The sequence below is a fragment of the Mustela putorius genome, unplaced genomic scaffold (assembly GCF_011764305.1).
Source record: "Mustela putorius furo isolate JIRA1106 unplaced genomic scaffold, ASM1176430v1.1 tig00000407_pilon_pilon_pilon, whole genome shotgun sequence".
In the NCBI taxonomy this organism is placed as follows: domain Eukaryota; kingdom Metazoa; phylum Chordata; class Mammalia; order Carnivora; family Mustelidae; genus Mustela; species Mustela putorius.
In genome coordinates this window covers 9342201-9407917 of record NW_025421373.1, presented here as the reverse complement: position 1 = coordinate 9407917, position 65717 = coordinate 9342201, and the positions used below count along the sequence as shown (strand labels likewise).

The window sequence follows — 65717 nt, the reverse complement described above, 5'->3', positions numbered from 1 at the left end:
CATATTGTGGTTTAAACAGTACTACTATCCATCTCTGAACTTTTCATCTTCCCAAACTGAAATTGCACTGATTAAATAATAACTCCCAATACTACCCTATGCCCCCACCCTGACTTTACAAATCCCTGTTCTACCTTCTGTGTCTATGAGTCTCAGGCTTCTTAATTTACCCCTCATCAGTGGACTCCTCACTGAGACTCAAACTTTTGGCAGACAGTCCCCAGCTTCGTCTTCACTCCCTGCTCCTAGACACAATGCCCTGCCTAGTCATCCTCTTGTTCCCTGAAAGGGAGATATATGCAAAACTAACTTCAAAGGCCAAAGAAGCCATGGCACTGAAGTAAAAGGCAAACAGGTCCAGCTTGATAAGAAATGGTTTATTAGGAACAATTATTATATGAACAGAAGCCTGTCTTGGGCTGCCACAAGATGAGTAGATCTCCACAACACCATCTCCAGTTAGGCCTGCTTTTATGGCTCTGAAGACTGGGCAGTACTTGCTGGGAGCTACCAGGAGGAGTCATATCCTGAGCAGATCAAGGAAGCTTTGCCTGGAGGGTGTACTTAAGGGTGTGTTAAACAAAAGAAAAGAATGGAGGAAGGGGCTGTACTTAAGAAGGTTTTAGGCCACAGAGCAGTTATTGTGGTGGAATTTCTCAAGATGGCCTTAGTCTGGTTCATATACTTTCTGTCTCAGAAACTTTTCAGTCTCTCTCCTTCTTTCTACCTTTTTCACTTTTCATGATATGATATAAGATATTGGCCAGTTTTTCCATTTTGGCCTTTTCTCTTGCATCTCCTTTTCACCTCACCTCCAAGCTCAGGAATCCTGGTCTCTGTCCCGTGTCTCTCCTGTGAAAAGCCCCTGCTTTGCTGGTCAGATTTGGAGGCTGCCTTTAGGCCATAGTTCATGCTGTGGTTTTCACTTCCCACATTTCCCTTCTCAAGATTAACACTCTGAAAAATGTAGTCATGGAGACCTCAATGCAGAACCTGGACCTCTGTGTGAGGTCTTGGGGCCTCAGGTTCAGTACTACTGCAGTTCCCAGGATTCTGCTGATTTAAAAAAAATCACTGATTTGCCACTATGACAGTAATACTTGAATCAGATAAGAAATATAAAAGATAATAAAAGGAGGGAAATTTGATGAGGAATGGAATTTCAATTTCAAAATGTCTTCTCACATCTTATTTCCTAATTATAGGGTTTAAAAAAAAAAGGAACTTTACAGTGGAGAATCTGGGTGAACACCAAGATTAAATAAACACCACCTTAAACAAGGGATAGAGTTATCATTTCTAATAACAGGACCATCTGATATCAGATGAGGTGGAATCAACACCACATGTATAGTATTCCCACCAAACTCCCTAGTAACCTGAAGTATAATGAGAAGGCAAATGCAACTTGGGATCCATCATACAAAATAAAGAGTCATATCAATGACATGAAAGACAAAGAGAACCAATCTCACTTAAGGAGACGAATTGGTGTGATAGCTCAATGCAATGTGTGATCCTGGAGTGGCTCCTGCACCAGCAAATTCATAGCACAACAGAGGATATTAATCGGACAATTGGAGGGATTAGAATAAGATTTACAGATAAAGTAATGTGATTAGATTCATATTAAGTGGTGCCTTCCTAATGCAGATTATTTTTTTTCCCCCCTGGGAAGATAGAATACCTGAACCCATAACTGTGAATGTGTATGCATGGGACCACATGTTCTCAAAGACTCCATAGCAAAAACATGGAAAGAACTTGAAGGGAAATAATGGAATAATATTGAGAGAGTTTAAAAATCTTTCTAATGAATAATTTGAAACATTTATAAGAAGAGAACTTTTGGGGGCCCACTGCCCTCTCTTATATTGTCATGCCCATTCAGAATTATAGACTGACCTTTAGAGGTTCAGTGCTTCAGTCAAGTTCTGGCCTTCCCGTGGAGCTTAACACTTAGGGGACACTAAGTTACTTTCTAAGTATTTACTTACTAAGTACTTACTTACTAAGACACCAGTAAGTTACTTTCCAAAGAAACTCTGAGCAGTAAGAGTAGGCATTTTCCAATGGGAATCAGCTTCTGGGATCTTGAGATTGGAATATAAGAGATTTTAAGCAGTTGCCTGGGAAATGGGGCATAGGGATGGCAGTGTACAGTCAAAAGAGCCATTAGGAGTGGGAAAATTTGGAAAATGATCCCTAAAATAGAGATGGGTCTGAGTCATCTGGAGGCGGAACAACCTTGGAAGCAACTTCCTAAGGTCCCTACATTCCTGGTTCAGAGAATCTTCTCTGTGGAGAGTGTGGTGATCAAGGACAGAGAGCGGTTAAAGAGAGCTCACTGACCCCTCCTTTCCACTGCCCCAGGTTAGGGAGGGTGAGGACAGAGTAGCCAGTAGAGCAAGCACCCTGGGAGGAGGAGCAAAGGGCAGTAGCCAGTGAAGGACAGACAGGTGGGATCCACCCCTCACCTCTTCGCAATCTGCTGGCTTGTGCGTTTCCTTGGCTGCCAGCAGCACACCTGTCCCGTGGGTACACTGGTCGCTGTGCCAGGCTCAGGCAGCAGGGCTCTGGGCATAGGGCTTGGCTCCACAGCTGATACAGGAGTGAACATGGCCAGGTAGAGGACGCTACGGCTAGGTGACTGGACTCCTGCTCTCAGAGGCTGTGAAAATTCTGACTGTACCCAAATTGGGTGAATGCTTGGCAGGAGAACCAGAGACAGCTGCATCCCAGGCACCTGGGCCAAGGCTCAAGCACAAAACACTATGTGGTTTTCCAGAAAGGACTGTGTCTCAGGCTAGAGAAGGGAGAAGTTGGTGTGCCTGTGTGGCAGAGAGGGGTCCCACTGCTGTGCTGGGGAAGTCAGTTCTGGAGAAAACAGCAAGTTTCCTTTCCTCTCTTTCTGTTTGCTCTGGAGGTGATTCCCATTGTGTACTGTGCATAGCTGGGGCCAGAATTTAGTTCCAGTGTTGACCTGGAGACCTTGAGCCGGAGCCACCTATTCCAGGTCACCAGCCAGGACTTTCAGGTGCACACCCTGAAAGTCTGGGGGTGTGCAGTAGAAGCCAGTAGAAAGTGGAAGGTGAGGTCAGTTTCAGGCTCTTGGAGGCCAAGGATGGGAGCTTCTGGGGGCAGCTGTATAAACTGGCAATATGTTATTAATAGGACACCTGGAGAACTGACAGGGCAAAGGAAGGGGCCCTAGGACAATCATGATCTTGGGAGCCCCTCTCTCTTTTCACCCTTGGTGGTGGACGGTTTTGAAAGACAGAGAAGTAGTTCTGTGTGAATTCAGGTTTATTTCCTTTATTTTTTGCCCCCCAAAGGAACAGAAAGTAAATAGGAACATTTATCAGGATAAGGAGGTATCATAGGATGGAGTTTCCCCAAGAAGTTTTTGGATCCATTGTGAAAGGACAGGGGTCTTCCAGGATCACTTTTAGGTCCCTGTGAATCTGGGGATCCTAGAACTTTAAGAAACCATTGAGTTCATCTAATTGGGCATCACTTTTTTTGTTTCCTGACAGGCATCTTGAGGGTCAGGGGAATGAGGGGCCTTTTGCAAGAGCACATCAGACCTCCCAGAAGGACACACTTGGACTTTACATACTGCTTCTTACCTTGAACTTGTCCTCTTTCCCAAACTTTACTTTTACAGTGGGGATTCCTAAAAAATTAGTATTTTAAAAAACCTTGATTTCTTTTTAAAATCTATTTCTTATGATAGTTAAAGCAACAGAAAAAAAAAAAAAAAAAGAACTTTCTCACCTCTTGAAAGTACATGTCCTCCAGACTCTGAAAGGGAGCAGATGTTGTGACCAGGTGCTGGAAGCCCCGCCTCTGGCCCAGAATGCACTGGGCACACCAAGACCCTCAGGAATGGCTGCCTCTGTAGGATGGCATCTCCCCTATATCCTTTTCTTCCAAGGGTTAAAGGTGAGGCAGAGAAGGCTGTTTGCGGGGGTTTTTGTTTTCTATAATCCTTGTTACCTCAGGCAAGACAAGTATAGATATACAAAATTAGAATAGTTTCCACAGATACATACCATTACAATAGTCCTACATCTCTTTCAGGTGACCCCATCATCATGAGATCTTCATCTTCCAAATAACACCTACTTCCCAGTGTGGGCAAATTCTACTCCTTAACCCATAAATTCAAGAAAAATGTTCTGTGATATCACATGGTTTTAGACATTGGTGTGATAGAACCTGTACCTCTGCAGGTGATCACGTTTCTGTTTCCTTAGGATCCCAGGATTTTCTTTGGTTGGGTGATGTCCCCATCTTTCTTGCACAGAGGATCCTGAAGGTCCACTCCAAGGACCCACAGTTATCCTGAATGCTTTAATTTGATGTTTAGCAAGATGCAGGCCCCAACTGAAGAACCTCCTGTCAAATATATTTGAATCTGAAGGATTTTGGCTCTGAGAAATGTCTGTAATCCCCTTCTGCTTCTGTGGCTCTTGGACTGATACTCATGTTCCCATGTTTCTGGATTCCATGTTAACATAAATTCCAGAGAGAAGGATTCCAGAAATAGCTCTGATTGTTATTCCCTTAGAAACCCTTTATTCTCAGACACATAGCACTGTGCCAAAATTTCGACCAAATAGTTACTTCTTTAGGACCCAATACCTTCATAAAGCCTGCCTAAATTGCAGGATATACTGAGGCTCAGGAACTCCTTCAGGCCTAAACATAGAGAAGCTCATCACACTGACATAGACACCTTGAATTGCAAAAGGGAATCTTTCACGTTAAGATTGCTACATGTCAAGATTTTGTCAGAAGGAATGTGGGTATCTGGTCGGAGGCTTATCCAAAAGAAACTCATTTTCTTCTACTGCCTTACCCTGGGTTTCCCAATCCCCAATATCAATTTCAGACTCTCTGTTCTCACCTTTACAAAAATGAAATTTTGTATTGCTTCTAGGTGGAAGCCATTATGTACTGGTGGATCGGGTATCTCAGATTCTTCAAGATCATGGCCATAATGTCATCATGCTTCTTTATGGAGGAGGTTATTTAATCCCAAGTTGTTTTTTTTTTTTGATTATTATACTTCATTATCCCAGGAAAAGATAGACAATGTCTTTTGTATAGCACTGCTTAGCACAAAATCTTTTTTCATCTAGTCATATTGAAAAGATGGAAAAAAATGTGTGTATGTGTTTTATGTTAAGCGCTGGAAACCTTATTAGGCTGTGTAGACCTTGCCTCCACAATGCCATATCTGCATATTTCATCTCTGTAATTGAGTGTCATTTCATTTTAAGGAAAACTCCATACATTATTATTGATCAGTAAACTCTGAAATTTACCTAAATGGGGCAGCATTTACTCTTTATAAGTCTACTCAGAATGTCTATTTCTTCTTAAATTAACTTTGGTAGTTTTTGTCTTTCTAAGAGTTTGTCTATAGCATCTGTTTTCTAATTTATTACATCTAAAATTCATAGAATTCTTTTATAGTCCTTTATATTTCTGTGTGGTCACTAGTAGTGCTCCTTCTTTCATTTTTCATTCTAATAATTTGCTTCTTTCTGTCTTATTTGTGAATTTTCTTGATCTTTTCAAAGTACTCGCTTTGGTTTCATTGCTTTCATATTTTTAAATTTTATTGACTATTATTATTTAATTATTTTATATTTAAATATTTAAATATAATTAAACAATTACAATTCTATGATTTTAATAATTTTATAATGTATTAATCATATATAACATATAATACATAATTTTATAATTTTTATAATCATATACTTAAATGTAATTTAAATATAATGAATATATTTGAAATATTATTAATTTCATTAATAAATTAAATTAATAAATTAATTATAATCAATTAACTAAAATTAAAATCAATAAATTATTAATTAAATTAATAATTATTTTTCTCCTTATCTTAATTAATTCTAACATCTGTTTATTTTAGGTTTAGTACACTTTCCCCAGTGTCTTAAGGTGGCAGAATAGGTTATTGATTTGAGATTTTTTTTTGAGAACTTTCTATTATAATATAGGCATTTACAGCTTTAAATTTCCAAGTACTGCTTTTGGTGTATTCCCTAAGTTTTGGTATGTTGTATTTTCAGTTTCATTTGTCTCTAAGTATTTTATGATTTCCTTGTGATTTCTTTTTGATACATTGCTTAAATAAAAGGTGTTGTTTAATTTCCATAATTTATGAATTTTCTGGTTTTCCTTCTGTTGATTTCTAACTTCAACCTGTTGCAATCACAAAAAGTATGTTGTATGATATCTATCTTTTAAAATCTATTGAGATATACTGGTGGCTTAACATATGGTCTCTGCTGGAAAATGTCCGATGTGCCCTTGAGAAGAATGTGTTTGCCATTCTTATTGGGTAAAGTATTCTGAATGTCTGATACAGCTAGTGGATCAATCTGCCTAAGTCTTCTATTTACTTTTTGATCTTCTTTCTTGTTATTTTATCCATTATTTAGATTGGAGTATGAAATCTCCAATAATTATTATAGAATTATTGCTTCTTCAGTTCTGTCAGTTTTTGATCTAGACATTTTGATGATATCTTACTAGGTACATATATGTTATTGTCTTGCTGTATTGAACCTTTTATTAATATACTGTTTTTTAAAAAATTATTATTATTATTATTATTTTATTTTTTAAAAAATTTTTTATTTTTTATAAACAAATATTTTTATCCCCAGGGGTACAGGTCTGTGAATCGCCAGGTTTACACACTTCACAGCACTCACCAAAGCACATACCCTCCCCAATGTCCATAACCCCACCCCCCTTCTCCCATCCTCCCCCCCAGCAACCCTCAGTTTGTTTTGTGAGATTAAGAGTCACTTATGGTTTGTCTCCCTCCCAATCCCATCTTGTTTCATTGATTCTTCTCCTACCCACTTAAGCCCCCATGTTGTATCACCACTTCCTCATATCAGGGAGATCATATGATAGTTGTCTTTCTCTGCTTGACTTATTTCGCTAAGCATGATATGCTCTAGTTCCATCCATGTTGTTGCAAATGGCAAGATTTCATTTCTTTTGATGGCTGCATAGTATTCCATTGTGTATATATACCACATCTTCTTGATCCATTCATCTGTTGATGGACATCTAGGTTCTTTCCATAGTTTGGCTATTGTGGACATTGCTGCTATAAACATTTGGGTGCACGTGCCCCTTTGGATCACTACTTTTGTATCTTTAGGGTAAATACCCAGTAGTGCAATTGCTGGGTCATAGGGCAATTCTATTTTCAACATTTTGAGGAACCTCCATGCTGTTTTCCAGAGTGGTTGCACCAGCCTGCATTCCCACCAACAGTGTAGGAGGGTTCCCCCTTCTCCGCATCCTCGCCAGCATCTGTCATTTCCTGACTTGTTGATTTTAGCCATTCTGACTGTGTGAGGTGATATCTCATTGTGGTTTTCATTTGTATTTCCCTGATGCCGAGTGATATGGAGCACTTTTTCATGTGCCTGTTGGCCATCTGGATGTCTTCTTTGCAGAAATGTCTGTTCATGTCCTCTGCCCATTTCTTGATTGGATTATTTGTTCTTTGGGTGTTGAGTTTGCTAAGTTCTTTATAGATTCTGGACACTAGTCCTTTATCTGATATGTCGTTTGCAAATATCTTCTCCCATTCTGTCAGTTGTCTTTTGATTTTGTTAACTGTTTCCTTTGCTGTGCAAAAGCTTTTGATCTTGATGAAATCCCAATAGTTCATTTTTGCCCTTGCTTCCCTTGCCTTTGGCGATGTTCCTAGGAAGATGTTGCTGCGGCTGAGGTCGAAGAGGTTGCTGCCTGTGTTCTCCTCAAGGATTTTGATGGATTCCTTTCTCACATTGAGGTCCTTCATCCATTTTGAGTCTATTTTCATGTGTGGTGTAAGGGAATGGTCTAATTTCATTTTTCTGCCTGTGGCTGTCCAATTTTCCCAACACCATTTATTGAAGAGGATGTCTTTTTTCCATTGGACATTCTTTCCTGCTTTGTCGAAGATTAGTTGACCATAGAGTTGAGGGTCTATTTCTGGGCTCTCTATTCTGTTCCATTGATCTATGTGTCTGTTTTTGTGCCAGTACCATGCTGTCTTGATGATGACAGCTTTGTAATAGAGCTTGAAGTCCGGAATTGTGATGCCACCAACTTTGGCTTTCTTTTTCAATATCCCTTTGGCTATTCAAAGTCTTTTCTGGTTCCATATAAATTTTAGAATTATTTGCTCCATTTCTTTGAAAAAGATGGATGGTTAATATACTGTTTTTTTATTGTCTCTTATAATTTTTTTGATTTAAAATCTATTGTATTTGGGGGTGCCTGGGTGGCTCAGTGGGTTAAGCCTCTGCCTTTGGCTCAGGTCATGATCCCAGGGTCCTGGGATCGAGCCCCACATCGGGCTGTCTGCTCAGCGGGGAGCCTGCTTCCCCCTCTCTCTTTGCCGATTACAAGAGACAAGGAAAAACAGTATATATTAATAAAAGGTTCAATACAGCAATAAGATATAACAATTATAAATATATATGCACCTAGTAAGATATCATCAATTATGTTACAAACAAAGTCCAAATAATGGTAGTAGTTTTTAGACTATTTTTTAAAAATGCACTAATCTCAAAACATGTAGAAAATAAAAAGGTAGTTACAAGCCATTGTTACAATAACAGAAACTTTTATAATTGCCCATTCATTTACCTTTTTTTTTAAAAAATATTTTATTTATTCATTTGACAGACAGAGATCATAAGTAGGCAGAGAGGCAGGCAGAGAGAGAGGAGGAAGCAGGCTCCCTGCTGAGCAGACACCCTGATGCGGGGCTCGATCCCAAGATGCTGGGATCATGACCTGAGCCGAAGGCAGAGGCTTTAACCCACTGAGCCACCCAGGCACCCCTCATTTACCTTTTTAAAGCCTTTATTTCTTCATACACCTTTGGTTACTATCTTGTGTCCTTTCATTTCTCCCTGGAGAACTTCATTGAGTATATCTCCCAGGATGGGTCTAGTGGAAACCAATTCCCTTAGTTTGTTTAACTTGGACTGTCTAATTCTCCCTGACTTTTGATGGGCAGTTTTGCTGAATATAAGATTTTGTTGTTGATTTTCTTTTCTTTTAGCATTTTTAAAAAACGATATTGTTTTATTTGAGAGAGGAAGAGGGAGACTGGGTGAGGGGAGGGGCAGAGAAAGAGGAAGTGGTAGAGACTCTCAAACAGACTCCTCACTGTGCATGGAGCCTGACACAGGTCTCACTTTCACAGCCCTGAGATCATGACCTTAGCTGAAGCTAAGAATTGGACAATTAACCCACTGAGCCACCTGGGCACCCCTTCTTTTAGCATTTTGAATATATTGGGCCACTGCCTTCTGGATTCCATTTTTTTTTTTTTTTGGCCTCCAAAATTTCTGATTAGAAATCTATTGATAATCTCATTGACAAGCCCTTGTATGTGATAAGTCACTTTTTTCTTGCTGCTTTTAATATTCTCTATTTATCATTCTAAATTTTGATTATGATGCATCCTGATGTGAGCATCTGAGTTCATTTTCCTTGGAGTTTGTTGAGTTTCCTGAATTCTTATACTCCTATCTTTCATCCATTTGGGTGGTCTTTAGCCATTATTACTTAAAATATTCTGTCTATCCCTTTCTTTCTCTCTTTTCCTTGTGAGCATCCACAATGCTTATGTTGGTCATTTAGGCCGTATTCTTTTTTTCAATCTTTTAACTTCCTATTCTTCACACTTGATCATTTCCATTGTCTTATATTCAGGTTCATGGATTATTTCTTCCACTTGCTCAAATCTGCCATGACTCCCTCTTGTGAAATTTTCGTTTCATTTATTGCAATTTTCAGTTCTAGATTTTGTTTCTGGTTTCTTTTCAGATTTTCTATGTCTTTATTGACATTTCTACTTGGTGTTTACTTTTTCCTTTACCTTCTCCACATCTTCCTTTAGTTCTCTGAGAAGTATTAAGGCAGTTATTTAAAGTCATCATCTAGTATATCTGCCATTGAGTCTTTCTCAGGGACAGTTTTTGTTGATTTATTTTTTCCTCTGAATAAGCCTTAGTTTTTTGTTTCTTGGTATGTCTTTAAATTTTGTTGAAAAACTGACTATGTGAATCTGACAATGTGCTATATCTGGAGGTGAGACTCTCCTTCTTTCTTTAGGGTTTGCGGATTTTTGTAATTAATTTTGTTCATTTAAAAAAATTGTTCTAGGCTGCCTTTGTGGTAAGGATCAATGTGAGGTGTAAACTGGTATTCTTAGGTCTTTTCTGAGCCTTTTCCTGGGTGTGAGTGGACATGCTCTTTTTTTTTTTCTTTTTCTATTTTTAAAATAAGATAAATAAACCTTTGGCCAATCTAATCCAAAAGAAAAGAGAGAGGACCCAAATTAATAAAATTATGAATGAAAAAAGGGAGAGGACTAACACCAAGGACATAGAAACAATCATCAGAAATTATTATTAAAAGTTATATGCCAATAAGTTGAGCAACCTAGATGAAATGGATGCATTCCTGGAAACCTATAAACTTCCAAAACTGAATCAGGAAGAAATTGACAACCTGAATAGACCAATATATAGTAATGAGATTGAAGCAGTGATCAAAAACCTCCCAAAAAACAAGAGCCCAGGACCCGACAGATTCCCTGGAGAATTCTATCAAACATTCAAAGAAGAAATAATACCTATTTCTTCATGGAAACACCTTGAACTGACAAATAATTCTTCGCAGGAATTAAACTGAGGTGTGCTTATGGCTTGTGCTTTGTGTAGGGCAGCAGCACATCCCTCTTGTGAGCTCCTGTGTGAATATTTGTGTCCTGAATGACTGTGGTCAATGAATATCTCAAAAGGAGGTTGTTCTCAATGCAATGTTATACGTGTGTTTCTGGAGAAAGTTGAATGTGGTTAAGATCTTGCCAGCTAAGCTTATGAGCAGTTCTGTTGAGGTAGTCCATGATAGGCTAGTTACAGATTATTTGTATCCGGCCAAGATGAGGTGAGGAGACACTGCAGCTGAGAGCTTGCTGAATAGGAATTGAACAGAAGATACTGCCAAATCTATGCATGTAAAGTATCTATTAGTACTTAGATAAATCAGCAATTTCAGTAGTCTTGGAAATGGAAGCCCTAATATGATGACATTGGCAGTCAAGTTATAGCAGTCCACTGAGAGGCACTATTCATTCAGGTTTAAGAATAGTCTAAATTAGGCTATTGAATGGAGAACCCATGGGGAAACCACTTCTTTGTTAATAAACACTTTTTAATGGGATTTAATCCTTGAAGACACTCTATTAAGATATATTTGATAGTATTAATAGTTTTAATATATTTGGCAGATCCAATGAGTTATTTTTTTGCCATGCTGTTAGTGCTAAAACCTTAATTTTATTTTATGATTTGTTACATAAGAGCAACAATAGCTGCTATGAATAACTTAACCAATGGGTCTTATGACTATGAGATATTTAATCCCAGTAGTTAAAACAGGGCATGAACAATTGTCTTCTGATATTTTGTAACTTCCAAGAGAACAGATATACTTCAATAAATTTGGTGAGCTCTCATATCTGTTATTTTCCCCAAGTATTAGCCAAGATGACTAAGGTTTGTCTTTGGTGCATCTTATCCAATGTTCAAAGTAATTTAGAACCTCTGATGTAAAGTCACAAAAGCCAATCTGTGTCATTTCTCTGAAATAATTTCTTTTGAAGGTAACATTAGATTTCACATGCGTCAAAACTGAGAACTCTGTTTTAATATCTTTCCTGACTCCCCCACCTTAAAATCTCTCTCTCTCTTTTTTCTTTTCTTTCTTTCTTTTTTTTTTTTTGCCATTCTTGGTTGTCATTACTTACACTTTGGGGGAGGGTGTCCTTCTAACCTGCTCATATTTACATGTTTCTTCCTTAGAATATCCCAATTAGTATCATCAAGGTTAGGGGCCTCCCTAGTGCTGATTTTGGGAGACCTGAGATTGAGTTTGAATGAACTCTTTGAATTAACTCCATGGGGGTGTCATCAATGCTTTTCCCCATTATTGTGTTAACCAAGGTTTTCTTTTAGCTACAGAGTTATAATCAGCAGCAATAGCAAAGGCATTTTCTGGGGTTCTAATGTGCCTTCTACTTTTACACATGTGAATTTCATCATATGACATAGTGACTACTCTTCTACCAGCATTCTGTGGGCTTGTAAACTGGAATCAGTCTTACCCAGAGCACTGTTTATAATGAGGACAGTACTTGAGACACACAACCATGGGTCACAGGATTCTACCTAGCCTAGTGTCAATCACAGCTCATGCTGGGACTCAGAAGCATAATCCAAGCTGACATGGAAAACAAGTTTATTGAGACACGTGGCCAGGGCCACTGAAAGGCTACTCCCATACTTTTGTCCCCAAATGCCAATTATGGAAGCTTCTGAATAGGGTAGTGGTGAGGAGTCTCCTACTTGGGTCTGGCTTGCTTGGCTTGAAATTCCTTCTCACTTACGAGATAGCATGTTGAGGCTTTCTTCTCTGTTTGCCAAGATATGTCACAGAAGCTTAATGGGGAGATGGAGCTTAAAAGCTGTCATCAGTCCAACTTCAAAAATGGTGTCAGATGATTACACATGACTTATGGGGGAAATGCCAGGATATTAAGTAGGGCTTCAGAGGACTACTATTTTTAACTTAGCCTTTGGAATATTTTTGGCAGGATGAAAAACCTGTGCATGTATTTTTTTTTAATTTTTAATTTTTTTGTTAACATATAATGTATTATTAGCCCTAGGGGTACAGGTCTGTGAATCGCTAGGTTTACACACTTTGTAGCACATTATTTCTCCAATGTCCATATCCCCACCACCCTTTCCTGACCCCCTCCCCCTATAAGTCTCAGTTTGTTTTGTGAGATTAAGAGTCTCTTATGGTTTGTCTCCCTCCCAATCCCATCTTGTTTCATTTATTCTTTTCCTATCCACCAAACCTCCATATTGCCTCTCAACTTCCTCATATTAGGGAGATCATACGATAATTGTCTTTTTCTGATTGACTTATTTTGCTAAGCATAATACCCTCTAGTTCCATCCGCGTCATCTCAAATGGCAAGATTTCATTTCTTTTGATGGCTGCATAGTATTCCATTGTATATATATACCACCTCTTCTTTATCCATTCATCTGCTGATGGACATCTAGGTTCTTTCCATAGTTTGGCTATTGTAGACCTTGCTGTTATAAACATTTGGGTGCATGTGCCCCTTCGGATCACTACTTTTGTATCTTTAGGGTAAATACCCAGTAGTGCAATTGCTGGGTCATAGGGTAGCTCTATTTTCAACTTTTTGAGGAACCTCCATGCTATTTTTCAGAGTGGTTGCACCAGCTAGGATTCCCACTAACAGTGAAGGAGGGTTCCCCTTTCTCCGCATCCTTGCCAGCATCTGTCATTTCCTGACTTGTTAATTTTAGCCACTCTGACTGGTGTAAGGGGATATCTCATTGCAGTTTTGATTTGTATTTCCTTGATGCCAAGTGATGTGGAGCACTTTCTCATGTGTCTGTTGGTCATCTGGATGTCTTCTTTGCACAAATGTCTATTCATGTCTGCCCATTTCTTGATTGGATTATTTGTTCTTTGGGTGTTGAGTTTGATAAGTTCTTTATAGATTTTGGATACTAGCCCTTTATCTGATACTTTGTTTGCAAATATCTTCTCTCATTCTGTCAGTTGTCTTTTGGTTTTGATAACTGTTTCCTTTACTGTGCAGAAGCTTTTGATCTTGATGAAGTCCCAATAGTTCATTTTTGCCCTTGCTTCCCTTGCCTATGGTGATGTTCCTAGGAAGAAGTTGCTGCAGCTGAGGTAGAAGAAGTTCCTGTATGTATTCTCTTCAAGGATTTTTATGGATTCCTTTTTCACATTGAGGTCCTTCAACCATTTTGAGTCTATTTTCATGTGTGGTGTAAGGAAATGGTCCAGTTTCATTTTTTTGCATGTGGCTGTCCAATTTTTTCAACACCATTTGTTGAAAAGACTGTCTCTTTTACATTGGACATCCTTTCCTCCTTTGTAGAAGATTAGTTGACCATAGAGTTGAGGGTCTATTTCTGGTCTCTCTATTCTGTTCCATTGATCTATGTGTTTGTTTTTGTGCCAGTACCATATTGTCTCAATGATGACAGATTTGTAATAGAGCTTGAAGTCTGGAATTGTGATGCCACCAACTTTGGCTTTCTTTTTCAACATTCCTTTGGCTATTTGAGGTTTTCTCTGGTTCCATATAAATTTTAGGATTGTTTGTTCCATTTCTTTGGAAAAAACTGATGGGATTTTGATAGGGATTGCATTAAACGTGTAGATTGCTTTAGGTAGCATAGATAATTTTCACAATATTTGTTCTTCCAATCCATGAGCATGGAACACTTTTCCATTTCTTTGTGTCTTCCTCAATTTCTTTCATGAGTCTTTTATAGTTTTCTGAGTACAGATTCTTTGCCTCTTTGGTTAGGTTTATTCCTAGGTATCTTGTGATTTTTGGTTGCAATTGTAAATGGGATTGACTCCTTAATTTCACTTTCTTCTGTCTTGTTGTTGGTGTATAGAAATGCAACTGATTTCTGTGCATTGATTTTATATCCTGACACTTTACTGAATTCCTGTACAAGTTCTAGCCGATTTGGAGTAGAGTCTTTTGGGTTTCCCGTATATAGTATCATATCATCTGCAAAGATTGGAAGTTTGACTTCTTCTTTGCCAATTTGGATGCCTTTAATTTCTTTTTGTTGTCTGATTGCTGAGGCTAGGACTTCTAGTACTATGTTGAGTAGTAGTGGTGATAATGGACATCCCTGCCATGTTACTGACCTTAGTGGAAAAGCTCTCAGTTTTTTTCCATTGAGAATGATATTTTCAGTGGGTTTTTCCATAAATGGCTTTGATGATACTGAGGCATGTACCCTCTATCCCAACATGTTGCAGAGTTTTAATCAGGAAAGGATGCTGTTCTTTGTCAAATGCTTTTTCAGCATCTATTGAGAGTATCATATGGTTCTTGCTCTTTCTTTTATTAATGTATTGTATCATATTGATTGATTTGTGGATGTTGAACCAACCTTGCAGTCCTGGGATAAATCCCACTTGGTTGTGGTGAATAACCCTTTTAATGTACTGTTGGATCCTATTGGCTAGTAGTTTGGTGAGAATTTTCACATCTGTGTTCATCAAAGATGTTCGTCTATAATTCTCTTTTTTGATGGGATCCTTGTCTGGTTTTGGGATCAAGGCACTGCTGGCCTCATAAAATGAGTTTGGAAGTATTCCTTCCATTTCTATTTTTTACAAAAGTTTCAGGAGAATAGGAATTAATTCTTCTTTATTTTATTTTATTTTTTTAAATTAAATTTATTTCTTTTCAGCATAACAGTATTCATTATTTTTTCACCACACCCAGTGCTCCATGCAATCCGTACCCTAACCTCCCACTCCCCGGCCACTTCAAACCCCTTAGATTGTTTTTCAGCGTCCAAAGTCTCTCAGGATTCACCTCCCCTTCCAATTTCCCCCAACTCCCTTCTCCTCTCTAACTCCCCATGTCCTCCATGCTATTTGTTATGCTCCACAACTAAGTGAAACCATCTGGTAATTGACTCTCTCTGCTTGACTTATTTCACTCAGCATAATCTCTTTGAGTACCGTCCATGTTGTGACAAAAGCTGGGTATTCATCCTTTCTGAAGATGGAGGCATAATACTCCATAGTGTATATGGACCACATTTTCCTTATCCATTCGTCTGTTGAAGGGCATCTTGGTTCTTTCCATAGTTTGGCAACTGTGGCCATTGCTGCTATAAACATCGGGGTACAGATAGTCCTTCTTTTCACGACATCTGTATCTTTGGGGTAACCCAGGAGTGCAATTGCAGGGTCATAGGGAAGTTATATTTTTAATTTCTTGAGGAATCTCCACACTGTTCTCCAAAGAGGCTGCACCAACTTGCATTCTCACCAACAGTGTAAGAGGGTTTCCCTTTCTCCATATCCCCTCCAATACATGTTGTTTCCTGTCTTGATAATTTTGGCCATTCTAACTGGTGTAAGGTGATATCTCAATGTGGTTTTAATTTGAATCTCCCTGAGGGCTAGTGATGATGAACATTTTTTCATGTGACTGATAGCCATTTGTATGTCTTCATTGGAGAAGTGTCTGTTCATATCTTCTGCCCATTTTTTGATATGATTGCCTATTTTGTGCCTGTTGAGTTTGAGGAGTTCATTATAGATCCTGGATATCAACCTTTTGTCTGTACTGTCATTTGCAAATATCTTCTCCCATTCCGTGGGTTGCCTCTTTGTTTTGTTGACTGTTTCCTTTGCTGCGCAGAAGCTTTTGATTTTGATGAAGTCCCAAAAGTTTATTTTAGCTTTTGTTTCCTTTGCCTTTGGAGACATATCTTGAAAGAAGTTGCTGTGGCTGATATCAAAGAGATATCTGCCTATGTTCTCCTCTAGGATTCTGATGGATTCCTATCTCACATTGAGGTCTTTTATCCATTTTGAGTTTATCTTTGTGTACGGTGGAAGAGAAGGGTCGAGTTTCATTCTTCTACATATAGCTGTCCGGTTTTTCCAGTACCATTTATTGAAGAGACTGTCTTTTTTCCACTGTATATTTTTTCCTGTTTTGTCAAAGATTAATTGACCATAGAGTTGAGGGTCCATATCTGTGCTCTCTACTCTGTTCCACTGGTCCATGTGTCTGTTTTTATGCCAGTACCATGCTGTCTTGGTGACCACAGCTTTGTAATAAAGCTTGAAATCAGATAACGTGATGCCCCCAGTGAACCAGGAAGAAATCGACAACCTGAAGAGACCAATATCTAGTAACAAGATTGAAGCAGTGATCAAAAACCTCCCAAAAAACAAGAGCCCAGGACCTGATGGATTCCCTGGGGAATTCTACCAAACTTTCAAAGAAGAAATAACACCTATTCTCCTGAAGCTGTTTAAGAAAATTGAAGCAGAACGAAAACTTCCAGACTCTTTCTATGAAGCCAGCATTACCCTGATCCCCAAACCAGGAAAAGCCCCTACCAAAAAGGAGAATTTCAGACCAATATCACTGATGAATATGGATGCTAAGATTCTCAACAAGATCCTAGCAAACTGGATCCAATAGCACATTAAAAAGATTATCCACCATGACCAGGTAGGATTCATCCCTGGGCTACAAGGATGGTTCAACATTCACAAATCAATCAATGTGATAGAACAAATTAATACGAGAAGAGAGAAGAACCACATGGTTCTCTCAATTGATGCAGAAAAAGCATTTGACAAAATTCAGCATCCGTTCCTGATTAAAATGCTTCAAAGTATAGGGATAGAGGGAACATTCTTGAACTTCATCAAATCTATCTATGAAAGACCCACAGCAAATATCATCCTCAATGGGAAAAAGCTTGCAGCCTTCCTGTTGAGATCAGGAACAAGACAAGGTTGCCCACTTTCACCACTCTTGTTCAACATAGTATTAGAAGTCCTAGCAACAGCAATCAGACAACAAAGAGAAATAAAAGGTATCCAAATTGGCAATGAAGAAGTCAAACTCTCTCTCTTCACAGATGACATGATTCTTTATATGGAAAAACCAAAAGATTCCACCCCCAAACTACTAGAACTCATACAGCAATTCAGCAACGTGGCAGGATACAAAGTCAATGTGCAGAAATCAGTGGCTTTCTTATACACTAACAATGAAAATACAGAAGGGAAATTAGAGAATCGATTCCATTTACTATAGCACCAAGAACCATAAGATACCTGGGAATAAACCTAACCAAAGAGGTAAAGGATCTGTACTTGAGAAACTACAGAACACTCATGAAGGAAATTGAAGAAGACACAAAAAGATGGAACACCATTCCATGCTCTTGGATCGGAAGAATAAACATTGTTAAAATGTCTATACTGCCTAGAGCAATCTGTATTTTTAATGCCATTCTGATCAAAATTCCACCAGTATTCTTCAAAGACCTGGAGCAAATAATTCAGAAATTTGTATGGAATCAGAAGAGACCCCAAATTGCTAAGGAAAATTTTGAAAAACAAAAATAAAACTGGGGGCATCACGATACCAGATTGAATTCTTCTTTTTTTTTTTTTTTTAAGATTTTATTTATTTATTTGACAGAGATCACAAGTAGGCAGGGAGGCAGACAGAGAGAGAGAGAGGAGGAAGCAGGCTCCCTGCAGAGCAGAGAGCCCGATGCAGGGCTCGATCCCAGGACCCTGGGATCATGACCTGAGCCGAAGGCAGAGGCTTTAACCCACTGAGCCACTCAGGCACCCCAGATTTAATTCTTCTTTAAATGTTTGGTAGAATTCCCGTGGGAAGCTGTCTGGCCCTGGGCTCTTGTTTGTTGGGAGATTTTTGATGACTGCTGAATCCTTACTGGCTATGGGTCTGTTCAGGTTTTCTATTTCTTCCTGATTCAGTTTTGGTAGTTTATATGCCTCTAGGAATGCATCAATTTCTTCCAGATTGTCAAATTTGCTGGCATATAGTTGCTCATAACATGTTCTTATAATTATTTGTATTTCTTTGGTGTTGGTTGTGATCTCTCCTCTTTCATTCATTATTTTATTTATTTGGGTCCTTTCTATTTTCTTTTTGATAAGTCTGGCCAGGTGTTTATCAGTCCTATTAATTCTTTCAAAGAACCATCTCCTAGTTGCGTTGAAAGGACCCCTTTCAATATTTCCTGTAGAGCTGGTTTGTTGTTTACGAATTCTTTTAGAAAAAAAATTCTTTTTGTTTGTCCTAGAAGCTTTTTATCTCTCCTTCTATTTTCAATGGTAGCCTAGATAGATATAGTATTCTTGGCTGCATGTTTTTCTTGTTTAGTACTCTGAATATATCATGCCAGTTCTTTCTGGCCTGCCAGGTCTCTGTGGATAAGTCTGTTGCCAATCTAATATTTTTATCATTGTCTGTTACAGACTTCTTGCCCCAGGCAGCTTTCAGGATTTTCTCTTTGTCACTAAGACTTGTAAATTTTACTATTAGATGACAGGGTGTGGACCTATTTTTATTGATTTTAAGGGGGCTTCTCTGCACGTCCTGGATTTTGATCCTTGTTCCCTTTGCCATATTAGGGAAATTCTCTACAATAATTCTCTTCAATATACCTTCCGCTCCCCTCTCTCTTTCTTCTTCTTCTGGAATCCCAATTATTCTAATATTGTTTTGTCTTATGGTAACACTTATCTCTCAAATTCTACCCTTGTGGTCCAGTAGTTGTTTGTCTCTCTTTTGCTCAGCTTCTTTATTCTCTGTCATTTGGTTTTCTGTATCACTAATTCTCTCTTCTGCCTCATTTATCCTAGCAGTAATAGCCTCCATTTTTTATTGCACCTCATTGATAGCTTTTTTGATTTCAACTTGGTTAGAACTTTCTTCTTTTATTTCTCAAAAGGGCTTTTATTTCTCCAGAAAGGGTTTCTCTAATATCTTTCATGTCTTTTTTGAGCCTGGCTAGCACCTTGAGAATCATCATTCTGAACTATAGATCTGAAATATTACCAATGTCCATATTGATTAGGCCCTAGCTTTTGCTACTGCCTCTTGTTCTTTTTTATTGTTCTTCTTCTTTTTTTTTTTTTGTGGTGAGTTTTTCTGCCTTGTCATTTTACCCAGATAAGAATATATGAATGAGAGAATAAAATACGAAAAGGGTGCCAATGACCCCAGAAAAATGTATGCTAACCAAATCAGAAGAGACCCCAAATTGGGGGAGAAAAAAGGGGGTAAAAAGTTCAGAAAAAAAATTAAAAAAAGAAAAAAATAATTAAAAAAAAAAAGAAAAAACTTAAAAAAGAATGTGTGTTGTATATATATATATATGTACATACACACACACACACACACATATATATATATATATATATATATATATATATATATATATATATTAGACTGGTGAATAGAACAGGGTCACCCACTTAATTTTGGGAGTATTTTGGTCTCTTAGAAGAAACTACTTCCTGGGGCACCTGGGTGGCTCAGTGGGTTAAAGCCTCTGCCTTTGGCTCAGGTCATGATCCCAGGGTCCTGGGATTGAGCCCCACATGGGGCTCTCTGCTCAGCAAGGAGCCTGCTTCTCCCTCTCTCTCTGCCTGTCTCTGCCTACTTGTGATCTCTGTCTGATTTGTGATCTCTGTCTGCAAAATAAATAAATAAAATCTTAAAAAAAAAAAGAAGAAACTACCTCCCCAAATTTTAAGGAATGAAAAACATATATAAGGGTAAACTCAATGAAGGGATGGAATATGACTTTAAAGATGAAAATTTTTAAAAAAATTTTTTAAAAAAGAGTTGATAAGATAAGTCAGTTGGGAGAATAAAGAAAAAGAAAGTGGAGAGAATTTGCTCAGGCTGGAGACTAGAACAAAGCCCTGTGCTAGATTTTGGGTATATTTTGATCTATTAGAAGAAGTTTTGTCCCCAATTTTTTTAGAAGAAAAAACCCTATGTGTATACAAAAAATAAAGTTCGATACAATGAAGGATAAAATATGACTGTAATAATGAAGTTTCAAAAAAAGATTTTTTTAAAGGCATTGTTAACATAAACTAGTTATAAAACATTAAAAGAGGAAAGGGTAAACGTTAAATTAGCGGAAGAAAAAAATAAAATTAAAAATATTAATTAACTTTGCAAGACTAAAGAATCATGGGGAGAAAGCCATGAATTCCATTCTTTGTTTTCTCCTCCTCTGGAATTCCACTGTTCTCCTTGGTAAGTGAACTTGGTCATGGCTGGATTTCTTGCTGATCTTCTTGGGGAGGGGCCTGTTGCAGTGATTCTCCACTGTCTTTGCCCAAGGAGGAATTGCACTGCCCTTACAAAGGGCCAGGCTAAGTAACCCACTCGGGTACGATTTCAGGAGCTTTTTTTCCCTGAACACTTTCTGTAGAGTTCCAGAGGATGGGAATAAAAATGGCAGCCTCTCAATCTCCATCCTGGAGGAGCCAAGAGTTCGGGGCCCCACTCCTCAGTGAGCCCTCAGAGAAAAGCACTCAATCACTCCCATCTCCCTGGCCTCTGACAGCATGCCAAGCTCATCCAGCCTGTGACCAAGTGTCTCTGTCTCTGGCACACAGCCCTGCCTGGAGTCTCCAAACCCCACAGATCCTCGCACTCCTCCAGGGGTGTCTCCCCGGATCTTGTGGGGTCACCACTCACAGAACAGTGGTCTTTGCCATAGATCACAATTTAAGGTAACCCTGAGTTGAGACCTCACTCCTTGTCTCTGTCTCTGTAGCCGGCTTCCCTGCTCTAATACCTGTGAGCTCACGACACTCAGACATCCTCGATCCTTCTGTGACCCCACGGGACCTGAGCCCCCCGTGTGGGCTTCACCCCAGTTTAGTCTCTGGAGCAATGTCCTTCAGTGGAACAGACTTTTAAAAGTTCTGATTTTGTGCTCCATTGTTCTGCTACTTGCTGGGAGCCAGCCCCTCCCCCTGCAGTCTATCTTTCTGTCACTTTGGATTCACTTCTTTGCAGGTCCTACCTTTTAGAAAGTGGTTGATTTTCTGTTTCTAGAATTACTGCTCTTCTCTTATATCTCCTGTTGGATTTGTAGGTGTTTGGAATGGTTTGATAAGCTATCTAGCTGATCTCCTGCTACCTGATATTGTCTCAGCCTGCTACTTCTCCACCAACTTGACTCCTCCTTGCCAACGATATTTTAATAGAGATCGCATTTCAAGTGTATTTTGCTCTGGGTAAGATAAACATTTTAATAATGTTTATTCTTCCAGTCCATGAGCATGGAATATTTTCCCATCTTTTTGTGTCTTCCTCAATTTCTTTCATAAGTGTTCTGTAGTTTCTAGAGTATCGATCCTTTACCTCTTTGGTTATGTTTATTCCTAGCTATCTTATGGTTTTTGTTGCTACTGTGAATGGAATTGATTCCTTAATTTCTCTTTCTACAGTTACATTGTTAGTGTATAGGAAAGCAACTGATTTCTGTGCATTGATTTTAAATCCCGCCACATTGCTGAATTGTTATATGAGTTCTAATTTCGGACTGGAGTCTTTAGAGTTTTCCACATAAAGAATCATGTCATCTGTGAAGAGAGAGAATTTGACTTCTTCTTTGCCAATTTGGGTGCCCTTATTTCTTTTTGTTGTCTGACTGCTGAGGCTTGGACTTCTAGCACCATGTTGAACAACAGTGGTGAGAGTGAGCATCCCTGTTGTGTTCCTGACCTGAAGGAAAAAGCTGAGAGCTTTTCATTGTTTATCATTGTTAATGATATTCCCTTGGGCTTTTCATAGATGGTTTTTATGATATTGCGGAATGTTCCCTTAACTCTATACTCCAAAGAGTTTTAATCAGGAACAGATGTTGTATTTTGTCAAATACTGTTTCTGCATCAATTGAGAGGATCATATGGTCTTTTCTTTTCTTCTATTGATGTGCTCTATCACACTGATTGAATTGTGAATGTGAGCCACCCTTGCATCCTAGGAATAAAACCCACTTTGTTGTGGTGAGTAATCCCTTTAACGTACTGTTGGATCATATTAGCTAGGATCCTATTGAGTATTTTGGCATCCATGTTCATCAGAGATATTGGTCTGCAGTTCTCCTTTGATGGGCTCTTTTCCTGGTTTTGGGATCAGGGTAATGTTGGTCTCACAGAAGACATTTGGAAGTATTCCTTCTGTTTCTATTTTTTGGAATAGCTTCAGTAGAATAGGTATTATTTCTTCTTTAAATGTTTGGTAGAATTCTGCTGGAAAGCCATCTGGCCCTGGACTCTTTTGGGAGGTTTTTGGTTACTGCTTCAATCTTGTTACTGGTTATTTGTCTATTCAGATTGTCTATTTCTTTTTGTTTCAGTCTTGGTAGTTTGTAAGTTTTCAAAAGGACCCAAAATAATAAAATTATGAATGAAATGGGAGATCGTGACTAACACCAAGGAAATAGAAACAATTATTAGAAATTATTACCAGCAACTATATGCCAACAAGTAAAACAATCTGGAAGCAATGGAAGCCCTCTTTTCCCACTTGGTTTAGGTTTTATTTGCTGTTATTTCTCCAGTTCCTTCAGGTATAAGGTTAGCTTTGCATCTGGAATTTTTCTAATTTTCTGAGAGAGGCTTGGATGGCTATGTATTTCCGTCTTAGGACCATCTTTGCAGTATCCCACAGGTTTTGGACTAAGGTAGTTTCTAAGAATTGATTAAGTTCTTTAAGTTTCTGGTTGACCCAATTATTCTTTAGCAGGATGCTCTTTAACTTCCAAGTGTTTGAACTCCTTCTAAATTTTTTTCTTGTGATTGAGTTCCAGTTTCAAGGCCTTGTGGTCTGATAATATGCAGGGAATAATCTCAATCTTTGGTATTAGTGGAGACCTGATTTGTGACCTGATATGTGGTCTACTTCAGAGAAAGTTCTTCGTGTATTTGAGAAGAATGAGTATATATCTATACTCACAGATATATATATATATATATATCTATCTATGAAGTCCATCTGGCCCAATGTGTCATTCAAAGCTCTTATTTGTTGATTTCCTGTTTAGATGATCTGTCCAAAGCTGAGAGTGGAGTGTTAAAATCTCCTATTAATGTATTATTGTTGATCTGACTCTTTATTTTTGTTAATAGCTGGGTTATGTAGTTGGTTGCTCCCATGTTGGGGGCATAGATCTTCATAGTTGTTAGATTTTCTTGTTTGGTAGACCCTGTATGAATGATATAGAGAACATAGACAGTAATCTCTTAGACATTGACCACAGTTACTTCCTTCAAGACATGTCTCCAAAGACAAGGGAAACAAAAGCAAAAATGAATTTTTGGGATTTCATTGAGATAAAAAGCTTCTGCACAGTGGAGATTGCCTTCAGTGGATGAATGGATAAAGAGGTGGTACTATATATGATGGAATATTATTCAGCCATCAGAAAGGATGAATACCCACCATTTCATTGACATGGGTGGAACTAGAGGGGATTATATTAAGCGAAGTAAGTCAAACAGAGAAAAATAATTATCATATGGTTTCACTCATATGTGGAACATAAGCAATAGCATGGAAGACCATAAGGGAAGGGAAGGAAGTCTGAAGGGGGAGAAATCAGAGATGTAGAAGAATCATGAGAGACTGGATGCTGGGAAGCAAACTAAGGGTTTCCGAGGGGAGGAGTTTTGAGAGAAGGGTAACAGGGTGATGGATATTAAGGATATTGTTGTGGTGAGCAATGGGTGTTATACTTAACTAGTGAATCATTGAACACTACGTCAAAAACTAATCATGTACTATACAGCGGGTAACTGAACATAATAAAAAATCATTAATTTGCCACCATGACAATAATACTTGAAACATAAGAAATATGAAAGATGATAAAATGAGTGAGTGAAATTTGATAGGAACAGAATATTTAGTTTCAAAATGTCTCTCCACATATTATTCCTTAATTATAGGGTAAACAATAGCAACTTTACAGTTGAGAATCTTGGTGAACACCACCTTAAACAAGGGATAGAGTTTTTATCTCTAACAACAGGACCATCTGACATCATGAGCTTCCCATTGTGATTCACTGAGATGGAATCAACACCATCTTTGTAGTATTCCCACCAAACTCCCTAGTAACCTGAACTGTAATGAGAAGCATCAGGCAAACCCAATTTAGGATCCATTATACAAAATAAGCAGCTTATACTCTTTAAAATATCAATGACATGAAAGACAAAAAAGGGCTAAAAGTCAGTCCTCACTAAAGGAGATGAATAGAAGTGATAACTAATGGCACTGTGATCTGGATTTGTTCCTGAACCACCAGATTCATAGGACAACAGAGGATATTAATTGGACCATTGGAGGATATTAATCAGACCATTGAAAGGATTGAAATAAGATTTGTAGACAAAGCAATGTGATCACATCAATATTAAATGGTGTGTTCATAATGCAGATATATTTTTCACGGGGAAGATAGAATACCAGAACAGACGATAATTGTGAATGCACATGCATAGAATCACATAGTACAAGGGAAAACTAGAATAATATTGGGAGAGTTTTACAAATCTTCTAATGAATAAGTTCAGATGTTTATAAAAATAGAACTTCTTTGTCATGCCCATTCAGAACTATAGACCCACCTTTGGAGGTTCAATGCTTCTGGTCAAGACCTGGCCTTCCAGGGGGGCTTAACACTTAGGAGACACTGGCACTTGTTACCAATATTTAGTTATTTTCCAAAGAAACTCTGAGCAATTAACGTAGGTATTTTTTCTTTGGGAATCAGATTTGGGGACCTTGAGATTGGAGACTAGCAGAGATTTTAAGCAGGTACATGGGGAAAGGGGGTATGGGGATGGCAGCACGAAGTCAATAGAGCACTTAGGAGGTGGGAAAATTCAGAGAGTCCTTAAAATGGAGACAGGTAATGTCTCAGTCACCTGGTAATGGAACTATCTTGAAAGTGATTTCCTAAGGTCTCTATCATTCCTGGTTCAGAGTATCTTCTCTGTGGAGTGTGTGGTGGATCGAGAGGGTTAAGGAGACTCACGAACCCCTCCTTCCAATTGCCCCAGGTTAGGGAGGGTGAGGACACATTAACCAGTGGAGTGATTACTGAGAGGAGGAACAGCTGCGTAAGAATTAACAAACAGGAAGAGAGGCAAAATCCACTCCTCTCCTCTTCCCCAGCTCTTTGCAAACACATTTCCTTGGCTGCCAACACAGCACATGCTTCCAGAATCCACAGGTTACTGGGCAGTTCTCCTGGGACAGGGCTCTGGGCACAGGGTTGTGCTCTGAAGCTAGAACAGGAGTCAGCATGGCGGGGCAGTGGACACTCCTGCTTGCTGCCTTCCTTCTGCCTGGATTCCTGCTCTCAGAGGCTGCCAAAATTATGACTGTATCATCTTCCCTAGGTGAGGACTTGGCAGAAGAATTAGAGACAGCTGCTTCCTAGGCACCTCAGCTATGGCTCAGGCAGACAGCCCTGGGTCAGAGTGTCATTCCATATGGTTTTCCAAACAGGGCTTGGATCCCACACTAGGGAGAAGAGGGAGTGGGTCTGGAGAAAGAAAAAGCAGTTTCCTTTCCTCTCTCGCTCTCTCTCTCTCTCTCTCTCTTTTTTTTAATTTTATTTATTTATTTGACAGAGAGAGATTGAAAGACCTGCGGATCCCCTTACCCAAGAATTCAACACTGCCACAGGATGCAAACAGCAAGAGGTTCTTTATTGTTACGCAGGCGCCTGCGGGTGGTCAGCGCGCGCCTGCGGGTGGTCAGCAGCTCCTGCTAGCTAAGCACACCTGGCTGGGGTGGTGCAGGATTTTTATAGACAGGTACAAACAAGTCCCGGATGGGACGGGGCCGATTGGCTGACAATTTGAACATTTGAAAAAAGGCATACTTGGTGTTAGCGGATTGGCTTTGGAAGACCCCCTCGCGCGAAGAGAAAGGCGGGAAGGGGAAACAAAGAGGGGAAGTTTGACCTTATTACTCAGCAGAAAGACATCCTGCCTACCTGACTATGCAGCCCCCTGTCTACGTGACCTACGTGACCATGCAGCCCCCTTGCCTATGTGACCATGCCTCGGCTATTAGGAGAAGGTATCTTGTTCAAACAGGAGACAAGTGTCATGCCCTAAAAGCCAAGAGGTTACAGAAAGGCAAAAGAGCAGTTACATTGAATTCAACCCTGGGGGAAGGGTCTTTTCATTGCAAGGGGAGGAGGGGTACTCTTACACAACAAAAGAGCAGTTAATTAGTTAACGACGGTGTGGGGGGGTCTTTCATTCCCCCCTTTTTCTTGATCATGGATAGAATCTTATATCCATTTGTCCTTTTCTTGCACTAAGTGGGGTACAAGGCGCCAGCTTTTGCTTTCTCCTCAGCCAGCCTCCTGCTCCTTCATTTCCCCCTGAACAATCTTGACCCTTAAATCTTTAAGGGGGTTGAAGGTGGAAGGTCTCATCTTCTGTAACTTCTTCGTGCTGAATAGGGGCGCAAAGCTGTCCCTACCTACTGGGGTCAATATTGATCAGGGTAGGAATGTATAAGGGAGTTACGAAAGGTGGAGGCAGCTGAATCCAGCGCTGACAGTGAAGAGGCGTCCTCGGGCGCGATAAGGATCGTCTGTTGTGGTGTAGTCATTGTAGCAATGGAGTCTCGGCACCAAGCAGAGAAACAGTGAACAAAGCAACATATTAAGGTTAATAAGGCGATAAGAATAAGAAGCCCAAGTCAGTGTTAATGTTTATTCTTAGGCTTTGGCAATTGCAAAGTGCTAGTGAGCACTATGGCACACCTAGCTTTTCTTATTCTTTCTATGAAAACTACTGTCATCAGAAAACCAACTGTCATTCATATTTTTAACAGGGGCATCTTAAATCTGGCCATATAGAGTAAGCAAGATCAATAACCATTTTTGCTCTATAGAGGAAGAAGTACAGTGGTCAGGTTCAGGCATACAGGTAACTAGGTTTAAAGTTTGACAAATTTTAAGTATTATTTCTGGCATATCTATAAGTATAGTCCAATATTTAATTAGTTGGCCTCCATCATCCATTGGTGGCCTTTGGCTTCTAAGACAAATCTGAACCTGATGTGACATCATTACAGTCAAGGACTGTCCCATAGTGAGCTTTGAGGCTCTTTTATTAGGGCTGTTCTATGCTTAGCTAAAGCATCTGTTTGCAATTGCACCTCAACAGAGGTGGCCTCTAGGATAAATATGACTAAGGGATGAAACCAATAAGAAGACCTTTGAGTGGTCCAGCCTTAACAATATCCTGATTACAGAGGATCATTGTCAAGTGGGAGAAAACTTGTCAAGAGATAAGGGGAGTTCCCCATGCATCATTCAATCCACTCATAAAGAAAGTGGGGTCATCCACGGTGCCTCCAAGTCCATAGTTAATCCTATGGAGTGTGACAGGTTGGCTTTTAGGCAATTTCATTATCCCAGCCACACACAAGGTGTTAGTTAAGTTATATAATTGTAGGGAATTAATCCCATTTTCCAGTTGTTTAATCATGTGCCGTGGGGTCTGCGAATATCCCCACAAAACAGTAAGATCGACTAAAGGAGCTATTGTACAACTTCTCTGAAATTTACCTCAAATTGTTTAGCTTAGGTAAACATTTAAAGACAATCAAATCTAGAATTTAACATCCATAAAGGTGTGTTACTGATGAGGGAACAGGAGGCTGGCTGAGGACGGAGCAGGGGCTGGCACCTTGCACCCCCTCTCCACCCACTCCCCTTGGTAATATGTGTGACATTCCACAGGCACCCCTGACTGCCCTAAAAGAAGAACAAATAGTTAACTTGCAGAGATCATAGTCCTGCAAGGCAGGAGTCTCTCTTGGTTTATAAATGTCCTTGAGATTTACAACAAAGAAGTTACCTTATCAATAGCCCAATTTCCAAAGATACATAACTCAGTTTCTCAAGCCCTAACGTCACCCTCCCCTCCATAAAAAACCGAAGGAGACGGAGGTAGAAGGAAAAGTAAATAAAGTTAAATTTCTTTTAAGACCTAAATCTCACTAACAAGGACGTTTGATAGCAGGAATGTAACATTCCACCAGGAGACTCCCAATTGTCTTTATGTTAGTGCCTCATTAGAGGGAAAGTGGCCTTGGCTTGATAGTAACCAGGCCTTCCATATCCTGACAGTCTTCTTTATCCCAATAGCCCTTCTGAACAACCCTTTGTCCTCACCTACCCAACTCCTGTGTATATAACCAGCCACTCCTCACAACCCGGGGCAGCAGCATCTCCGTCTGCCCACGGGTCCTGTCCCCGTGCTTTAATAAACCACCATTTTGCACCAAAGATGTCTTAAGAATTCTTTCTTTAGTCTTCAGCTCCGAACCTCTCCCCACCGAACCTGACTTAGGTTCTGGGACTTCATCATTACTAAAACAATTTTTCTCTCTAAAATAACCCTCATTTACAGAGATAGCCAAATCAGGACTGATTCACTTGTGAAACAAATCCAGTTTTTACAAACTTGGCCCATTATTTACATAAGCTCAGCAAGAACAGTGAGTGTGATCATATAGATCTTTTAGAATCTGCTTTGCTGGAACTTCTTATAAGGAATCTCTAGGTTAAACTTTTAGTAGCCTCTCCGGGCCAGAAGCCAAGCCCTGTACTTGCCATCAGGCATGCCTGCAATACCTGTTGATTTGGGTGAATGCCTCTTCTGAGTCTCCGAACCTACCAAAGAGTGACATTCTTTACTCACCTGGTGAGGCTGCTGGGAACTCTGTAAGCAAGGTATCAGGCCAACAGTCCCAAGGGGCTTTATGGCTCCAGGTTTCATAAAGTCAACCTTAGTTCCTTTAAAGCTGTCTGGTCATATCTGAGTCTATGCATGTCTTTCTCAAATATGACATTCCAGCCAAAGCCTTGGTAAAATAACCCATGTTTCCAATGGTGTCCTGTTACAAGGAGAACAGATTCTTATTGAACTTATGCAAATGACTGATTGCCATGGAAGAATGCTTAACTGAGACCTTTTGGTTTCAGAGGGTTCAGATAGAGAGAAAAGTTGAATGCTTTGATTTGTTTGCAAATCAATACTTTTACATCTCTGTAAATTACAGATAACTAGGAGGAAGTATCCCTAGTCTGGAAGAGCAAACATTAAAGAGAACCAGCAATGTTTAAAGTAAGACAAAACATTAAGAGACACAACACTATAATCTTTTAGTTCATTTAGTCCCATGTTACTAATTCTGGTGAATGCGGCTTTAGTCCGTTTTGGAAATTCTTACCCATTTCAGTTTTAGGATTTTCAAGTATATCAAATATCTGTATTTGTCCTGTAAGTCCTTGATAGGAATCTCCTTGAAGATAAAACTCATTTTGCAAGAGAATTAAAACAATTATAAATGCCAAAAACTCAGAATGGATATGGTTAGAGCTAAAGAGACACGGGAGTTTACAATTTAGCTGCAAGGAAATCAGGTTATTTCTGTGATACATAACATTTCCATAATTACAGTATCAAGCGGTGATCTCTCAAAACATTAAAACTTTAGGAAGTGCGTAGAATCTCTAGAATAGTTATAGTATTTTCCCAAATGTAATCCAAGGTTTATCATTGGTTCAGTAGTACTTCATGAGCAACTTCACATACCAAGAAAAAGCCTGAGTTAAAGAGATTTACAATTTAAATCTTGTCAACATTTGCTAAACTCTTAGAAAGTGTTGAAGCATATGCCTAAATATAATTAGGGATGTTAAACACCTAATAAAACAAAACATAGAAACTGGGTTTTCTGGGCTGGCAAAGAGAAAACCATTTACATTTTCTTAACAGCAGATCAATTGATCTAAGAAAACATTGTCCTTTTGAACAGAGACAATTTCAGCCTTGTACCAATGTACCTTTAAAACCCATTCATTTCAATCTTAATCCATTCTTGACCATAGATAAAATTCCTTTTCTGAAGATCTCCCTTCACAAACCTTCTACAACTTTCCTTTGCATTCAGGTTTTGTCCCAAGCCATTTCCTTCCAAACAACCATCTCATTTAGGACAAAATTATCTTCCTTTACCTTCAACAAAATTTATTCCCATTCCTTAAATCTTTCTTACATATCTCCTACTTTCCTACATAGTTTCCCTTATTTCCATCAGTCTTAGTTACACTAAGCAGAACTTTGTATTCTTAGAAACACCTTTAGTTATTAACTAATTGTGAACTGTTACAACAGAATTCTTCAGGTGGCAATTTATCAATCAGTTAAGTGGCAAACAAGTTTACCAACAGATTTAAATACTCTTAGTTTCTTTGCAGTAAGAAGTCAAAAGCACAAACCTACATCCAGTAATTAACGACTTAGCTTTTTATCCTGTTTGGTTAAGATATAGATGTCCACAATTCAATTCCATTTGTCATCCAAGCGAAACTTTAAAACTTTCAGGTTACCAAAGACTTTGAAAGCTATTTCAGCAATTAGCCATTAGAACTTTGAGACAGACAATTAACCATCAGTTTAGTTATTCCTTTGCTAACAAATTTTAACAAGTAACACAAGCTTATCTGACCTTCAGTAAACTGATAGAATAAAAGTTTCACATTTACTGCTGTAACTTCAAAGACACGTCTTATCTTAATTAAACCAACAAACTCAACTTAGTTCCAACTCTGATTTATGTTCCACCTGGACCCACTCCACTTTGAATGTTTACCTGAGACATGCGTGGGAAGATCTGGAGTGGGGAGGTGTTAGGTCGAGGGGGTGTTGTTCTTGCTCCTTGACAGTGGAGAGAGAAGGAGCTGTGGTGCATGATCTAGAGGCCAGTCATGCAGGCTGCACACACGTTGGTACAGAAACACGTAAGGGGGAAACAGAAGAAACAAAGCGCCGCCAGGAGGCAGAGAAAGGATTCCCGGTTTTGGAGCTCCTAAGCCCCAACAGAGGAGCAGACGCCATGCTTTCCCACCAGCAAGGGGGGAGGGGTTAAGCAGTCCAAGTCAGGCCAGAGAACACAGGGAAACTTCCCCGAAACAAAGAGAGTTTCGGCAGCTGCTTGGGAATATTCCTTATAGTCTCTGTCTCGAGTTAGACCAACCCCAGTTGGCTCCAGTTAACCTTAATCAAGGGAAACACAAAGGGCGACGAGAAAAGCACACAAGACACAAGACAATTAACAAGCCGGCAAAGACAAACGCGCGCGATTTCGGTGCAACACCGAAAGTACAGATTCAGAGGGCCGCGAGGAACTGCAAGTTTCCTCTGAGGCCTACAGACAGACGTATCCCTCGGATACTTGTGGGGCCCCAAAAAACCGGGCCCCTCTGATCCCTGGGGCGTCCCCCAGGGTGGCAGGGGAGAAGTCCGAGTTCGTCAACTCCTTCTCAAGCTGCCCAGAATACAGAGCTACTACGCGTAGTAGTACAGTCCTATACAGGCGTATAGGCAGGACAGAGGACAAACAAGAACACGAGACAGGAGACAAGAACACAGTTATTAAAATTTAAATGCTGACCAGCTTACCTCCCAGTGAGAGTCGGTTGGATCCCTGGGCAGGAGTCCGATGATCTCGGCGGGACCTCCAAATGAAAGACCTGCGGATCCCCTTACCCAGGAATTCAACACTGCCACAGGATGCAAACAGCAAGAGGTTCTTTATTGTTACGCAGGCGCCTGCGGGTGGTCAGCAGCTCCTGCTAGCTAAGCACACCAGGCTGGGGTGGTGCAGGATTTTTATAGACAGGTACAAACAAGTCCCGGATGGGACGGGGCCGATTGGCTGACAATTTGAACATTTGAAAAAAGGCATACTTGGTGTTAGCGGATTGGCTTTGGAAGACCCCCTCGCGCGAAGAGAAAGGCGGGAAGGGGAAACAAAGAGGGGAAGTTTGACCTTATTACTCAGCAGAAAGACATCCTGCCTACCTGACTATGCAGCCCCCTGTCTACGTGACCTACGTGACCATGCAGCCCCCTTGCCTATGTGACCATGCCTCGGCTATTAGGAGAAGGTATCTTGTTCAAACAGGAGACAAGTGTCATGCCCTAAAAGCCAAGAGGTTACAGAAAGGCAAAAGAGCAGTTACATTGAATTCAACCCTGGGGGAAGGGTCTTTTCATTGCAAGGGGAGGAGGGGTACTCTTACACAACAAAAGAGCAGTTAATTAGTTAACGACGGTGAGGGGGGGGTCTTTCATTATCACAAGCAGACAGAGAGAGAGGGGGAAGCAGGCTCCCCGCTGAGCACAGAGTCCGATGCAGGGCTCGATCCCAGGACCCTGGGATCATGACCCAATCTGAAGGCAGAGGATTAATCCACCAAGCCACCCAGGTGCCCCTCCTTTCCTCTCTTTTTATCTGCTCTGGAGGTGATTCCCATTGTGCATAACTGGGGCCAGAATTTAGTTCCAGTGATGACCTGGAGACCTTGAGTCACCTACTCTAGGGAAGGTAGGCACTTTGAGAGGTACACCCTAGAAGTCTGGGGGTGTGCAGTAGATGCCAGTAGAAAGTGGAAGGTGAGGTAAGTATCAGGCTCTTGGAGGCCAAGGATGGGGGCTTTTGGGGGCAACAGTATAGAATGGGAATGTGTCATTAATAAGACACCTGGAGAACTGACAGGGCAGAGGAGGGGGCCCCAGGATAATCAAGATCTTGGGATCCCCTCTCTGTTTTCACCCTTGGTGGTGGAAGGTTTTGAAAGACAGTGAAGCAGTTAGTTCTATGTGAGCTCAGGTTTATTTCCTTTATTTTTTGCCTCCAAAGGCAACAGAAGGGGAATAAGAACATTTATCAGGATAAGGAGGCATCATAGGATAGAATTTCCTCAAGACTCTTTTGGATCCATTGTGAAAGGATAGGGGGCTCTGATGATCACTTTTAGATCCCTGTGAATCTGGGATCTTAGACTTTAAGAAACCATTGAGTTCATCTAACTGGGCATCACTCTTTTTATTTCCTGAGAGGCACTCTGAGGGTCAGGGGAATGAGGGGCCTTTTGCAAGAGCACATCAGACCTTCATGATAGACACACTTGGACTTTACACACTGTTTCTTACCTTCAACCTGTCTTCTTCCCCAAACTCTATACAGTAAGGATTCCTAAAAGTCAGTATTTTAAAAACCTTGATTTTTATTTTAAATCAATTTTTTAATAATAGTGGCAAAAAACAAAAACTAGAAGAAAACAAACTTCCTTACTCTTCAAAGCACGTCTCCTCCAGACTCTGAGAGGGAGTAGGTGTGGTTTGGAGACACTGGAAGCCTCACCTCTAGCCCAGAATGCACTGGGCTCACCAAGACCTCAGGAATGGCTGCCTCTGTAGATGGCTTGTCCCGTGTGTCCTTTCTTTCCAAGGGCTAAATGTGAAGGCAGAGCAGGCAGTCTGAGAGAGTAGGGGTTTTTGTTTTCTATAATCCTTGTTACCTCAGGCAGGACAAGCACAGATATAAAAGACTAGAGTGATTTCCACAGATACACACCTTTCCGATAGTCCTACATCCCTCTCTGCTGACCCAATAATCATGAAATCTTCATCTTGCTAACAATCCCACTTCTTAGTGTGGGCAAATTCTATTCCTTTATTACTGATATGGCATTCTCTGTCTCTGAGACCCATAGACTAAAATAAAAGAGGTCCGTGATCACTCATGGTTCTAGAAAATCATTGATAGAACTTGTACCTCCCAGAAGATCAAAGTTCTCATTCCTTAGAATCTCAGGAGTCTTAGGATGGGTGACACCCCAGTCTGTCACATACAGGATCCTGTAGTTCCACCCAAGGGTTCATAGTTATCCTGAATGCCTTAATTAGATGTTCAGCAATTTTCAGGCCTGAAACATCCTGCCAAGTATATTTGAATCTCCCAGGATTTTGATTCTAAAGGGTGGGTCTACGTCCTTCTGCTTCAAATCCTATTTCTTGGACTGTTATTTAAGTTCCCATGGGTCTGTTCCCACTCTAACATGAATTTCCAGACAGAAGTATTCTATAAAGAGCTCTGACTGATTGTCCACTACGCACCCTTCCCAATCCCACACAGCACTGTTTCTAATTTCCAGTACAGTTATTTCTTTAGGGCATGGTGTCTCCTAAGGTCTGGCTAATATCAGTATGTACCTCAGATCAGGAATTCCTTAAGGCCCAAGAAGAGAAGCTCATCACACTGACATGAAGACTATGAGTCACAAAAGGAAGTGTCTGATGGAGGATTGCCCCAGGTCAAGATTTGGACAGACCAGACAGAGATATCTTTGTTGGAGCATATCCAGAGTGAGATGGGGGTACGGAAGTAATTTATTTTCCTTGGATCACCATGAACACTACTCTGCCCCCTTATCTTGCATATCCCCATCCTCCACATCAATTTCAGACTCTGTTCACATTTTTACAAAAATGAAATTTTATATTGTTCCTAGGTGGAAGCCATTATCTCCTGCTGGACCGGGTATCTCAGATTCTTCAAGATCATGGTCATAATGTCACTATGTTTCTTCACATAGAAGAATTTTTAATCCCAGGTATGTTTTTTTATGAATCATTTCATTCTTCTATCCCAGAGAGACAGTGTCTTCTGTACAGCACTGCTTAGCACAAAATCTGTTTGAATCTAGCTATATTGAAAGAAGGGGAAAAATCTGTGTGTGTCTGTTTTTATGTTACCTGCTGGATATTATAATAGGCTGTATAGACCAGGACCCCACATGCCATAACTCCATGGCTTACCCCCTTACCTAGGTGTCACTTCATTTCAGGCAAACCTCCATACATGATTATGATCATTTTGATAATTGCTGCTCTGTGGTGTGCCTTTAATTGTATTGAACAGAACGGTTTAGTCATATTTCTAGCTTCTGTTATGTAAGGAGAGCTGTTCTTTCTCTTTTATAGGTTACTTTCTACTCTTGTTATGAGACCAGAATTTTAAGAAAGCTTCTTAAAAGAATGTCTTTTGGTCATATCCTAGGATCAGAATCTATCAGTGGGATGATCCTATTTTCTTGAGAAGTCACTGACTGTCCTTGACTTTGTGCATAGTGATGTTAGATGTTCTTGGGTCACTGGATCCAAAAAATTTGTAGCTAAGATGAAACTCATCAATCAGGTCAAGTCTCTTGTTGACAGACAGGAATATAGAGGACCGAAGAACTCAAAAGATTTGTTCATGTTCACATAGCAGGTGAATAATAGAGTTGGGTAGATCTGGAACTTTAACTCTGGGTTTCTCATTCAGAATTGCTGAAACTTTACTTAAAAAAACCCAAATTAATCATTTTTGATGAAAACAAATATGAGCAATTATGAACATTTGGAGTTGAACTTCAGGCTCTGTTACGGTTTAATCATCTAAATTGGCTTCTATTTTGTTCACTGGATATCCTTTCTATCCTTCCTATACACATCCCTTTGTTTGTCAGTCTAATTGTGTATTTGCCTTGACTGACAACCATGGTAGTTGTAGTCCATGATTGTTTCATTTTGGTGATTTCTATGGATTGAGGAACTGCTGAAAGCTGTAGACATTCTACCTCTTTGACAAATATACCTACACTCAAAACTACTAACCATTCAGGGGACCCATGGATTCTTTTAGTCTTATTCTTGTTTCCAAGTTTTACTAGTCCAGAGTTTCTTGCAACATTTACCATTCACTGGGGATTTCTGAGGTTTTGAAATAGATTATTTTCTCTTCAGCAGTAGACCTTGGGGGAGGTCTGCAAATAAAGAAACATGTGATTGGGTTATTTTTGTTGACTTGATTGCACACTCAATATTGAAACTTTAGAACCTGCATTAACTGCCTGCTTGGATAACTTCCCCATAAGGTTTTTATTTATAACTTTCATGAATAAATGGCTGCAGAAAAACTCAGTTAGCTCCATTTTATATTGCTGAGACATAGGATTGTTCTAATCAATAACTGAAATCACAAGTTTAAGATGCCAATTTCAAATGGACTTAATTGTCTGCAATTCTGACTCTTCCTTTTCCTAAGAGAGCTTGTCATGCCTCTCCTTTTACCAGGTAGATAGATATTCCCCAGATGACAGTTCTTCTTTTGTATTGGGGATCTGTGCACTTACATCTTTGGTTCTCAGGGGGCTTGCCTACAAACATTTAAGTAAATTTCTGCCTGGTGGGATATTGTCCTGACCAGATAATTCCACCCCTTGAAGTCATTTAGTCCAGCTTTCTTTGGGTATGGAGGCAGGAGAGGAGATCAGTAGCTAATGTAAGGAAGCTCTATGTTGAAATTCAAGCTTTGATTAGACTCATGGGCTCCTTAGTTTATCTATGAAGCAGTGCTCACTTTAGCCCTGGGAGTTAAAAAACCCAGTATCTTAGTCTGCTGTTACCAAGGGGAGGTCAGTTTCTTATTGCTGGGGTCTATAGAGTTTAATAAATTACAACCATTATTTTCCTCTGAATTTTAGATCCTATTGAGAGAAATTACAGAAGTTGGATCAAAATGCACCTTTATCTAGCTGATCGGGGAGCTTTCCATAGATCTTCAATAACTCTCAAGACTGAGTAGTAGCTTGAGAAGAGGCTCTGTATAACCTCTGGGTTTTGTTGTGTTTCATTCTTTATGGTGCCTTGGGTAGTTTCTTCCCATGTTTGCACTGACCGTTCTCAGGAAGAACCCAACCCCAGAGCTTTCTCTCCCCATAACTCTCTTGTGGTATTCTGCCCTGTGAGTTCCAGCTGCCATATCCTGCCCCAAATCTGATGTGCTCCCTCAGGGAGATGGCCAGGCCAGATCTGGGTATCTCCTTCATGAGCTCTATCTTGGAAGTTTTCTCCAGCTGTCCACAAATATCCTGTACTACCTGGGTTGCAATGTCTAAAAACCATTTTAGCATGTATTTGGTCTGGTTTTATTTAGTAAAGAATTTCAATATGGTCCTGTCATCTTCTTGTGGGCACAGATTGAAGTTCCTTATCTTCATTATTTAAACCATTGTATGGAAATAATATTTTCAATTTGTTACCTTTGGATATATACATATGATAACATATGTCTGTATTTATACCTGTGAAACTATCAACATTGTCAAGATAACAAATATATTTGTTCCTCACTAGAAGATGTCTAATGTCCTTCTGCAATCTCCCCTCCTGACTCTCCCACCTTTCCATTCCCATTTCCTAATGATCCCCAATATGTCACCCTATGTCAGATTGTATCATATAGATTTTATAGAAATCAGATCACAGTTATGCTGTCTCAGATTTTGGTTTATTGAACTCAACAAAAAGTATTTTGTGATTCATTTATAATGTGTGTATGCATAGTTCACTCACTTTTATTGCTGAATAATGTTCAATGTATTTATTGCCACAATGTTTTTATTTATTTGCTTGTTGATGGGCATTAAGTGTGTCTCCTATTTGAGCTATTACAAATAAACCTGCTGTGAAGAGTTGTGTACAAGCCTGTGTATAAACATGTATTATCTTTTCTTTGGATTAACTGGTAGGAGTGCAGTAGCTGAACCGTATGTTAGGTGTATATTTCACTTTTGAAGAAAGGGCCACACCATTTCCCAAGAGGCTGTAACATTCCTTCTCACAGCCGAAGTGACTGCAAGTTCTATGCATACCACATCCTTGCCAATACTTGATAAGGTTAGTCTTTTCGCTTTTAGTCACCATTGTGTAAGTGTTTAGTTGTATTTCATGGTGGTTTTCACATGCATTTCCTTTATCACTAATGATGCTGTACATTTTTTTCATGTGCTTGTCATTCATTTATCTTTACTGGTAACTGTTTGCCAAATTTGCCATTCATAAATTGGGTTATTATTATAAATAGTTCTTATTATTGAATCTTCAGATATTTTGGATATAAGTCTTTTATCAGATATAAATCTGCAAATATTCTTTCCAATCCATGACTTATCTTTCACTCTCTTTGGAAGAGCAGAATATTTAACTCGATGAAGTCTAATTTCATGCTTCTGTGGCATGTATTGGTATGAATATATGATTTTTTTTTTGCTTGTTTTGTCAAAATAATGAGTGACACTGATTTACAAGTGTTAAACTAACCTTTTGTCCTGGGAACGAATTCCACTTGGTCTCAATGTGTTTTCTCTTTTATGTAATTTTCGATGTAATTTGTTCAATTTTGGTTTAAATTTTATATCCGTGTCCATGTGGTTCCATGGTTCTCTGATTTTCTTGGGATTTTTTTCTTTCTTTTTTCTGGCAATATTATCAGTGCAATAGTTTCCTGACAGAGTGAATTGGATAGTATTCCTCTTTCACTTTTCTGGAAGACTTTGGGTAAAACTATTGTTTCTTCTGAAATTGTTGTAGCCACCCTGAGAGACTGTTGTTGATTTCTAACTTCTCCCCACCCCAAAGTTAGATTGGAATGTTGAGATTTATAGCCTTGTATACACACAAAGAGGTTATAAAGTGGTTTATTAGGGGCTCCTGGCTCACTCAGTTGGTAGAGCATGCAACGTTCAATCTTGGGGTTGTGGGTTTGAGCCCTTACTTTGGATGCAGAGATTACTTAAACATAAAATATTTAAAAATATGCAATGGCTTATTAATAACATAATCAGGCTTCATGGAGAGAGTAAAGAAAGTCTCAATCTGGTCCAAACATACATTGAGAGAGCAGGGAAAAGAGGATGCTTTTGGGCTTTTATGGTAGTCGGTGGTGGGGCTGGAATGGGTGTTTCCCTTCATGTTTGACTGATGATGAGAACATCCTGTTTCATTTATTTCAGTTGGATCTTTTATAAGAAAGTCGATTATGGCATTTTATGAGACCTGCTGCCTGAGGCTGTTGAGGGAGCTGAATGTTTCACTGAATGTCTTGTTCAAAAGACCAGCATTGTGCATGTAGAGAAATGAAGCAGTGCCTTGGTCATTCATAATCAGTAATGTCTGAAAATCTGTAGAGGATAAGGAGTCTTGCTTCATGCTGTGTGTTGTGTCTTTGGTGTGTGGAGACACATGTGTAACCTTCAGGTATATTTTGGATATCTATATGGCAAGAGTTTCTGTGCTCTTTACCCAAATGGAACAACCTTTTGTCTTTATAGGTCTCTTTGGAATGCCTTTTTCTTCTTTTAGTTAACTTTGGTAGTTTCTGTCTTTAAGAATTTGTCCATATCACCCGTTCTCCTATAGTCCTTTTCATTTCTGTGTGGTAATTAGTGGTGTTCCTTCTTTCATCTGTGGTGCTAATAATTTGTATCTTTCTTGTTTGTAAATGTTCTTGATATTTTCAAAGAACTGGCTCTGCTTTTATTGACTTCTGTTGGTTTTCTATTTCCAATTTCATTAGTTTCCCCCAGTCTTTGTCAATTTCGCCTTCTGTTTGAGGTTTAGTACACTTTCTTCGCTGGTGTCTTAAGGTGGAAGAATAGGGTATTGATTTGATAACTTCCTTTTTAAGATAAGCACTAAAACTCCAAGTTCCCTTTTAACCGCTGCTTTTGGCATCCCATAGCTTTTGGTGTGTTGTATAGCATTTTTAATTTTTTGTAAGTATTTTATGATTTCCCTTGTAATTTCTCTTTGATATGTGCATTATTTATAAGGATGTTAATTTCCATAATTTGTGAATTTTCTGTTTTCTGTCTGCTGTTGATTTCTTTTCTTTTCTTTCTTTCTTTTTTCTTTTTTTGCTGTTGATTTCTAACTTCATCCTGGTGTGGTTAGATAGCCTGTGATAAGTATGTTTTAACACCTATTGAGACTTATTGTGGCTAAACAATGGACTCTGCTGAAAAATGTCCTATGTACTCTTGAGAACAATGTGTATGCTGCTGTTGGGCAGAGTGTTCTGTGTATGTCTATTACACCAAGTGGATCAATGTGTGTACGTCTTCTGTCTCCTAACTGATCTTCTTTCTGGTTTTTCTATCTATTATTGAAGAGTGGATATTGAAATATCCAGCTGTCAGTTATTGCTTTAGCTATTTTTATGGTCTCTCATTAGGTGAATATGTGCTTATAATAGTCCTATCTTCTTGCTGTGTTGAACATCTATTAATATTTAATGTCCTTCTTTGTTTCTTGCAATCTTACTTGATTTAAAGTCTGTTGTGATTGATATTTGGTCATCTGCTTTCTTTTGCTTATTCTTCACTTAGAATTTCTTTTCCCATCATTTTCCTGTCTGTCTGTCTCATTGGACCTACAGTGAGTCTCTTGAACACAGTATGTACAGTTGGATCATGTTTTTCTTTGTGTGGGTGTTTATAGGCTTTTTGTTTTTGTATTTTTAAAAATACATTTGGTTTTTTGGGAATAATGGTAGATTTACAGGAAAGCTGCAAAGATAGTACAGGAAGGTTCCACAGACCCCATCCTCTTTTTTCCATTGTTAGTCCCATTTTATTTTTAATTTTTTAAAGTATTACTTTTTATTGAAGTATAGTTGATACATAATGTTTCAATAGTTTCAGGTATGTGACATATTGATTTGTCAACTGTTCATGTTATGAAGTGTTCACCACAAGTATGGCTTGCATCTGTCACCTCACAAGGCTATTACATTTGGATTATATATATATATTTAATTTAATTTAATTTTTTCAGTGTTCTAAGATTCATTGTTTATGCACCACACCCAGTGCTCCATGCAATATGTGCCCTCCTTAATACCCACCAGGCTCACTCACCCCCCATCTCCCTCCCTTCCAAAACCCTTAGTTTGTTTCTCAGAGTCCACAGTTGCTCATGGTTCATCTCTGCCTCCGATTTCCCCCAATTCACTTTTCCTTCCCTTCTCCTAATGTCCTCCATGTTATTTCTTTTACTCCATAAGTAAGTGAAACCATATGATAATAGACTCTCTCTGTTTGACTTATTTCACTCAGCATAATCTCCTCCAGTCCCATCCATGTTGATACAAAATTGGGTATTCATCCTTCCTGATGGAGATGTAATATTCCATTGTATGTATGGACCAGATCTTTATCCATTTGTCTGTTGAAGGACATCTTGGCTCTTTCCACAGTTTGGCGACTGTGGCCATTGCTGCTGTGAACATTGGGTACATCTGTTTTTGTCCATTGTGTCAATGTCTGTCTTTTCATTGGAGAGTTTAATCATGTTCACTGGATGTAATTGCTGATAAGGAGAAACTTCTGTCCTTTTGATACTTGTTTTCTATATATCTTATAGGTTTCTTGTTCTTCACTTTCTCTATTACCATTTCTTTTGTGTTTAGCTGATTCTTGTGAAATGTTAAATTCTTGTGCCATTCCTTTTGTGTATGGCTATAGTTATTTTTTATGTGTGTTACGATGGGGATTTAATTTAACATGCTAAAATCTATGCTACTCACATTTTAATTTATAACAGTTTAACAAAATTCAGAAATTCTCCTCATATAATGTTTTTTCATCCCTTGCATCATTGATATCACAAAATTACATTTTTTTACATTGTGTGCCCCAAACATAAACTATCATTAATTTAAGTGTGTTAGTACCTTAAATTACAGAGAAAACTTGGAGTTACAAAGTTTAAATACTTGTTTTCAAACTAATAATATATTTTTTACAAAAATGTACTATTTTCAAAAAACATGTAGAAAGTTCAAGTCAAGTTAGAAAGCATTGCCATAATACTAGCTATCTAATTCCCTATGCATTCACCTCTATTAAAATCTTTATTTTTCCATATCTCTTGAGTTACTATCTGGTGGCTTCCTTTTTCCCAGGAGGGCTCCCTACTGTCAGTGTAGGCCTGGTGGTAACAACCAACTTTAGCTTTTGTTTACCAGGAATGTGTTAAAAGGAATGTCACTTTTGAAGTGTTGCCAGATACTGAATTTTTTGTTGATCATTCTTTTTCTTAGCACTTGGAATATATTAGCCCACTGCCTTCTGGGCACCAAAACTTCTGATTAAAAATCTGTTGATAATTTTAGGGGTGCCTGGGCAGTTCAGTTGATTAAGCATCTGACTCTTGATTTTGGCTCAGGTCATGATCTCAGCGTTGTGAGATCCATCCCTATGGCTGGCTCCATGTTGGCAAGGAAACCGCTTGAGGTTCTCTTTCTCTCTCTTTCCTTGGATGCCTATCCTCCCTCCATAAAAAGAAATCTATTCTTCATCTCATTGACATCCTTCAGAAAAAATTTTGTTGAGTAAATCAGTCATTTGTATGTGATGAGTCACTTTTCTCTTGCTGCTTTTATTATTTTTACTTTTTAAGTTTAAATTCAATTAGCCAGCATATAGTACATCATTAGTTTCAGATATAGCATTCAATAATTCCATATAATTCAATTCCAGTTGTATATAACACCAGGGCTCATCATTTTACATGCCCTCTTTTGCTGCTTTTACTATTCTCTCTTTATCTTTCTAAATTTTAATTATAATGTGTCCTGGTGTGGGTGTCTGAGTTCATTTTCCTTGGAGTTTATTGAGTTTCCTGGATGTTTCTATTCATATCTTTCACCCAGTTTATGGGATTTCAGCCATTATGACTTAAAATATTCTCTCTATTCCTTTCTTTCTGTCTTCTTCTTCTGAGCATCCACAATGCATATGTTGGTCCCTTAGGCTGTGTTCTTTTTTTCAGTGTTTTAACGTTCTGTTCTTTGCATTTGATAATTTCCATTGTCTTATTTTCAGGTTCACAGATTATTTCTTCTCTCCCTCAAATCTGCCTTTGAATCCTCCTAGTGAAATTTTCATTTCATTTATTACATTTTTCAGTGCCACAATTTGTTTTTGAAATTTTTTTTAGATTTTCTATGCTTTATTGATATTTCTACTTTGCATACATTTTTTGTAACCTTCTCTCCATTTTCCTTTAGTTGCCTGGGAATCTTCAAAGCCGTTATTTTAAAGTCATCGTCTAGTATATCTGCCATCAGGTCTTTCTCAGGGACAATTTCTATTGATTTATTATTTTTCTCTGAATGGGCTTCAGTTTCCTGTTTCTTGGTGTGTCTTATGATTTTTGTTGAAAACTGACTAATTGAATTTAACAATGTGTTAAATCTGGAGATGAGACTCTCCTCCCTTCTACAGAGTTTGCAGGTTTTTGCTATTAATTTGCTTATTACTTTTGTATTGTGATTGTGTCAGGCTGCCTTTGTGGTGAGGCTCAACCTGAGGTATAAATTTTGGTACTTTCAGATCTTTTCTGAAAGATCTTTCAAGCATTTTCTTGGGCACAGATGGACAATTGTCATCTAGGTGCAGAGACAGATTCTTGGTTCTCCCCCATCTTCCTAGAATATTTACCACTACCTTCTGACCAACTTTTCTGTTCAGCATTTATGTATATTTAGTTGAATTTGTGTGTGTACATATAAAATAAAATTTTGACCAGTTTCTGTTTGAATGTGTGTCCAGGAAAGCTCTTATACTCTCATGCTGGAAGTGAGCCCCAACAATTATTTCTTGATGGTGTCAGGGATGGAAAGACCTTCAACTGACAGGTAACTCTTCACAGGAATTCAACTGAGGTGCCACGGCTTGTGCTTTGTGTAGGGCAGCAGCACATCCCTCTTGTGAGCTCCTGTGTGAATGTTTGTGTCCTGAGTGCCCGTGCTGGATGAATCTCTGCAAAAGGAGGTTGTCCTTGATGCAATGTCATACATGTACTTCTGGAGAAAACTGAATGCGGTTAAGGTCTTGCCGGGAAAGCTTGTGTGCAGGTTGTTGAGGGAGTCCATAAGAAAGCAGTTACAAATGATTTGTCTCCTGCCAAGGTGAAGGTGAGGAGACACTGCAGCTGAGAGCTTGTTGAAATAGGAATTGATTGCCAAATAGAAATCATTGCCAAATCTATGCATGTAAAGCATCTATTAGTACTTAAACATAGTCTGCAATTTCAGTAATAATTAGAAATGGGGGGTCTTAGTATGCTACATCATGTCCATAGCCTTATAGTAATCCACTGCAAGGCATCATTACTTCTTTTCTGGTTTAAGAATAGTCTGAATTAGGCTATTAAAATTTTATAAATTAGAGAATCAGTGGAGATAATCACTCTTTGCTTAACATATTCTACGTAATGGTTAAATCTTATTATAATCCTTAAAGATACTCTTTTAATATATATTTGGGTGTATTAACAGTTTTAATATGTTGGGAAGATCCAAAGGGTCCCTTTTTGTCAAAATTACTGTACATGCTAAAACCTTAATTTTATTTTTGTTAATGACTTGTTACATAAGAGCAACCATAGCCACCAGGAGATAATATAAAAAATGGCTATTATGACTATGGGATATTTAGTCCCAGTAGTTAAGACAGGGCATGCAAATCTGTCCTCTATAACTAATATTTTTGACTCCTTAGAGTACAGGAATTTCTTTGATAAATTCAGTGAGCTTTTCTTATGTATCTGTTATTTTTGCCCAAGTATTCATTAAGACGATTAAGGTTTGTCATTGGTATATCTCATTCAATGTTTAAAGTAATTTAGAAGCTTTGATGTAGAGGACAAAAGCCATTCTGTGCTTTTCTTCTGTTCTAAAGGCTTTTTACAAGTAATGTTAAATTCCACATGTATCAAAGCTGAGACCTCTGTTTTATTTTCTTTCCTGACTTTCCCACCGTGCTTTCCGCCTGTCTTTCCTCTTTGTTTGGGTTGTTGTTAGATGTGTTTTGGGTCCGTGTTTGTTCTAACCTGCTCATATTTTTAAATTTCTCCCTCGGAGCACCCCAATTAGTATCATCAAGGCTAGGTAGCAGTGCCTTGCTAGCAGTGATTTTGAGAGACCTGAGATTGAGTTTGAATGAACCTGTTGAGTTAATCTCCATGGGGGTGTCATCAGTGTTTTTCCCTGTTCCTCTTTTTTTTTTTTTTTTTTTTTAGGGAAAAACATTTTATGATCATGGATTAGAAAAACTAATATTGTTAAAATGTATACTACCCAAAACATGTAGTGCAATCCCTATCAAAATGCCAACAGCTTTTTCTTTCCCAGAACTTGAACAATCTTCAAATTTATATGGAACTATGAAAAGGATGCAGGGTAGGCAAAGCTGTCTTGAAAAAGGAGAACAGAGTTGGAAGTATCATAAAAAATAACATGGAGGACAAGGGAAGGGAGTTGGAGGAAATTGGAAGGGGAGGTGAACCATGAGAGACTATGGACTCTGAAAAACAATCTGAGGGGTTTGAAGCAGCGGTGGGTGGGAGGTTGGGGGAACCAGGTGGTGGGTATTAGAGAGGGCACAGATTGCATGGAGCACTGGGTGTGGTGCAAAAACAAGGAATACTGTTATGCTGAAAATAAAAAAAGAAAAAGAAAAAGAAAAAGAAAGCTGCTTTGTACATTAAGAAAAAAAGTAGAAAGATCACAACTGCACAAGCTAACCATACACATACACGCTGTTCCTCTTTTATTTATTATTTTTTTTAATTTTTTAATTTTTTATAAACATCTACTTTTATCCCCAGGGGTACAGGTCTGTGAATCACCAGGTTTACACACTTCACAGCACTCACCAAAGCACACACCCTCCCCAATGTCCATAACCCCACCCCTCTTCTCCCCACCCCCCTCCCCCCAGCAGCCTTCAGTTTGTTTTGTGAGATCACGCTGTTCCTCTTTTAATCAAGGTTTTCTTTAAGCTAAAGAGATATAATCGGCAGTGGTAGCAAAAGCATTTTCTAGGTTTGTAGAGTTATTTCTACTTTTGTAGGTGTGGATCTCTTCCTACCTATGACATGGTGACTGTCCTTCTTCACACCATTCATTGTACTTGTAAACTGGAATCAGTCTTACCCAGAGCACTGTTCATAATGGGGACAGTACTTGAGACACGCAACCATGGGTCACAGGTTAATGTACTATGTACTATGTAGTCTAGTGTCAATCATGGCTCATGCTGGGATTCAGAAGCACAATCTAAGCTAACACAGAAAACAGGTTTGGTGAGACACATGGTCCCGGCCACTGAAAGGCTACTCCCATACTTTTGTCCCCAAATGCCAATTATGAAAGCTTCTGAGTAGGGAGGAGGTGAAGATTCCCCTACTTGGGTCTGGTTTGCTTGGCTTAAAACTCCTCCTCACTTAAGAGATGGCATGTTGAGGCTTTCTTCTCTGTTTGCCAAGATATGTCCCAGAAGTTTAAGGGGGGGATAGAACTTGAAAGCTGTCATCAGTCCAACCTCAAGAATGGTGTCAGACTCCTTTACACATGACTTATGGGAGAAATTCTGGGATGTGAAGTAGGGCTGCAGAAGACCGCTTTTTAAAATCTAGAGTTTGGTAATTCTTTTGGCAGAGTGAAAAACCTGTGCATATATCACTTTAAATTTTAATGAAAATGATTTCTTTTTATAGGTGGGAAATGCCTGGGAAGCTGGGATAAAACATGTATTTAGATATGAAGTGTACCATTCACTATATGTACACTCTGGACCAATTATCTGGTACTCTTTTCTCACCTATAAAATGGTGACTAGTTACACCTTTAAGTGCAAACTTTAAACAGAAACTTCTCTTACTTTAAAATGAGTAAAAGTGACTATCATTATATCGTTCTCAATAAAGTTTAGCAGGTTGCATGATTGAAGAAATAAGAAAGCAGAAACACCAAACCAAACCAGTTCAAAAAGCAAACATTTGAATATATATATACAATCCTTGGAGTAAACAAACACGTTATCATCATGTCATTGTTAATTAGGGTTGTATGGTATCATTAAACATTTTCTTATTGGTGTTTTATTTTTAATTTTAATTTTTTTTTTTTTTTTTTTTTTTTTTTTTTAGAAAAGAGAAACATTTCGTACAAAGTTATCAGTTGGCTTCCATCTGAAGATCATAGAAAAGAATTTAAGAAACTTTTTGATTTCTTTGTGACAGAAGCTTTGCTTGGCAGGTAATTTCTTTTATTCTCTGAACGAAACACTTGCCACTTTAGTGATAGAAATGAATGGTTGCATGAATGGATGCTTGCATGTATAGATGGATGAGTGAATGGATGGGGAGATCAATGTTGGTGGCAGTGGATGGATGGAGTGGATGAGTTTTGCACCCCCAAACATTCAGTCTTTGTACTGTTGCTATTCCACTGCAAACATGTATGTATTTTCATATAGTGAGGGAATACATGTATGTATTTCCATATAGTGAGGATTCCTTCTGGATCTTCCAGGCAACATTTCACCTAGATATTTGTTTTCATACTCTACAACAAAGAAGGTGGTTTAGACAACTTAAATTTCTCATTGTTGTTAGGCAAGTGAGACCCACCATGTAATACTTATTTATCCTCTCTTACCCTCACATAAATTCAAGAATAGAAAGATGCTTATGAATATATATATTTTTAAGGATTTTCTTATGTATTTGACAGAGAGAGAGAGATTACAAGTAGGCAGAGAGGCAGGCAGAGAGAGAGGGGGAAGCCAGGCTCCCAGTTGAGCAGGGAGCCTGATGTGGGGCTTGATCCCAGGACCCTGTGATCATGACCAGAGCTGAAGGCAGAGGCTTAACCCACTGAACTACCCAGGCACCCTGAATATTGTTTTTTTAATACCTTCAACCACTGTCTTTTAAACTCATTTGAAAAACCAAGTATCTTGGTGATACAAAATGAGTGAATAACCTGAGAGTAGTGTTCATTACCTGGGAAATATAGAAAGTTGTCACTTATCATGTTATAGGGAAAAGACACAAATTCATTCCTGCTGGGTTAATACAGTGGCCTCATCTCTATCTCCCTTCTTTCCATAGAAATTTTATTTGCTACAAGGTGATTCTAAAATCTGGCTTTTTCCATAAATCCTTTTTCCTTAGTCAGACTAGAAGACTAAATTCTCTCATCTATAAGAGATCTGATCTAAAGTTCTCATTTGAAACTTTGTTTATTTTATCTTGTGTTGCTACTCACATATTTAAAAATTATATGTCTTGTCTCTTCTACCTCACTTGATTATTTTAGAGACCAGTTTTATATACGTTAGATATGGTATAATATGTGAAGCACAGCACTTTCCTGTATTTATTCAATGGATTAACTTAATTTCCAATATGATTAATGCTCTACTTTTAAAGAATTTGTACTTCATATCTTGAATTTTCAATGATATTAACCAATATTTCTTTATATAAAATCTTTTATAATGTAATAGAGAATAATTTCAGCTAATCATCTATTGTCACATGAAGGTGATTTTAAATCCCATGTATATCTGCATATTGCTAATAAGCTCTCACCTATGGTCCTTCTTTAAGTGGGCTGGTAGGGTAGAATGTTGCACAGGTTACAGGTTTGCTGGGCCTTGGTTCTCTCAGTCCTTCATTCAATAGGAGGCCCATGGGTCTCCAAAGCACCTGGCCTATAACCTCTCATCAAGAATATTCTCATCTATCACCCATATGCTGTATAAAAAAGGTCATATTCTTTGCAGATACTGATGGCAAAACATTGAGAGACTAATTCCTGGAATAGTGCCATAGAGAAGAGTCTTAATAGGTAGTGGTAAAATTTTAGCATGAACTTTTGTGAATACTCCAGCTGGCATGAAATGGAAGGATAATAGTTAGATTTGAATAGGCTTTTATTTTTGTTTGTTTAAAACTGTTAATCTCTTTAGGTAGGAAGAGATAAATCTCATGTTCAACTTAAGATTTAGATTCTAATACTACTGTCAGAAAGTTCCTTGTATGAGACAATCTGTCAAATTCAGGATATACCCAGTTTCAAATAAATGAATATTGATGCCATGAAGTTATTTCCATAGTTTGGTTAGGAAACAGGATAGTCAGTCACTTGTAAGATGTCAGTATGAAACTTCAACAGAAGAAATGAAACAAATTAACTTCAACAGAACATCACAGAATGTATCAGCTAGACATGGGACTCTGAGATCTACTAGTGACAGAGAATGTTTTCGATGTAGAATGACCTTAAAAAGAACAAAGTAAATCAAAACAAAAAGACGAACTAGAAGGACCATGAATTAACTTTACTAGTGCATACATATGGATTGGCCAGAGAAAGGGGAGGGGAGGAAGTGAGAACATTTTAGGAAGCAGAAACACCCAGAGCAGAGTGATGAGAACAGAGTATTCATTATACACTGGTAAATTATGTGGGCTAATGCCAGATATGATCTTACTTACCTGGGATATGTTCTTTGAGCCAAAGATTCTCTTAAACTTTGTGAAATTACAGCTCCAATGAATATTTGCCATTAATTTTTTTACAGGGAAACACCTGACAATTTTTTTAAGTTAATGGTACAACTGGGAATCCAATGCAGTGATTTGCTCAAGAGAGGTGATATCATGGATTCCCTGAAAAATGAGAACTTTGACCTGATATTCATTGAAGCATTTGACTTCTGTTCTTTCCTGGTTGCTGAGAAGCTTGGGAAGCCATTTGTGGCAATTCTTCCCACACAGTTTAACACTTTGGACCTTGGGCTACCAAGCCCTGTGTCTTATGTTCCAGTATTCCATTCCTTGCTAACTGACCACATAGACTTCTGGGGAAGACTGAAGAATTTGTTGAAGTTCTTTGGTGTTTCCATGAAGCAATGGCAAGTCCAGTCTATATTTGACAACACCATCAAGGAACATTTCCCAGAAGGTCCAAGGCCAGTTCTGTCTCATCTTCTAAGGAAAGCAGAGCTGTGGTTTGTTAACTCTGACTTTGCCCTTGAGTTTGCTCGGCCTCTACTTCCCAATACTGTATATGTTGGAGGCTTAATGGTGAGACCTGTTAAACCAGTACCACAAGTAAGTGAAACCTTAGCTCTCAATATGGACTTCATGGAGAGCTCTTTAATGCAGAACTGGTGTCTCCCCTGCCAGTAGGAACTGGGAGTGATGTAGTGTGAGAAAGACAACAATGAGAATATATATTTTAATTTATTTTATACTATAAATACATATTTATTTTTATATTTTTCTAGTCTATTTTTCGTATTTGATTTCATTTCAAATTTGATTTTATTGTGGTAAAAACAATATGAGATCTACACCCTTATCAAATTTTTAACAGTACAAAATATAATTATTTACTGTAGGGATCATGTGTACCTCACATCTGTAAGATATTATTCATCTTGCTTACCTGAAACTCTTCCTCCATGGAATAACAACTACCCTTTTCCCTCACCCTCCTACCCTTAGAAACCAACTCCCACTTTTGATTCTAAAATGTGACTATATTTGATGCTTTCTATAAGTTAATTTATACAGTATTTGCTATTCTGGCTTATGCCGCTTAGCATAATTTCCCTAAGATTCGTTTTCTCATATTGGAAAATTTCCTCCTTGAAGGGTAAGCAATAGGTAGTATTCCATTATATACATACAATATATACATATTGTATACATATACAACATATACATATTGTATATGTATATATACATATATATCTATATGTATATATATCACAGTTTCTTTACCCACTTATCTTTTGAATGTACATTGTTTCTTACCACATCTAGGCTATTGTGAATAATGCATCAATAAACATGGGAATACAGATATCTCTTTGAGATCTTTATTTTCATTCTCTTGAGTATAGAAAGAGAATCAGATTGCTCCATCATATGGTGGTTCTATTTTTAATTTTGCGGGGAATTTCCATACTGTTTTCCATAGTGCCTTCACCATTTTTCATTCCTAACAACAGTGTATGATAGTTGTTTTTTCTCCATATCATTAACACGTCTTCTGTTTTTTAGTAATAACCATACCAATAGGTGTGAATTCATATCACACTGTGGTATTGATTTGTATTTCCCTGATGACTAGTGTTGCTGAGCATTTTTTCATATATGTGTTTGCCATTTGCATGTTGTCTTTGGATGCATGTCTATTTCAGTCCTTAGCCTACTTTTTAATGGGGTTATAAGATTTTTTAATTTTTTTGTTATGGAGTTGTAGACTTTTCCTATACATTTTAGAGATTAATTTCTTATCAGGGATAGTTTGTAGTATTTTCTATTCTGTACGTTGTCTGTTACCTTCTTGATTTTTTCTTTTACTGTGCAGAAGCTTTTTAGTTTAGTTTAATGTAGTCCTAGTTGGTTTTATGGTTGTTGTTTGTTTTGGTGTTTGTTCATTTTGAATTTGATATTTCATTTTCTTTTGCATTGTGCTATATCACTGAAATCATTGTTAAGACCAATGCCATGAAAGCTTTCCCCTATGTTTTCTTCTAAGAGCTTTGTAGTTTCTTACATTTAAATATTTAAATCTTTAATCCATTTTGAGTTAAGTTTTTTGTATGGTGTAAGGTGAGGGTCAATTTTATTCTTGTTCATGTGAATATCCAATGCTGGGGGTAGGGATTCTGATCAGATGGTGTTTTCAAAGCTATTTGCTGTATTCAGTGAGACTGGTTATACATTTGCCTGGGGTAGAGTTCATCTTCAATTCTTTAAATATATATATATTTAATATTTCTTTTGGGGAGTGAGAGCATGGAGCTTCTTATTCTGATGTCATGCTCTACTCTTTTCAATTTTAAGTAATAGATTTATATTAATCTTATAATTATCAAAAGACAACAAAGCTGATTTTAAATGGTCTCTTGGCTGGCAGATCTTTGGTGTAGTGTTGGATGGAGTCAAAATAGAGCCAGATATGACAATAGAGTAAAGGCTGTGAGCTGGGGACAACCAAACAATGCAGACGAAGAAGAAACGAATTTTTTGAAGAATCGACAAAAGTGTATTAACACTCATTTTTAGAGGATTAAATCAGAACTTCTTAAGAATCATCTAGGGGTAGTTATATACTAATTAATACCACACAAAACAGACTATGTCATAACTTTGCAAGAGATAAGGATATTTTATAAAATAACAAAATCAGTCAATGTAATACAACATGTCATTAGAATGAAGGGAAGAAAAAAAATCATGTCAAGAGGTGCAGAAAAGATTTTTTTCCTTTTTTTAAACTTTTTAAAATTTATTTTTTATTTATTGTCAGCATAAGAGTATTCATTATTTTTGCACCACACCCAGTGCTCCATGCAATCTGTGCCGTCTATAATACCCACCACCTGATACCCCAACTTCCCACCCCCCCGTGACTTCAAACCCCTCAGATTGTTTCTCAGAGTCCATAGTCTCTCATGGTTCACCTCCCCTTCCAATTTCCCCTAACTCCCTTCTCCTCTCTAACTCCCCATGTCCTCCATGCTATTTGTTATGCTCCACAAATAAGTGAAACCATATGATAATTGACTCTCTCTGCTTGACTTATTTCACTCAGCATAATCTCTTCCAGTCCCGTCTATGTTGCTACAAAAGTTGGGTATTCGTCCTTTCTGATGGAGGCGTAATACTCCATAGTGTATATGGACCACATCTTCCTTATCCATTCGTCTGTTGAAGGGCATCTTGGTTCTTTCCACAGTTTGGCAACCGTGGCCATTGCTGCTATAAACATTGGGGTACAGATGGCCCTTCTTTTCATGACATCTGTATCTTTGTGGTAAATACCCAGGAGTGCAATTGCAGGGTCATAGGGAAGCTCTATTTTTAATTTCTTGAGGAATATCCACACTGTTCTCCAAAGAGGCTACACCAACTTGCTTTCTGACCAACAGTGTAAGAGGGTTTCCCTTTCTCCACATCCCCTCCAACACATGTTGTTTCCTGTCTTGCTAATTTTGGCCATTCTAACTGGCATAAGGTGATATCTCAATGTGGTTTTAATTTGAATCTCCCTGAGGGCTAGTGATGATGAACATTTTTTCATGTGTCTGATACAAAACTAACTCCTTTTCATGATAAAAATACTCACAGAGCTAGGGGTAGAAAGGTACTTCTTGAACATAATAAAGAGTTATGGTACACTCTCTGCATAACATTCATTATGATAGACTGCAATTGTGCTGCCTAAGATCAGTGGTCTGAGATGCCCTCCCATCACTGCTATTCAAATATGCCCTTGACAGAGCAAGTAGACAAGAAAAGGACAAGAAAGTCACCCAAATTGGAAAATGTAGAAATAGTTTGATTTTCATATGATGTAATTCTCTATGGAGAAAATCCCAAAGAATTCATATCCCAGAAAGAAACTACTAGATGTAATAAATGAGTTCAGCAAAGTTGCATGGGAAAATATCAATGTGCAATTATGTTCCATATGGCAGCTATGAGCAATCTGTAAATGAAATTAAGTAAACTATTCTATTTACAACAGGATCCAATTAAACTGAGGATTTGAAAGACATGTACACAGGACACTACAAAATAGCTGAAAGAAATTCTGGGAGACCTAAATAAATAGAAAGATATCTCCAGACCATAGATTGTGATACTTAATCTTATTAAGAGAATACTACTACTCAAAGTGATCTACAGATTTGATCTAATCCTTATCAATGGCTCAATGGCTTCTTCTTTTTATAGAAATGAAAAAGCCAATTTTCAAATTCATATGGTAATGTTACGAGACCTTGAATTGCCAAAAGAACATGAAGAAGAACAGTTTGATGACTCATACATCTGTGACCAATTCATTTTTGACAAGGGTGCCAAAACCATTCAAACAAGGAAAGAATAGTTTCTTTAGCAAATAATGTTGATTCTGCTAGATTTTTACATGAAAGAGAATGTATTTCAGGCTTCCTTACACTACATACTGAAATTAACTCAAAATGGATCAATGGCCTAAATAAAGAACTAAGAACCATAAAAATCTCAGAAGAAAGGAAAGGCATAAATCTGCATGGACTTGTAATTGGTAATGAATTTGTAGATGTGACGTGGGAAGCATGAGTAACAAAATGAAAAGTAGATAAATAGGACTTCATCAGGATTAAAACCTGCTCTGTATCAAAGGGCATTATGTAGAAAATGAAAGGACAACCTATCAGGTACAAGATAAGCATGTCCTCTTACTAGGCCCTCTTTGCCTCATACTGGAGGTCCTAGGTAAATAATAGCAAAGGGAATAATAGGCATATAGGTTAGGAAGGGATCAATAAAACTGCTTTTGTTCACAGATGACATGATGCTCCAATACAAAAATCTGAAAAAGAAAAAACAAATAAAAATTCCTGTAACTTTAGTAAGCAATTAGTGCAATGTCACAAGATACAAGTTTAATGTATAAAACCAGTCTTATATATAAACAATTCACAGAAGAATGTGAAATTAAAAACACTATGCAATTTATGTTAGCATCACCAAAATTGGGAATAAACCTAAAAAATATGTACAAGATCCATATATGGAAAACTACAAAGGTCTAATGAAGGAAATCAAAGATCTAAATAAGTGGAGAGAATATGTTCATAGATAGGAAGAGTCAATATTGTCAAGTATTTAGTTCTCTCTAAATTGATCAATACATTCAATGCAATCACAATAAAAATCTCACCAATTTATTTTGTAGATAATTATGCAATGATACTAAAATTAGCATGGAGAACCAAAATTCTAAAGAGCCAACCCAATATTGAAGATGAACCCAATATTGAACTTCAACCCAATTGAAGCCAACCCAATATTGAAGAAAGTTGGAGGGCTGACATTACCAACTTGATTACTTATTATAAAGCTACAATAATCAAGATGGAATGATATTGGCAGAAGATTAGGAAAAGAGTCAACATAACACAATAAAGAACCCCAAAATAGACCCACCTAAATTTAGTAAACTGATGATTCACAAAGAAGTAAGGATAATTGTATAGTGAAAACACAGACTTTCAAAAAATTGTGCAGGAAAAATGGATATCTGCACACACACACACACACACACACACAATTAGGCCAAGATCATAGACACTTAAAGAAAATTAACTCCAATAGACCACAGACCTAAATATAAATGGCAAATGGTAATGTATAAATCTTTTAGAATGTGATATCAGAGAAAATCTAGATGAAATGGAGTGTGGTGAAAACTTTTAAATTGCAAAACCTAAGTTGTATTCTATACAGAAAAAGAAGTTGATCAGTGTGTGAAGCTGAAATTGAAATTTCTGTTCGGGATAGGCACTGTCAAGAGAATGAAAAGAGGAGCCACAAGAACAAGAACAAGAGAAAGTATTTGGAAGAGACCTATCTTTCATTTTCCCCCCTGCTTTAGTAGTTTATTAATAAGATTATAGTTACTGATTTCTGAATAGTTAACCACCTTTGCATCCCCGGATAAATCCTACTTGGTCACAATATATTCTCATTTTTAAAAATTTTATTGTGTTATGTTAGTCACCACATAGTACTTCATTAGTTTTTTTAAAATTTTTTAAATTTATTTTCAGCATAACAGTATTCATTATTTTTGCACCACACCCAGTTTTTGATGTAGTGTTCCATGATTCATTGTTTGCATATAATACCCAGTGCTCATTGCAATACATTTCCTCCTCAATTTTTAAAACAGTTATTAAAATACACAAATAAGCACTTTATACACACAAATATACACAGTATACAAGAATGCTAGAATTTAACAGTAAAAAAAACAATAATTTTTTAAATCCAGAAATAATGGAGGTTTTATTTTCCCTTTTTTATCCATAATTGACAAGAATGTTATTTTCTTATCATTAAATGTTTAATAGATTAATAGTGTTTTATGCTAACCTCTGGCACATTATTTATTTATTTATTATTATTATTTTTAAATTTTTTGACAAACATATAATGTATTATTTGTTTTAGGGGTACAGGTCTGTGATTTATCAGTCTTACACAATTCACAGCACTCACCATGGCACATACCTTCCTCAATGTCCATCACCCAGTCACCCCATTCCTCTCATTGCCCTCCCTTCTAGCAGCCCTCAATTTGAGAAGGCCAGTAATTTTAAAATGGGCTAACCCCTCAACACAGAAGACAAACAGATGGCTAATAAGCATACAAAGGAGCCAATAGTAGAAACATTTCCCCAGCATCTACCTCAGCCTCCAGAAGATATGCTGCCTTTTACTGGGCCAGGACAGGAGCTGGCACTCTCCCAGGCACTAGCACCTCTGGTCTGGCATTGGAACACTCTGAAATGACCATATCTGCAACACCTAGAATGAGGGATGAGGTACTGGGGCCATGTTTTCAATGAAGGAAGAGATTCCCACCACCCCAACTTTGCTCTTCTATAAAACATTGTTATACATGTAAGTCCTAGATCTAGGTGTTGGTGCTACAGTATGCTCTGAGTTCCTCAAGGACAAGTTGGACTATTGTGGTAGTGACTGGACACCTACAGCTGTCTTCACATTCATCTGTGATTACTGAACGTGTTTATATGGTAGGATGTGTCTTTTTCTGGAAGAAGAAGTAGATGAGGTAGCTGAGGTAGATGCTGGGGAAATGTTTCTACTATTGGCTCTTTTGTATTCTTATTAGCCATCTGTCTGTCTTCTGTGTTGAGGGGATAGCCCATTTTTAAATTATTGGTCTTCTCAAATTGAGGGCTGCTGGAAGGAAGGAGAAATGACTTCAATACCACCAGACACAATGGATGACCAGAGTGCAGAGGGCACTGAGCTGTTCAGAGGCTTCAAGACAGTGAGGTCTAGGCACAGATAGGAGGTTTGTATTCAGCAAAAAGCCGACTTTCATTTCATGGCTGTCTAGGCTTTGATGAACAACTTTGTTCACCTCCTTTCTTTTCTTCCTTCTCTCTAGGAATTTGAGAATTTCATTGCCAAATTTGGAGACTCTGGTTTTGTCCTTGTGGCCCTGGGCTCTATTGTGAGTATATATCAGTCCCAGGAAGTTCTCAGGGAGATGAACAGTGCCTTTGCTCATCTGTCTCAAGGGGTGAAATGGAAGTGTAATTCTTCTTATTGGTCCAAAGATGTCAAATTGTCTGCAAATGTGAAAATCATGGACTGGCTTCCTCAGAATGACCTCTTAGGTAAGAACTCTTCAGTTCTACTCCTCTCTTTCCATTTATTTATCTTTAAGTTTCCACTGTGGAACCCCACCAACATGAGGAAGGGCATCTAGTATCTAAAGATAATCTTGAGAGGACAGGAATGGAGCAGTCAGCTGGAGTTCTTGGGAAATCAGGCTCTGCTTCCCAAATGGCTAAACCTGCCATGTTTTCTTTCTTTCTATTCTAGTCCTGATACCTGTGGCCAGAAATGATATAATCATCAGGTTATTTTGACCCTACACTACTTGGCAAAGGCCAAGGTAGCCCAGACACAAATGAAGACAGTTTGTGAACTCTGAGAACATATATTGGGGTTCTTGTTGCCACTGTGGTTCCTAGCCTCTTGAGTATCTGTTAGGCTGAGTGCCACTACAGACACACACTCCCACACATTTTAGTATATTCTCCTACCCTGCAAAAGATGTCCTCATGCTCTCACAAAATTGATATTTATCATTTGTAAAGAGTGTGCCAAAATATTTATATGTAAAGCTGAGTAAACTGTCAGCTGGTTATTTGTTCCATCGGTTCTTTGGTAACAGAGAACTCCCTATACCCCAATACATTTTCTTTGTCCTTTGTGTCACTTTTTGGAGCCCATCAGTACCACAACCACTTCCTACAGCAGAGGCTCATCCCCCAATTATGGCTCACAAATATATTGGAACTTAAAATAGAGGGTTCTGCACATTTATTCAGAAGGCTTGTTGTAGGTAAAAAGGATTCTGATTTTCAAAAAAATACAGATAGATTCTGATGCACATCTCTATTGAGAGGCAGTGTTTGAGATGAACTCTTCATTATCAACACTTGTTTTAGTTTTCTCTAAATATGAGTGGACTGAGCACACAGAAACTAGAAATACTAAGTTGGGTGGTCTATCATAGCTTACTTTATAGGATTTCTTATGAACTTGAGGAGAAAACACATATAGTACAAGTTTGATGAGTGCCACGTGAGATGTGATGTCAATAAAAGTGTTAACATTTCAGATAAGGGGGAAGTGAAAAGGAAGTGAAGGGGAGAGCACAAGACCGGGAGAGCACAAGACAGAGACAGTCAGAGATAGAAAACCAGAGAAGATACAGACAGAGTGACACTAGGAGAGAGTAAGAAAGGACAGAGATAATAGAAGGAAGGTGAGAGACAGTGTGGAGAGAGAATGATGGATGCATGAATGTATGGATTAATGGGTCAATGGGAAGAAGAATATGTCTTTCTTAGCACTGTTCTCTGAACTTTTCCTGGGTTTTGCCTCTTAAATATATTGGTTTAGAGGAATCTCTGTACAGAGACAAGGTCAGAATTTTATATCTTGGAATGTGTGTACTAAGTGTGTCCTAAGCTAAATCAATAAATACAAGTTTACAACATGCTTTAAGATCCCTTTGTAGTTTTTCTGTCCTTGGAAATTTGTCTGGTATTCTGAAAATTTTCACCCTGAAATATTTCCTGATTTGCAACAGCTCACCCACGCATCCGTCTCTTTGTCACCCATGGTGGATTGAATAGCATAATGGAGGCCATCCAACATGGTGTACCCATGGTAGGGATTCCTGTCCTTGGAGAACAGACTGAAAACCTGATCCGAGTAGAAGCCAAAAAGTTTGGTGTCTCTATCCAACTTAAACAGATCAGGGCAGAGACATTGGCTCTGAAGGAAGTCATTGAAGACAAGAGGTATGGAGCTCTCTGGCCTTATGGTCACTTTGGATGAAACAAACTGTCAAACACATAGGGCACTATATGGTTCTTTTTTTGTAATGAAAGATAAAACTTCAAGATGTGGAATATTAGGTGTGTAGTGCTGACACCTGACATGTCTGAGAACAAGGCAATGCAGGTTAGATGTTGAGAACAACTTCTTCCCTAACTGTTGTGACCATCTCGAATTATTTACACAGGATCTCTGAGAGTTCTTCTATTTTGGGAGTGCTTATAGTAGAATTACACTGAGGCAGGAAGTTGCCTTCTTGTCCCCAAAATGCCACACTGTTTCTGGATTCAGGCCTTTGTCAGTGCTGCTCCCTAGAACATGCTTCCCTTCTCTTCCCAGGGCTAACTCATCTGACAGCCAAACTCATCTTCAATGTCTTCTCCTCAGAGAGGCAGGCAGTCTTTGTCTGACTGTCCTAAATACACCAGTTTCCCACTTTTAATCATAATTCACTTTTCTGTCTTAACCCTTCACAGGATCAGTCAGAACCCCCATTTCTTTCTGTTTTAATTCACTGTGTGTTCCTCACATTAGAAAGTAGAAAGTAGCTCCCCTGGATGGTCAAGTGTGTCTCTTTTTTCTCCTGTGTTCCCAGGGCCTAGCACAGGGCTTTCCAGAAAGTAAGGTGGGGTGTATTTCTACTAAGTGAGTCAGTAAAAGGTTCCATGTTCTCTTATGTAAATTGCCATCCAGCATAAAGATGTGGTAACCATGATAAACTGAATATCTTATTAGGGTCTCAAGGTCATTTACTCTGATTTGGGTTTATGTTATATCACATATATTCATAAATACTTTTTCCTTTAGCCTACCAAAAGCTCCCTGGATAGAGACTCATCCTTAAATTTAGTCACTTTTTTAATAATTTGGCACTTTTCGCACTAGGCATGGATCTTTGCATGGATAGACCAGTTAGAACTTTTCCATGAGACCCAGCTAGACTGTGATAAGGCCAGGTCAATATCTTTTCCTTGAAACTGAGTCTTTTGTGCATATGCATGAAAGTGTGTGTGTGTGTGTGTGTGTGAGATACAAGGTCTCTAAGACTTCTGAGACCACATGAGTAACGCCCAACCTCTGTCTCTGCTAACAGGTACAAGTCAGCGGCTGTGGCCGCCAGTATCATCAGGTGCTCCCACCCCCTGACCCTTGCCCAGAGGTTGGTGGGCTGGATCGACCACATCCTCCAGACAGGGGGTGCAGCCCACCTCAAGCCCCATGGCCTACGGCAGCCGTGGCATGAGCAGTACATGCTGGATGTCTTCTTGTTCCTGCTGGTGGTCACCCTGGGCACACTGTGGCTCTGTGGGAAGCTGGTGGGCATGGTAGCCAGGTGGTTGTGTGGAGCCAGGAAGCTGAAGAAGGCCTGATGGAGGTGCTGTCTTGGTGGAGGTTTGGGGAACCACTTGTTGTAGAAGGCTTTCCCTAGCACAGGGCAACCCTAGTGTCTTCCCTATATTGGCACTTGAGGGTTGCACAAAATTTCTTTTCACTATTTTCTGCCTGTGTTTAAGAATTCTTGTGAAGCACTCTTGGGATTCTTCTTTTGAATTGTGGTAAAATATATATTTTATAAAATTTATCATTTTATTTATTTTTTTAAATTTAATTTTATTTTTTAGTGTTCCAAGATTCATTGTTTATGCACCACACCCAGTGCTCCATGAAACACGTGCCCTCCTTAATACCCACCACCAGGCTCACCTCACTCTCTACTCTACTCCCCTCCAAAATCCTCAGTTTGTTTCTCAGAGTCCACAGTCTCTCATGTTTTGTCTCCCTCTCCGATTTCCCCCAATTCACTTTTCCTTCCCTTCTCCTAATGTCCTCCATGTTATTCTTTTTACTCCATAAGTAAGTGAAACCATATGATAATAGACTCTCTCTGCTTGACTTATTTCACTCAGCATAATCTCCTCCAGTCCCATTCATGTTGATACAAAAGTTGGGTATTCATCCTTCCTGATGGAGGCATAATACTCCATTGTATATATGAACCATATCTTCTTCTTTTTTTTTTCTTCTTTATCCATTTGTCTGTTAAAGGGCATCTTGGCTCTTTCCACAGTTTGGCGAGCTGTGGCCATTGCTGCTATGAACATTGGGGTACAGATGGCCCTTCTTTTCACTACATCTGTATTTTCACAGTAAATACCCAGTAATGCAATTGCAGGGTCATAGGGTAGCTCTATTATTAATTTCTTAAGGAATCTCCACACTCTTTTCCAAAGTGGCTGCACCAACTTGCATTCCCACCAACTGTGTAAGAGGGTTCCCCTTCCTCCACATCCTCTCCAACACTTGCTGTTTACTGTTTTGATCATTTTGGCCATTCTAACTGGTGTAAGGTGGTATCTCAATGTGGTTTTGATTTGAATCTCCCTGATGGCTATTCATCTCCCTGATGAATATTTTTTTATGTGTTTTTTTTTGTATGTCTTCTTTGTATTTGTATGTCTTTTGTATGTCTTTTTTGTATGCCTTCTTTGGAGAAGTATCTATTCATGTCCTCTGCCCATTTTTTTGACATGATTACCTGTTTTGTGTGTGTGTTGAGTTTGAGGAGTTCTTTATAGATCTTGGGCATCAGCCCTTTGTCTTTAGTGTCATTTCTGAATATCTTCTCCCATTCTGTGGGTTGCCTCTTTGTTTGTTGACTGTTTCCTTTGCTGCATAGAAGCTTTATTACAAGGCTGTGATCACCAAGACAGCATGATACTGGCACAAAAACAGACACATAAACCAGTGGAACAGAGTAGAGAGTCTAGAAATGGACCTGCAACTCTATGGTTAAATATCTCCGACAAAGCAGGAAAAAATATCTGGTGGAAAAAAAGATGGTCTCTTCAATAAATGGTTCTGGGAAAATTGGATATCTATGTATAAAATAAAACTTGACTACTCTCTTATACTATACACAAAGATAAACTCAAAATGGATAAAAAACCTCAATGTGAAGCAGGAATCTATCAAAATCCTAGAGAAGAACATAGGCAATCAGCTCTTCAACATCAGCCACAGCAACTTCTTTCAAGACATGTCTTCAAAGGCAAAGGAAACAAAAGTGAAAATGAACTTTTGGGACTTCTTCAAGATAAAATTAACCATTTTAAACTTTTAGTGTGTATGTGTGTTTATAATTCAATTCTTAAATTTTTATGAAATCTCTGAAATTTATCTCTGGTAACAGTTCCTTCAGAGGCAGACTTGAAGCTTTCTCTGTCTTGTCATGAGAATTCATAGCCATGGTTTTTCCCCCTCATAATCAACAAAATGACTGACAGATAGCTTCCAGCTGATGAACCCTATTCCTACTCCCACCATGTCATCCTCTCAAACACTTGTAATTCAGTAAGGCCAACTTTGTGTCTGCTTCTTTTTGAGTTCCACTTCCATCCAGGGATTCTGATCAAAGGCAGCCAGTGAGCCAGGCTGATGCCTCCAGTCTCATTTCATCAAAACCTTCTCCATGGAGCAGTCTGTCAGCAAGGCCTTGATGGTATGGACATCTGATCTCATCATTCCCTGGTTCAGATCCTTTGTTGGCTTCCATGGCATGGAATACAAGCCTTCTGTGATTTATTTCTAGCTACTACTCCAAATGTATCTTGAAAAATCTGCAATAGATCCACACAGACATGCTCACTTGATTTATGAATAAGGTGCAAAGACCAGTCAATGGGAAAAGAAAAATCTCTTTGGCAAGTTGGAAGAGTCTTTGATTTTTTTTAGTTACCTACATCAAAGGGCACTGACTATTACTGTGTACCATATACATAAACATTAACCCAGAGTGTATCATTGATCTAAATGTTGCTATGAACATTCTAAAGGAAAGTCAGCATAGTCTTTTTTTTTTTTTTTAAGATTTTATTTATTTATTTGACAGGGATTACAAGTAGGCAGAGAGGCAGGCGGGGGGGGTGGGGGTGGGGGAAGCAGTCTTCCCACTGAGCAGAGAGCCCGATGCAGGGCTCAATCCCAGGATCTGAGATCATGACCTGAGCCAAAGACAGAGGCTTTTACCCACTGAGCCACTCAGGTGCTCCAAGTCCCTGTAGTCTTAATATTGTGGAGATTTGCTCTTCAGATCACATAAGCTCAGCTCAAATCACAGAAAGAGGGATAAATTGGATTTTACCGAAGTGAAAAACTTTCAATCTTCTAAAGGCATACATGAGAAGACAAAAATTAAACCATAGACTAGGAGAAAATATTGCCACACATTTTTCAAAAAAATTGTATCTAGAATATCTATACATTATTATAACCCATACAAAAATGGACAAAAAATGTTGAACGCTTCACAAAAAAGATATGTAAATGGCCAGTAATCACATGAAAAATTACTTATGTAATTACCCATGCAAAAGAAGGTAAATGAAATACTTGTTGTCTTAAGCTAGTTCTCCTTAATTCAAAAAACTAGCTCTTTCTGAAAAGTAGATTTCGTATTTTGAATATCCTTAATATGAGTACATTTTACCCAGTTCAACAATATGGCTCAGCTAACATTGACTGATTTTATGTTTGTAGAAGGCACCATTCTGGGCCTTTGGAAGATGCAGATTCTTTGCTAAAAGTGGGCTTAGTGGACTAAGGGCAGGGCAGCAGGCCAAAGTTGAATCTTAGTCTGGAAGAGGATTCAGAGGATCTTGATATAATCTACCTAAGGAGGGAAGTTTTTTTCTACCTACTCCAACACATCATATTTTTTGTACCCTTCTGTCTTTGACCTAGCTCTGTCCTCTCCAAGAAATGCCATTATGCTTTCACTGGAACAAAAAACTTCCCCGTGTTCTTCCTAGCAAAGATTTATTTCACCTTTATGTTCACATTAGCGTGACTAGACTTTACTTTGGTGCCTGCAACAGAGCTCACCGTATATCCTCTTTTGAAGCATTTTTTTTTGCTATATTGAAATTTTTAACATTTATGTGTCTGTATTTAGATACTCTAAGACCCTGACAGTCAGGAATGGGTTCTATTTATCTTGTTGTTATAGCACATGGCATGGTAGCTTGAACAAACAATACTGAAATGACCAGATAATCTTTTAGAAAAAAGACCATATTTGATCCATATTTCACAACATATCTAAAAGTTGACTTTAAACACATTAGATATTTAGTACAAAAACGACAACATACTGAGTCTAACAGAAAATGGTGAATTTCTCCATAAGAAGGGTATATGGTACGACTTTCAAAATGCGACTTAAAAATCCTGATGCCACAAAGAAAAGTCAACTAATGTAATTTGACAACATTAAAGCTTTTTTGCATGGCTAAATAACCACAAGTCGGGCCAAAATACAAACTCAACACTCAAAAAACTAATAATGCAAGAGACACTTCTCCAGAAAAGACATACAAATGGCTAACAGACACATGAAAAAATGCTCAACATTACTAGCCATCAGGGAAACACAAGTCAAAACCACAATGAGATGCCACCTTGCACCAGTTAGACTGGCTAAAAGTAACAAAACAGGAAGCAACAAATTCAAGGATGTGGAGAAAGGGGAAACCCTCTTACACTGTTGGGAATGCAAGCTGGTACAGCCAGTCTGGAAAACAGTATGGTGGCTCCTCAAGATGTTAAGAATAGAGCTACCATTGGCCCAGCAACTTCACTTCTGGGTATTGACCCCAAAGATACAGATGTATTAAAAAGAATGGGCATGTGCACCCCAAAGTTTATAGCAGCAATGTCCATAACAGCCAAAGTGTAGAAGGAGCTGAGATGCCCTTCAACAGATGAATGATAAAGAAGTAGTACAGATACACAATGAAATATTATTCCACCATCAGAAAGGATGAATACCTTTCTGACATGGATGGAACTGGAGGGGTTATGCTAAGTGAAGTAAGTCAAGGAGAGAAAGACAATTATCATATGGTTTCAGTCATATGTGGAACATAAGCACTAGCACAGAGGACCATAGGGGAAGGGAGGGAAATCTGAAAGGGGGAAAAATCAGAGAGGAAGATGAACCATGAAAGACTATGGACCCCAAGAAAAAATCGGGGTTTCAGAGGGGAGAAGGATAGGAGGAGGGGGGTAATAAGGGGATGGGTATTGAGGAGGGCATGTGTTGTGATGAGCACTGAATGTTATACTTAACTAATGAATCATTGAACACTGCATCAAAAACTATATATGAACTGTATTTAGTACATATGTAGTGTTGAATGATTCATTAATTAAGAAAAAAGGAAAAAACAAGTAAATATAGAAAACTTCTTCCCACCCTCCTCAAAAAAAGAAAATAGTGAGAAAAATATATGTAACTTTCATGTTATATGTAACATATGTATACATGTAGCTTTATGTATATATGTTACATATGTATATATGCCACATATATGTAACATATATGTAACTTTCATCACATATACAGGACTACTATTCCCAACATTTAAAAAAAACTATTAAAATTATGGGATAAAGCTATGTAAATTTACCTATGCAGGTATATGCACACATCAAAATCGTAGGCAGCTATAAACTATACTGAACAAGACAACTTTAAACATATGGTGACTGGATTGTAATCTACAAAGTAAGAAAGAATATAGTCTAAAGATAAATATAGTAAGCTAACT

General features: G+C 38.4%; 2 protein-coding genes across 4 annotated transcripts in view; both read left to right on the top strand.

The window, feature by feature from the left end:
* The window catches only part of UGT3A2 (UDP glycosyltransferase family 3 member A2), a 24709-nt gene extending 20977 nt beyond the window's left edge, over positions 1-3732 (top strand). The window contains exon 7 of one of the 2 annotated variants that reach the window (XM_004738018.3): positions 1-3732. This exon is cut by the window's left edge and continues 522 nt beyond it. The gene's annotated coding sequence lies outside the window, so the exon portion shown is untranslated. The other variant, XM_004738019.3, reaches the window with a different exon arrangement.
* Positions 3733-25886: 22154 nt separating this feature from the next.
* Positions 25887-60479, top strand: LOC101670464 (UDP-glucuronosyltransferase 3A2-like). Of its 2 annotated transcripts, none has more exons than XM_004738121.2 (8): positions 25887-25983; positions 34980-35081; positions 37794-37799; positions 47290-47398; positions 49734-50265; positions 57140-57371; positions 58859-59072; positions 60203-60479. In XM_004738121.2, the coding sequence occupies exons 1-8, from the start codon at positions 25887-25889 to the stop codon at positions 60477-60479; spliced, it is 1569 nt and encodes a 522-aa protein (XP_004738178.1). The 2 variants fall into 2 exon arrangements, with proteins under 2 accessions (XP_004738178.1, XP_044935404.1); XM_045079469.1 differs by lacking the exon at positions 37794-37799 and adding an exon at positions 37322-37327.
* Positions 60480-65717: the final 5238 nt, after the last annotated feature.

Bases quoted from the DNA above. Each gene is read 5' to 3' on its own strand.
- LOC101670464 (XM_004738121.2), top strand. From the start codon at position 25,887: ATGGCGGGGCAGTGGACACTCCTGCTTGCTGCCTTCCTTCTGCCTGGA. The intron at 47,399-49,733 runs GTAATTTCTTTT...ATTTTTTTACAG, and splicing joins ACAGAAGCTTTGCTTGGCAG to GGAAACACCTGACAATTTTT. The intron at 59,073-60,202 runs GTATGGAGCTCT...CTCTGCTAACAG, and splicing joins GAAGTCATTGAAGACAAGAG to GTACAAGTCAGCGGCTGTGG.